Source organism: Talpa occidentalis, unplaced genomic scaffold, assembly GCF_014898055.3.
Source record: "Talpa occidentalis isolate TD23 unplaced genomic scaffold, MPIMG_talOcc4v2.1 talOcc4.16, whole genome shotgun sequence".
In the NCBI taxonomy this organism is placed as follows: domain Eukaryota; kingdom Metazoa; phylum Chordata; class Mammalia; order Eulipotyphla; family Talpidae; genus Talpa; species Talpa occidentalis.
The window spans coordinates 76,077,780-76,138,727 of NW_023601653.1; the positions used below are offsets into that span (position 1 = coordinate 76,077,780).

The 60,948-nt window shown below is 51.0% G+C and overlaps 3 protein-coding genes across 4 annotated transcripts; 1 reads left to right on the top strand and 2 right to left on the bottom strand.

The window, feature by feature from the left end:
* Positions 1-15,111: 15,111 nt before the first annotated feature.
* Positions 15,112-27,091, top strand: CACNB3 (calcium voltage-gated channel auxiliary subunit beta 3). Of its 2 annotated transcripts, none has more exons than XM_037514664.2 (13): positions 15,112-15,256; positions 21,814-21,936; positions 22,146-22,268; positions 22,753-22,868; positions 23,137-23,201; positions 23,412-23,431; positions 23,625-23,705; positions 23,900-23,958; positions 24,107-24,216; positions 24,505-24,656; positions 24,886-24,981; positions 25,112-25,261; positions 25,716-27,091. In XM_037514664.2, exons 1-13 carry the CDS (start codon positions 15,215-15,217, stop codon positions 26,028-26,030), a joined length of 1,452 nt encoding a protein of 483 aa, XP_037370561.1. In that variant the 5' UTR covers positions 15,112-15,214; the 3' UTR covers positions 26,031-27,091. The 2 variants fall into 2 exon arrangements, with proteins under 2 accessions (XP_037370561.1, XP_037370560.1); XM_037514663.2 differs by lacking the exon at positions 15,112-15,256 and adding an exon at positions 17,988-18,292.
* An 818-nt stretch (positions 27,092-27,909) lies between these two features.
* Positions 27,910-42,312, bottom strand: DDX23 (DEAD-box helicase 23). Its single transcript, XM_037514662.1, has 17 exons — positions 42,211-42,312; positions 37,960-38,168; positions 36,626-36,730; positions 35,615-35,708; positions 35,446-35,511; positions 34,463-34,601; positions 34,076-34,209; positions 33,851-33,963; positions 33,453-33,596; positions 33,125-33,350; positions 32,696-32,841; positions 32,162-32,339; positions 31,213-31,455; positions 30,688-30,839; positions 30,372-30,480; positions 29,202-29,376; positions 27,910-28,796 (listed from the first exon to the last, which is right to left on the bottom strand). Exons 2-17 carry the CDS (start codon positions 38,166-38,168, stop codon positions 28,573-28,575), a joined length of 2,457 nt encoding a protein of 818 aa, XP_037370559.1. The 5' UTR covers positions 42,211-42,312; the 3' UTR covers positions 27,910-28,572.
* A 4,125-nt stretch (positions 42,313-46,437) lies between these two features.
* Positions 46,438-53,084, bottom strand: RND1 (Rho family GTPase 1). The gene is made up of 5 exons (XM_037515357.1): positions 52,860-53,084; positions 51,967-52,054; positions 49,245-49,354; positions 48,243-48,377; positions 46,438-47,529 (listed from the first exon to the last, which is right to left on the bottom strand). Exons 1-5 carry the CDS (start codon positions 52,977-52,979, stop codon positions 47,284-47,286), a joined length of 699 nt encoding a protein of 232 aa, XP_037371254.1. The 5' UTR covers positions 52,980-53,084; the 3' UTR covers positions 46,438-47,283.
* Between the last annotated feature and the right edge of the window lie 7,864 nt (positions 53,085-60,948).

Consider the following 60,948-nt stretch of genomic DNA (forward strand, 5'->3'; position numbering starts at 1 on the left):
ATTAGAAACCACTAAGCTACTCCGATTACAGAAAACCAAGCCCCTGAAGTAGGAAGTGATACCACACAGCTGGTTGGTGACAGAAGTAGGATCAGAACTCCCTGCCACTGATCCCCATTCATTGGTCTTTGTGCTCTGATTCTATATATAGTCATGAATTGGGCCAGTGCTTCCCTAGTTTCCTCAGAAGCACAGACGTTTGCCGGTTGGTGGGTGTCATTCCTATTTGACTGGAGAGAGCACATTGAGGACTGGCAGCAGTGGACCCTTGAAATCCAGCTTCCATGACACAAAAAGTATGGGAACTGCTGTTTCTAACCAAGTGCAAAGGGCCAGAGACTCCTCGTTAGACCAGTAGGCTTAGTCTGATTTCTACTAATGCCACAACAGAGGACCTCTGGTGTCAGAAATATTTAACTCAAACCATCTATATCTGAAATACACCCGGACTGTTTGAAAGAGATTTCAGGTGAGTGGCTGGGTAGTTAATAAAGTCTCTAAGATAGTGGTTCTCAAACTTATTCTGAACTCCTAGGAAAAAATGGTACTCTTAGCAGAATCTGATGAAAGCTCCCCCGTGTGCCCCTCAGCAGTGTATTTCAGTGGATCCACCATTCTGCTCCCCACTCTGTGTCTGGTGAAGTCTCTCACCCCACCCCAGCACCTCTGGCCTACACCCCAGCTCTTGTATGCATAAATAAAAAAAAAATAAATCTTTAAAGAAAAAGATATTAGAAGCCTTAAAATTGAGAAAATTATTTTAATTTTTAGTCTGGGACAAGATGGCTATTAAGATGACAGACCCCCTGGATCCAACTTCTGGAATACCAGCCCTGCTGAGACTAGCCTGAGAACCACGACAATAAGTAAAATATTCAGAAAGGATTTCCTTACCCCAGGATGGAAAATAAACAGCAAGCCAACAATTGATTGGAAAGTTTTAATCCTGACAAAGAGAAGGAAAAAGAGAGAGAGGTAGCTGGCTCAAACTGTTTCTATTTCTCCAATAAAGAAACCTTGTTTTTTCTAATAAAGACACCAGAGTGATGTAGTCTCCATTTTCAGGAAGGAGCAATTCCTATAGGGAGAATGTATTATAGGTAAATGCAAATTCCATATTGTCATAAGTGTATCTGGACAACACTGTGACTATCCAGTGCTGCAGACACCTGAAAAGTGACTAATAGATGGGCTTCGGTCCCCTGAACCTCCCTAGGTTGTCTGGGAAACAGCTAAGCCTAAAGACCTTCTGCACACTTCCTTGAACAAAGTAAGGTCTCCTTTCCAGTGAAAATTGGCACCCCTAACCTTTATGCTCTAAAGGTCAGATTTCTGAACACTATGTTTCCTGAAAGTAAGAGAACCCGCACTTACTCAACCCAGCAAACAGACCCTGCCCACCTCACCACCCCAACATGCCTATTGTACTGCCTCCACCCCAGAACCCCGTCTCCTCTTAGTCCCGGTGTTGGAGCAGGCATTGCCACCTGCCACCGCCAGCCCCACAATGACCGCCCATGGGAAAGGCATGAGTGACTGTGACTTCAAAGGGATGCAGACTTCTCTTCCCCATTTCATAACTCCCGCAACTCATGGATTCATTCATCCCTCCCCCAGCATTCACCGAGGGCCTGCCCTGGCCAGACTGTCCTCATCTTCCCAGCTGCAGATGGAGTAAAGACTCAGCAGACTGGGCTCAGGTTTCCATGGCGCTTGCCTTCTTGGGAGAGGAGACAAGAAACAAAAGAATAGATGAAAAGATAGTGGATGGTGACAAGCGTGATGACAATGATAATCAGGCATGGACAGGAAGTGACTGGGGGAGCAGCCAGGAGGGATTGCAGAGAGGTTCAGAGAGTGACATTTACACAGAAAGCCAAATGACAAGGAAGCAGCCATGCAAAGAGTCTGGGCAGAGGGACAGCTAATTGCAAAAGTTGTCAGGCAATAGCGAAGGCACCGTGTTAAAGAAAAAGAAATGACGTCAGGGGTGTTGGAAGAAAAAACTACAGGATGAGGTCAGAGAGGGAGACATGCCCTAGCTGGTGGACGAGCTCATAGGCCAGGGTAAGGAGTTTGGATTCCATTCAAAGTGTAGTGAGAACCTTTGGAAGAGGTAAGCACGGAAGTAACATGATTTGATTTATAGATTTAAAAGATCATGCTGGCTGCTGGGTGGAGAATGAATTAAGGGATCAAGAAATGCAAAGGAAACCACTTAGGAAGCTAGCATAGTGGTCCAGGTAGAAGGAGCAGTGGTTTGGACAGGATAGTAATAGCAGGCTGTCAAGTAGACAGACTAATGACTTACCTTGGTTCCCTCGGTGTAATTTATCCACATCAAATAATTATCCACAAGCGACGAATATCTGTTGAGCACCTACCAGGCACTGTCCTAAGCACTGGAGGTTACAGGCCAGGGGAGAAAACAAACCCACCTCCTCCTGCCATGCTGCCAGAGGAAGCTCCAGATCAGGGAAGCCAGAGTCCATCCCAACGTTGCCCCATTTTCAGACCCATAGGCACACTCCTCACCCCACCCCTGCACTCTATTCTTAAGCACAGCTGGGGTTAATGTGGTGGGGGGAGTGTTTACAGTTGAAGAATTGATGCCATAAAAAGAGAGTCCAAAGTTCTCCGGAGATCTCAGAGCAAGGGAACCCAAAGCACCAATTATGGGGAGAGGGTGCAGCCAGGGCCACAAGGACAAGAGAAACCTGTTGATGCCCACACCACTACTCATCCTTGGGTGCTCCCCATAGCTCAGCCTGCCAGAGCCCCAGTCAACTCAGACTTCAACTTTCTCCACCACCCCAGCCTTCCACCCCTAAACCTCCAGCTCGCCTAGATTTCTGAGTCTCTTATGCTCTCTGGTGGCATATTCCTGACACTGCAGGCCACAGTTAGTCTCCCAGCTTCTCACCACTTGATTTACATGCTCTTTGGTGACCTGCTCCCAGGGGCAGAATGGGAAATTCTGGAAATCCTGGGAAGGACTGGGAATGCCATTGCATTAAAACAAAGGACCGCATCAATTTCTGAGCCTTTGAAACCCGTGTTAGCTCATGTACACAATACCACATTCATCTTTTGTGAATTGAATAGAAGCACTTGCTGCAATCTGATCCCAGACTCTGCTAGGTGCAAAGCTTACCAAGCTCAGATGATCGGTCACTTCCATCAAGGCTTTGAGTATGGCTGGTGATGTAAAGAAGCTGGAGTATTTAGAATTCATTCTGCTGTCAGGAGCAGAGAACCCAAGGACAATAGCAGGAGTCCCAGACCCAGACTATTGTTCCTGCTGCCAAATTTTCCTTTGTTTCTGCCCTTTTTTATAAGTCTGGTTCTCTGGCCTTTCTATCAATTCCATGAATAAGTTACTCACGATCCTTCTAATTAATGACTTCTGCTCAAATTAGCTGGATTCTGATTCTGTTTTTGCAACCAGGAAGATTGGCCTTGGACAATGGATCAAGCTGACTGAGGCTTAGTTCTCCCCTCAATAAAAAGGGGTAATTACAATAACTTTCATATGCAAGGTTGATTTAGTAAATGAGTGTATTAGTTGCCTGTTGTTACATATTTAGCAGGTTTTTTTTTTAAAGATTTATTTATTTATTTATACAAGCACTGGGTATAGTCAGAAGCGCGGGAGGGTGAGAGGATTCACCAGAGCCAGAGCGGGGGAACAGAACAGGCAGACTGATGAAATACACTGCTGAGAGGAGCAGCGGGCACGGCAGGAGAGGTCTGTCGCGCCATGTGGGACCATCACAGGAGGCCGGGGATGGAACCGGCTGCAGAGGCTGCTGGCAGCTTCGCAGCCCAGTGCTCAACTGCCGTGCCACCAAGGGAGGCCCATATTTAGCAGTTTAAAACAACACACTTATTATCTCATAGTTTCTGTGGATTAGAAATCCGGGCATGGCTTAGCTAGGTGCTCTGTTTCAGCATCTCACAAAGCTGTGATCAGGTGTCAGCCAGGGCTGCAGTCTCATCTGAGGTTCAGGTGAGGAAGAATCCAGTTCCAAACTCAGGTATTTGTTGACAGAGGCGTTTCCTGCAGGCCGTTGAACTGAGGGCCTTGGCTCCTTGGGCTCCTTGCCGTGTCCACCCTCCCACACCGCAGCCTGCTTCATCAACATCTGCCAGCCAAATGGAAGTCACGGCCTCTGCTAGTCACAGTCTAATCACAGAAGTGCCATTTCTTCAGTTTTTCTGCCTTCTACAAATGAGAAATCAGCCCACAATCTAGAGGGGGAGATTACCCAAGGGCATGGATGCCAGGAGATGGAGATCATCTGAGGCCCTCTTGGAGTTGGCCTGCCACAATGAGGTAGCTGTTAGTGATCTTTTTAAGGCCTTGTTCAAAACCCCACTTCCTTATTGAGGGCTTTTCAAGTTCCTCTCGCCCAAACCCATCAAAATGAACACTCCTTACAAAATGAGGAACCTTGAAGTTATACTGGGTATTAAATGGAGTTATTTTTAATTGCATTAGGAAGGGCGTTTTTTGGCACTGTAAGAACATGTTCTTTTTGAGAAACACTACAGAAACATTTAGGCATAAACTATCATGATACCCACACTTTTTAATAAAATATTTTAATGTAGTAGGGAGTTACAAAGTCCCTTTGTTTCCCTATCTCCCAGATAAAGTAATTGCCATAGAAAAAAATTGCCTTTGCTCTTACCAAAAAAAAGGTTCAGGAAGATTTATATATGTCTATAATAGGTGAAAAGGGACTAAAAAGAGGAATATTTAACAGCTATCAAACTTCCATATCTCAGAAGCTTCAGAGGACTTCCACTTTAGAACTGCACTCACAGAAAAATACACACTAAACTTCTTCCATCATCTTTGGAAGTGGCTATCGCTGACCTATAGATACTAGCATCAAATTTTTTAAAAAGTGGTGCTCAGCCTATGACATTTCTCTTTCTGTGCTGTATTTGATCCTGGGATTTAGGACGTGAAACGACCCTAGAAAAGTCTAGGGTGGAGAACTAACCCCCAGAAGTCAATCGTTCCCTGCTCATTGCCAGCACCATCTCACAGGTGGGGAGTGGAGAGCAGACACTAGGGCAGGATCCTCTTTTGATTTGGTTTTGACCCAGATGGATCAAAGGACATAGGCTTATGGGAAGGGAGGGAGGTGGATACTTCAGTTGTGGCTGGGCTGGCCCAGGCTGGAGCCAGGGCACATACTCTCTGCAGCAGGAGGGAGCACCCACCACTTCACGCTGTCTTGGCTCCAAGAAATGAACAGCCATAACCTTTCTTTTCTGGCACTCTTCTCTTGGGTCTCATCACTCTCCCTTTCAACTCTCTTCATTTCTCCTCCTCTCTGCAAAGGTAATCTCCTCCCTGATTAAGAAAAGTGCCCTAAGAAAATCTCCTCCCTGATTAAGAAAAGTATGTGGAGAAGAAGGAACTTTCCTACACTGCTGGTGGGAATGCAAACTGGTCCAACCACTATGGGAAGCCTATGGAGGTTCCTCAAACTACTGAAAATGGAGTTTCCATATGACCCAGCAATTCCATTCCTAGGAATCTACCCAAAGGACACAAAAACATTAGTTCATGGCCTCCCTGGAGGCATAGCAGGTTAAGCGCAGCTCTGTGATGCTGTCTGCAGCCTCTGCAGCCCGGGTTCGATTCCCCATCGGCTGGGGAGAAACCCACATGGCGCAGCAGACCTCTCCTGTCTCACCCGCTGCTCCCCTCAGCAATGTGTTTCAGTCAGTCTGCCTGTTCTGCTCCCCACTCTGTCTCTGGTGAATCCTCTCACCTTCCACACCCCTGGCCTGTACCCCAGTTCTTGAATTCATAAAAATAAATCTTAAAAAGAAAACATTAGTTCTAAAGGACACCTGCACCCCTGTTTATTGCAGCACTATTTACAATGGATAAGACTTGGAGACAGCCTAAATGGCCCAAAATAGATGACTGGATCAAGAAGATGTAGTATATATACATAATGGAATACTACTCAGCAATCAAAAAAGATAAACTCATGCCATTTGCAGCAAATGGATGGAGCTGGAAGGGATTATGCTCAGTGAAATAAGCCAGAAAGAAAAAGAAAAATATCAGATGGTTTCACTTATAGGAGGAATGTAGGGGAACCAAATAAGGGATCAGGAAAATAAAATAATTATAATAACTTAAAAAATAAAATTAACAGACAACTATTAATCAGAGACACTCTTGGGGGTAGGGGAGAGGGGTCAAAACGGGAGAGAAGAGCACAAGGGATTATGGTGATGGTGCACAGGTGAATTGGTGGTGAGAATTTTACAGGGATTCCAACTGAGAGGAGAAAGCATTCATTGTACAAAAAGGAAGAATGATGTAAATATATAAATAAATAAATAAAATGTAAGGAGGGGAAGTGCCAGAATGCCACTAGACCAAGTGATCAACTTTAATATTCTCCAAAATGGGACAAACTGAATCACATGTCCCCAGTGCAATGCCCTGGGAAGGCCACCAAGTAATATACTTACCACAAACATTTCAACTGAATCCAATCATAAGGCAATAACTTGAAGTAAATTTATAAAGCAGTTGACCTGCATGCTTAAAAAATATCCATGTTATGAAAGAAAAAACAGGAAACTATTTTACGGACTCTGGAGGGAATGGAACCCGGATTATTTTTTTCTTAAGCCATAAGGGCATTGTTGGGACCATCAGGGAAGTTTGAAATGGACTTTACATTTGAGACTATTATTTCCTGAGTGTGATAATGTTTTGTGGTTATGTAGAAATGTCTCTGTTCTTGGCAAATACATGATGGAGTATTTAGGGATAAAGGTGATGTCTGCAGCTGGCTCTCACAGGACTAGAAAGACACATCTGCAAAGAGATAAAGCAAATGTGGAGAAAGGTCAAGAACCAGTGAATCTAGGTGAAAGATAGATGGACCTTCCTTGCAACCCACAGAAAAGGTTAACAATTTTCAAGATAAAATTTTGAGGAAGTGTCAAGACTTCAGTGTTTTAATACCCACAGGAAAATATTCTAAATGAGGAAAGTGACAGTATAGGCGGGTTTCCCCTAAATTTCACATTTTCTAAAGGGTGAGGACGGGTGGCAGTGAATATTTACTCAATAGGCACATGGAGTGCTAGGAACCAGCAAAGCAGGGAAACCAAAAAATATTTATTTAGAAATAATTTGATATTTGACTTTTTCCCCAAAACATCAAATTTGTCATGGAAATTTTCAAAATTTTGTTAGCCTTCTTAATGTTTTTTATGGTTGGATTATTTGTTGATTGTTTTCCACTACACAAGGATCTTTATAATCTTTTTGACACTTAGGGCATGTAAACTGTTTTTTTTTTTTTAATTTGTAAACATTTTAATTTGCATAAATTTAACCTTAACAAGTAATTTTTGGAAGTGACAAAATTGTCAGAAGTGATTTGAGTTGTGATATTTGTCCATGACCAAAAAATAGTACCAAACAAGATTAAATGGGACTGCTTTTGCATCTGAAAGAGTTTTTTTGTTTTTTTTTAAAGATTTATTTATTTATGCATACAAGAACTGGGGTACAGGCCAGAGGTGGAGGGTGAAAGGATTCACCAGAGACAGAGTGGGGAGCAGAACAGGCGGGGATCTGCTAAAATACACTGCTGAGGGGAGCTGCAGGGGAGGACAGGAGAGGTCTGCTGCGCCATGTGGGTAGTTCCCTGGCTGGGGGTTGAACTCCTGCAGTGCTGTGAATTGCTTCATAGTGCTGACTTAACCCCTTGCACCACCAGGGAGGCCCCCTAAAGGTTTTAATGTGTTCCAACTGCCATCAATGCAAACAGGCAATCAGTAGGAGGCAGAGAAACCAGGAAGGCAGAAAAGGAGACCATAAAGATATAAAAAATCCTTTGGAATTGGGGAACCTGACTCTGGGAGCCCGGGGAGAAAGTCATCTATACTGAGGATGGAAACTTTCTACATCAGCCTATCATAGGCTGTTTCTGAGTTAATGCAATTTCATTCTCTTTTTTTCTTTTCTTTTGTTTATTATATTGATTTTTTTTTACATCATTGTTCATTTTTAAACAATATTTGCTTCCCCCACCCCCTCAGGTGTCGTCCCCATAGAGTTTCCTTCCCCAAGGCTGCCATGCACCATCACCTCAGTCCCCTGTGCTCCTCCCTCCCTCCCTCTGATCCCTCTCCCTCCTCCTCCCCTGCAGGATGTCTCTGATTTATAATTGTCCACTTTTGCTTTGTTGTGTTTTGTACTGTTATCATTTTTTTTACACTGATGTCTTATTTGGTTCCCCTATATTCCTGCTATAAGTGAAACCATCCGATATGTTTCTTTTTCCTTCTGGCTTATTTCACTGAGCATAATTCCATCTAGCTCCATCCACGTTGCTGCGAATGGCATGAGTTTATCTTTTTTGATTGCTGAATAGTATTCCATGTGTATAAATATCACATCTTCTTGATCCAGTCATCTATTTTGGGCATTTGGGTTGTTTCCAGGTTTTACCTATTGTAAATAGTGCTGCAATAAACATCGGGGTACAGGTGTTCTTTTGAATCAATGTTTTTGTGTCCCTTGGGTAGATCCTTAGTAGTGGAACTGCCGGGTCGTATGGTAGCTCCATTTTCAGCAGCCTGAGGAAGCTCCAGAGGGCTTTCCATAGTGGTTGGACCAGTTCATGCAATTTCATTCCCCTTGTTGTTCCATAGTATTAATTGAAATGTTTTCTTTGCCTAAAATAAATGAGCTTCTTGCAACTATGTTGAGAAGCAGCGGGGCCAGGGATGACAGCCCCACCTGCCAGGGCTCTGCAGGGAAAGGAGAACCTCACAGAGCGGCCCCTTGGCCACACGTATTTTGTGGAAAAGCTCTTTTCCTGCTTCCCTCTGCCTCTGCTCCTGCCCTCCCCTTCTCTGCCCACCCCAGCTGTCTTCCCTTTCTGCGTAATGTGCCAGACAGATCAGTTGAGGCTGTGAAATCAAGGAGACCTGGATTTCAATCAATTGAAGGCCCATGGACAAACTCAATGTATCCCTCCTTTCAACAAATAGTCCTTAATGGGGCCTCACTGGTGGTGCAAGGGGTTAAGTCTCAGCACTATCAAGCTCTTGCCAGCCACTGCAGCATGAGTTCCATCCCTGGCCAGGGAACTAACTCACATGGCGCAGCAGACCTCTCCTGTCTTATCCACAGCTCCCCTCAGCAGTGTATTTCCGTCATTCGGCCTGTTCTGCTCCCCACTCTGTCTCTGGTGAATCCGCTCACCACCACTACCCCGCCTCCTCACCTCTGGCTTATACCTTAGTTCTTGTATGCATAAATAAAAATAAATCTTTTTAAAAAAGAAAAAGGAAAAAATCCAGAAGTTTTGCCAAAAATGTTGATGGGTAGTTTCTGGGTGGTAGGAATACGGTGCTTTCATTTGTCTAGTCTGTATTTTTTAATTTTTTACAATACGTAAGGACTGCGTCTGTAACAAAAACAACAAGGTTATTTCTACAACTGCACTCTACATACTGTTATTTACAAATAATATCATTCATGCTGCCTCAGGGAAGAGTCAAGAAATGTCCTTGCTGCACTATTCTGCGGGAGAAAGGAGTGTGACCATGAGGAGTGGCGCGCTCATGCGCTCATCACTGTGGTATCCGGCGTGGGGGGCTTTCAGGGGACATCCCCAGCTCAGAGCAAGAAAAGGTCAGAGTGGACTAGAGAATCTGGCCTGTGGGGTGATATGAAGAGAGCATGGGAGGTAGAATCTGAAGGTCTGGGTCTGAATCCAGATCCAATCTCTGACTGTGAACTTTAAAAAGTCATTTAGGGCCTCCCCTGTGGCACAGAGGTTGAGCGCTGGGTTGCCAAGCTGCCCGCAGCCGCTGGGGAAGGGTCCCACATGGTGCGCAGACCCCTCCTGCCCCCCACTGCTCCCCTCAGCAGTGTACTTCGTCAGTCTGCCTGTTCTGTTCCCTGCTCTGGCTCTGGTGAATTCTCTCACCCTCCCGCGCTTCTGACTGTACCCAGTGCTTGTATAAATAAATAAATAAATAAATCTTAAAAAAAAAAAAGTCATTTAGGGCCTCCCTGGTGGCACAAGGGGTTAAGCACCACACTATGAAGCAATTCACAGCCTCTGCAGCACGAGTTTAATGCCTGGCTGACCAGGGAGAAACCCACCTGGCGCAGCAGACCTCTCCTGACTCGCCCGCTGCTCCCCTCAGCAGTGTATTTCAGTTGATCTTCCTGTTCTGTTCCCCACTCTGTCTCTAGTGAGTCCTCTCACCCCCCACATCTCTGGCCTGTACCCCAGCTGTTGTATGCATAAATAAATAAATCTTTAAAAAAATAAAAATAAAAAGTCATTTAGCCTCAGAAGTGGAAGAGCCACTAGAGGTTAGTCGAAAGGCAAGGACTGAAACCCAGGTCATGGCCTGGGTCTCCCCACTGCATCTGTTTCCCTGCATTAATGTTCCTTTTTTTAAAAAAAAAATTATTTATGCATACAAGAGTTGGGGTACAGGCCAGAGGTGTGGGGGGGTGAGAGGATTCACCAGAGACAGAGTGGGGAACAGAACAGGCAGACTGACTGAAATACACTGCTGAGGGGAGCAGCGGGCGAGACAGGAGAGGTCTGCTGCGCCAGGTGGGCTGCTGCCTGGTCGGGGGATCAAACTCGTGCTGCAGAGGCTGCAAACAGCTTCATAGGTTGCTTCTTAACCCACTGTGCCACCAGGGAGGCCCCCCTGCGTTAGTGTTCTTATGCCCGATAATAACTAACTTTCACATAGCAATTTACATCTCATGAAACACAAATGTTTTTGTTGAATTCTCACATAACCTCTTATTAAGCATGATTCCTTCCCCTTTTTAAAGGTTAGAAAATTGGGGCTCCCTGGTGGTGCAGGGGTTAAAGTCTTAGTGCTATCAAGCTCTTGTCAGCCTCTGCTGCATGAATTCAGTCCCCAGATCCTGAGCCAGCTAACACACATGGCGCAGCAGACCTCTCCAGCCACCCCCCCACCCCCGCCACTGCTCCCCTCAGCAGTGTATTTCAGTAGATCTGCCTGTTCTGCTCCCCACTCTGTCTCTGGTAAATCATCTCACCCCCCCCACCCCAGACCTCTGGCCTGTACCCCAGCTCTTGTATGCATAAATAAATAATAATCTTAAAAAAAAAAAGAGGGGTACACAAAGACCAGGAAGTCAGGATGGGGCAGAAGGCTAGAGAGCAAGTAGAAGGCTACCTCAACTCCACTCCCAGCCCTACCCCAGCCCCCTGCTTCTCCGCCTACTCCCTCTTAGAGAAGGTCTCCGATCTGGGCTGAGATCTGAGATCTGGTGAGAGATAAAGGAGCCCATGAACTTCAGTGAGCGAGAGGGCCAGACAGGGGATCCAACTGCAGTGCCTCATCCCCACTCATTCCAGCAGACATTCAAGATCAGCCTCCACTCCTGTCTCGGAGCCTTCTCTAGGCCATCCTCAGCCTGACAGCAACTCCACCTTCCTAGAGGAAGCCCAGTCTCCTCCATGCCAGGCCCCAGACCTTGGGAGGCCCTGGGATGCTTTAGCTGCCCCCACTAGGGGAACTTTTCCCCCCAAGAGTTCCCATTACTTAGGCCTGTAACCTAAGTTAAACATCTCAGAACTCCTCCCAGGATTCCCCACTCTCACCTCATCTCTTTCCAACCCCAGCTTCCCTCTGACATTTACAACATTTATAAACGCGTGAAAGAGTAGGAAGGACTTGAACTGACCCCTTGGGCAGTGCTGTGACTCAGAGTTCTAAAGCCTTGAGAGTTTGGCAAAAGAGAAGGAGAGAAAGTGGTAAAGTCTAGTCCAGCCCCACCTCCCCAGGTTTCTTAGGGATCCTGCCACCAACATCTCTTCCTCCACCCAGGGCAGCCCTAGGGTTTGCCCATGCCACAGCCTTTCTGTAGAACTGGCATCAGTCATCACGTGCCATGGACCCAGAAGTGGAAACAGAGTCCTCAGACTGAAAGAAACATATACCAAGCATCTACTTTTGCCAGGCTCTGGGCAGCAAGAGAGTGAGAGCCAAGCATCTCAGCCCACTCACCTTCCCCTCCTTCCCAGGTGCTAGAAGGAACTCTCAAGCCCACAGAGCAGTCACACTGTCTGCCTCAGAGTGGGCAAGAGTTGGGTCTTGAAATCACAAAGAGCCCAGTCCCTCCGGAGAGGCCTGGTGTGGGAAGCAAGGTGCAGTTTTCTTGGGCACTGTCAGCAGGAAACTCTTCAGACATATTTATAGCAAATGCTGTGTCAGGCGATAGAGTCTGAAAGTGCCTGGAAGCATCAAATATCACCCTGGGCCTGAAGCTGAATCCACAAAAAGACAACAGGGGTTGCAGCAGGAGGGATTGAGGTCTGATGTTGGAGGAACTTCCCCAGAGTACTAGCTGAAGCTGACCATGGGGATTCCCTGTGGAAACTACTTCTAAGTGGCTTCTCAGAACAGAGGGGGAAAACATGTTTTATCTCAGTAGAGTAAGATATAATAGGATGGACATGATGCTCTTTGTTTTCTGTCCTTGGGATACACATATTTTCAAATGCCAGGACTACTAAGTATGATTGTGCAGATTAAGCCTTGCTGCAGAAGCGGGGTTTGAAATCCACCTTTAGTTTGGCAGGGGAACCCCTTGGTGGAGATCTGGACCTGCACAGAGCACGAGCAGAGAGACCCTGCCAAGCATCCTGAGGACTTGAGTACATGGGAACCTGAGGGAATGGGGTGAGATTACCCCAGAGAAGAGATGAAGGATGCCTGGAAACTCTTTGGACCTGAATGCTGAGGACCTAACAGGTCAAGCTAAGGAATGGCCCCCCGGAGTATACCCAGGCTCCAGACCCCTCTTAGCAGGGTGCCAGACACCGTGAGGTCAGAGCCAGATGGGGGGACTAAGGGAAGTAGAGTGGGGAGGAAGAGGGCGTGCGTGGGGTCTGGACAGGGCCCAAATAATCCTGCCAGCCAATCACAGTGAGAGCACTGGGAGGGCCAGCTGTGGGGACCTGAGGGCTAGGCCCTTAGCTCACCGTCACCAAGGCTGAAGCAAGAAGGGTCATGTGGTCCAGCAGCAGCAGTGGAGATGAGAAAAGGTATCAGGCCCAGAACTGCCCCTGGGCACAGAGGATTCCCTCTGATAGGCTCTCAGAGAAGTCGCTGATAATTCTATTTTGAAGTAAGGGGCGGAGAGATGGTGTTCCAGGCTGCAGGTTCCTAAGAGGAGGGAGGGAGAAGGGGGGTTGGGGAACACAGGGACAGTTGCTGGCCTTGGTCAATATACGCCGCCGCCACCCCCCTTCTCCTATGGAAACTTAAGCTGCCCCAGGGCCCAGAGGAGCTAGTCCATTAGCTGTGGTGGCAATGAAGGGGGGAGTTGGGGGGGACTCTCTCCCTCCAGGTCTTATCTCCAAATGAAAGGCAAAGCTCCCGCGCCCCTCCGTTAGCCTTAAACAAAAGAAAGCCAAAAAAAAAAAAAATACCCAAAACAAAAAAGCTCCTTACACATTTTAAACACACAAAAGCTCTTTATCTCCTTTGAATAGTTGAAGCTGAGTAACTTGGGGTGTGTGGGCGCAGGAGACCCACGGATGATCGGACTAGACCATAGTGGGAGAAGAGGTGCCCCCCCCCCCAAAAGGCACTTTCCAGGTTAAGTCCCGCTTGGGAGGAAGCTGGGGGTGGAGAGAGAACTGATTCTGCCCCAGCTGAGCTCCCTTTGGAATGGGGGCAAATAGAGGACAGGCTGTAGGGGGGTGGGGGGGTCTTCAAGATCCCACAAGGATGGGAGGATGTAGAGGAAGCTTCCTGGAAACCCCCAAAAGAAGGGGATTGAAAGAGGGTCCCGCGGAGGCGCGAGCGCCCCGGGTCTGAACAAGTCCTAACCGGGGTTGCTGGGAAGTTGGGGACCCAAGTCGCTCCACTTCGGCTGTTTCTCTCCCCACAAGGAGGGGGTCCGCCGCCCCCGCTCCCACCAGTCACCGCCCGGCGAGGAGCAGAGTCGCGCCCGGGGGTGCGGGGAGCGCGGAGGGGCCAATGGGAGCCCGGTCCGCTCGGAAGGACGCAGAGGGAGGGTTGGCTGGGGCTGCGCTCCCGCTCCCCTTCCCCCCACAGAATTTGGGCTTGTCCTGCTGGACGCGCCCGCGGAGGGGGGCGGGAGGGGTGCCGACCCGGGGAGCGGCCGGCGGCTCTGCTCCCTGCGGTCCAAGCCTGGCCGGGCAGCGGCGGGGCTCGGCGGGGGCGCCCCGGGAGACCAGAATGGAGGTGAGCGCGGTCTCGGGCCCCAGAGGGCCGCGAGCGCCCCAAAGGAGCGCCGGGGGAGCGGGGGTGCAGCGCCGCAAGGAGTTGCAAAGTGGGGTCCGGAGGCGGGACGGCAGTTCTGGGGAAGGGGCGCCCCCCGGGAGCCGCCCCCCGCCCCTCCAGGGCAGCGCCTCCTGCCGTCCGGCCGGACCCCGAAGGCCGGCGGGCGCGGCGGGCACCGCGGGGATCGCGCGGCCGGGCGGCCCGGGGGGAGCCGCCGCCTCCCCCAGCCTGTCCGGGCGCCCGCGGCGCAGGCCGGGAGCGCGGGGGCCGCGGGGCGCGGGCGCACCCGGCGGGCTGTCTCCGCGGGGGGCGCGGGGCCGGGGGCGGCGGCTGGACGTGGCTCCCGGGACCCCGGGACGAGCCGCCGAGCGCGAGCGAACGTCCCTCCCCTCGGAGCCGCCCCCCGCCGAGGGCCGCGCGCTCCCGGGCCGCAGGGGGTGGGGGCGCCGCGCCCCGGCAGGGCTGGGGGGGGCAGGACCCCGCCGGGAGCGCGGCCCCCGCGGCCCGGGCCTCCCCCCTCCCGCCGGCGGCGGCCGCTCCCCACCGTTCCCGGGGCAGTGGCTGAGGGCGACGCGGGGCGGGGGGCGAGGCGCGGGGTAGGGGGGCGGGGAGGCCCCGGAGGACCGGCGGGGGCGGGGCGGGGGGCCGGCGCCCGGCGGGCCGCGGGGAGCCGGCGGGAAGGTGAGGGGCGCGGGAGGAAGCGCCGCGGCGGGAGGGGAGGCCGGAGGGCGGAGGGCGGCGCCGGGGAGGGCGGCGCGGGGGGGCGCGGGGAGCGGAGCGGGCCGCGGGGCGAGGCCGGCCGCGGCGGAAGCAGCGCGCACCGCGCGGCGAGGTCCTGCGCCTCCTCGGAGCCCCTGGCCCGGGGACGGGGGAGGCCGCCGCCCCGTCTATGTCTTTTTCTGACTCCAGTGCAACCTTCCTGCTGAATGAGGTAAAAGCGGGGGCGCCCGCCCCAGTGGGTGGGCAGAGAGCCCCGCTCCAAGCCAGGAAGAGGGCCGGCCCGGGGCGTGCGGGGCAGGGAGGGAGGCGGGCCGCGCGGGCGAGGCTCAGCGTGGACAGGGCGCTACGAGAGGCAGAGGCCGGAGCCGCAGCTCCCAGGCTCTTGGACGGGGAGGGGCGGCCTAACTGGGGGTCAGAAAAGGCTAAATGAGAGACTGGAGAGCGCAGGGCGCCGTCCAGCTCCCCGGTGGGCTCCCTGGGGGCAACCTAGCAGCTGGACTGCCGGGGCTTGGTCCTGATCTAAAGGGGCGCCGGGAAGGGCGTCCAGAGTTCCGAGCTCCCGCCAGTTTCTCCTCGCAGTGCTCAGGGCTGGGGATCTGCCCGGACTCCTAGGGCAGTTGGAGGAAACGCTAGTTTGTATTCTGGAGGCTCCCAAGAACCCCAACTCCCAAACCCGATTATTCAGGCTTCCTGCCCCCACCCAAGTCCTGCTTCCATGCCCGTCAGTAGCTGCCAGCTGCCAGTCTAACAGCATTCTCCCGGATTGAGGAATCATCTCAAAAATTTCCCCCTGAGCTCTTTCCCCTTAAGCTCCGCCATGGAAAAGTAAGGGGCCGCAGAGACACCTATAGGTGCTTGTCTTCTTACAGGACAGGGAGTCACTAGATCGGCCTAAGAACTGGAGCTGGAAGGTGTAGGTGGAATGAGAAATGGAAGGGGCACTGAGCAGCAATCCAGAAGTGAGAGAGGGGGGGGGGGGGCTCTGAAGTCCCTGCAGGACCCAGGGGATGCACCGAGTATGAGGAGCTTGAACTCGTCTCCTGGGGGTGACTGGCATGGCAACTTACCTTCACGAGCAGACTGAGCCAGCACAGTCCCAGCCCGGGAGGAAAACAAGAGAGTGTGTGAGGCAGGAATGAAGCTGATGGCAAATCCACCGTTACCTCAGACCAGAATCCCCTGGTGGTGGGGAGAGTCCCGGAAGGAGATGCCAGAAGAGAAGATTCAGGGACGGGAGAAGCAGCTGATGCCTGCTAGATGTCTTCTTCATCAGAACCCTCTCAGGAGAGCGCACCTTGGGGGTCTTCCTCTGTCACACCTCATGCTTCACTGAGAATACAGTGAGCACTGGGGGGGGGGGGAGGCACAACAGTGAGGAGCCCAATTGTCTGCGAACTTACAGTATAATCCAATACAGGACCAACCCCCAAAGGGTGCTGGCCTCAAGAAGGAGGTAAAGCAGCCTGCCTCCCCCAATAGTGACCGGGCCCCTCAGCCCCAGGGATGCCTACAAACTGCCAAGTTCAGCAGGAGGATATGCCGGGCAGGACTGGACTGCACCATTCACAGGGGTAGACGGACCCAAGGCAGACTTAAAGGGAGTCTTAAGGGGGGCCTCACCCCCTTTTTTTTTTCTTGTCAAGGGGACATAAAGTGACACAAGTAGAAGCCAGCGGGTTTGGGCGGCCTTCCTCTCTCTCAGCGCGGTGCTTTCTCCCCTAGATCTCACCAAACCCTCTCAGAGTTTTGGTTTTCTCGTTCCCCAGAAGCCCAGGAAGGTAAAAGGATGAGCAGATTCCTGATTCACCCTCCTGGGTGTGAGAGGCCTGGGCGTGGGGCAGGGCTGCGCTCCAGCTGCAGCCCTCAGTCTCCGGCTGCAACCCTGAGTCTCACATCCCCAGGTGCCGGGTGGGGCGGGTGGAGGGTGAGGACCATCCAATGGATAATTTTGCCCAAGAGATGAAAAAAGAAGGGAGCTCAAATGGGTGAATCTTGGGGGAAATTTCCTCAAGATAAGAGCTGGGCTCCTCTCACCTCAAATCGGGGTGCTCCCGTGAAAGCCGGGTACAGAGGGCCACCTGTGGCTCCAGCCACTCCCCTCCGTGTGCAGAGGGAACCTGGCCTTCCACTAGCCACAGGGGAGACTTGCTCTCCCTTCCCGGCCCGCGTGGCCTGCACCCCACCTTCGATCCCCGCCGCAACACCCCCCTCCACTCTCGGGTTTCTTTCCCGCTTCCCTTTAGGCTCACCCCAAGCAGTGCCTCCCGCCCCAGTCCCCACGGGCGTCCTAGCAACGCCTGGCAGGTCCTGGGCGGAGGTGAGCAGGGGCCCCTGGCCGCCGCGGCGGGACGAAGGCGGCGCGCGCTGCAGGGGCGGGGCAGACCCCAGCCTCGCCCGTCCGCAGGGGGGTCAGCCCCGCACCTGGCCGCGGCGAGGTCCCAGCCCCGCGTGGCCAAGCACCTGTTGGGGGGCAGGGGCTATTTTCCTGACACTGACTGGGGGCGCCAAACCCATCCTCCCGGGCACCCTGGCGGGGCTCTGCCCCGGGGGCCCCGAGCGCCCGGGCCCGACGCGCCGCGCGCTCACCTGGCGCCCCTCCCCCGCTGCCCGCGCCCCGCCTCTTAGTCTCCCCCCGCCCGGCTCCCCATTTTACCATCACCCCTGCCGCCCGCTCCCCGGCCCGCTCCCCCGGCCCGCGCGCTCCCGCCTCCCGGGGACCGGCGCCCCCCGCCCCCCGCGCGCGCGCCCCCGCGCCCCCCGCGCCGTCCTTTGTTCCCCGGCGGAGCATTTCCTGGGCTGCGGGGCCGCCGGGCCGGGCGCCGCTGCTCGCCCCGCCCCCGGGATCCGCCCGCCCAGCCCGCCCGCCCTTCCTCCCGCGGCCCCGGCGCCGGGGACCCCCGCGCCGCCGCCCCCCGCGCGCCCCTGCGGCCGGCTGGGCTCGCGAGGCCGGTGGGCGGGCGCCGCTGTCGGGGGCCCGCGCTGCCTCCGCCGCGGGGTGGGACCGGCAGGGCCGGGGCTGGGGGCGGCGACTCGCGCGAGCAGCTGCGGCTCCGCGCCGGGCTCCCTCCGCGCCTCGTCCGCTCGCGCCGCCGCCCGCAGGCCCGCGGGGCTCGGCCGCATCCCCGGGCGCGGCCCGCCGCCCCCGCGCCCGCCCCCGGGCCGCCCCCGCCCCGGCGCCCGCGCTCCCCGCCCGGACTCCCCCATGTATGACGACTCCTACGTGCCCGGGTTTGAGGACTCGGAGGCGGTGAGTGCCGCGGTGGGGTGGGGGCGGGGAAGTTGGGGGACTCCCCTCCCGCGGACCGTTCCCTCCCTTCAGGACTTCGGGGGGAATCGCCGGGCGGGGCGCGTTGGGGGTCCTCCGGGAAGGGTGGGAGGTGGGTTTTCATGTCTGGGGCTCCCCAGTGCCCCTTGGCGTCGGGTGGGTGCAGGAGGGGGGTTGGGGGGAGGCTCGAGCAGGTGGCTGGACAGGGCGGAGGGGGGCAGGACGAGGGCACGGGGACTTCAGGGGGGCACACGCTGTCTGGAGTTCTGAGGGGAGCAGAATCACGGGGTGTGAACACAACAATTACAGAAGAGACTGGGACTCCTGGGGGGGGGCGGGGGAGAGCGAGCCAGACTATCCATGCCTCAAGCACAGGACAGTTTAGGGAGGCTAGGAGAACATGAGAGAATTGGGGTACCAGCCTCTTCCAACAGGATTATAAAACTTGAGGACCTCCATTGTTGCCTGCCGCTGCTCGCCCGAGCGTTGCCCTCGCGCTGCGCTGTGCCCCTAGCCTAGCTAGCTGCGCTCTCGGGCTGAAAACTGGGCCCATGGGTGGGCCAGCTGGCGGAGCCCATTCATTTCATGCCTCCTGCTGAGGCGTCTGCAGAGTGGTGGGCATCCTGCGCCCCTGCTCAGCATGGAGGGCCTGGAGGTGAGGCCAGGGAAGCTAAGGGCCTGGGGATGGAGAGGAAGCTCTTTGCTCAGAGAACCAGGCAACTGATAAATATTTAATTCTCCTCTTTGCTTTTATCTCCTGACCCACTGAGACGAATCAGCTCATTAGGCAGAGATTCCCGGAGCTCCACGAGCAGGGACAGTGCCTGGAAAGATGGGGCAGAGATGGGGAGCATGTTCTCAGCCCCTTCTCTCAAACATCCTGCCGGAAGGACTTCTCAGGAAAGAACCACTAGGTGGCCTGGAAGAGGTCCCGGAGAGGGACAGGGTAGAGCATTCCAGGGTCCGAAAAGGCAGTGCTCCAGCCCTCTCCCATCTCCCAGAATAGATGAGTCTTAGGGGTCAGAACAGGCAACTCTGTCCTTTTCAGAGTCTGGGCTCCTGCTGGGCCTAATTCCCCACTGGGTTTCTGGGGCTAATTATATCGCAACCAGAGCAGATGCTTTTCAAGGCTCTGGTGGACACCTTTCTAATGGTTGAAGGGACAGCTGGCATGGCCCAGGGTGCCAAGGTGAGCTTGAGAACAAGCCTCTCTCTGGGGCCTGAGGGCCCTCGAAGGTTCTGGTGAGAAGGGCTGTTTACTCGTGATAGTGGTGGGGGTAGCCAGCCAGCTCACGGCACCTTCCCCACCTCTCTCTGGTTCCTAGATCACCCTCCCCCACTTCCCTTTTTCTTGCCTGGCTCCTTGCTCTCCCTGAGGCCCCCTCTGAAGCAGTAGGAGGGAGATCAGGCTCTAAATAAATCCACCGGCTCATCTCCCTCCTCTCCTTCCCCCGTGCCAGGCAAGAGTGGCGCTGCAGCCTGCCCACACACTCACCAAGCAAGGGGGCACCACCAGGGCACTGTGCCAACTCCTGGCAGCTCCAGAGTACTGAACCTCTAGGTCTTTGGGCCTAGGAGGGGGTGGGAGAGGCAAGACCCCAGAGTGTACATTGCAGGACATCCCTGGCCCCCCCAAGTGTTGCTAGAGTATGTGAGATGGGTGAGCTCTGATGACTTGGGAATAATGGAGAAGGGATTCCATACTGAGCATGACTCATTAAGCATTTAGGGAGAGATCTGTCATTACCACCCTAGGGTGAGAGCCCAGGTAACCCGCAGGCCCCAGGCAGGGACATGAAGATTCTGAATTAGGCCAAGAGCCCAGAGAGCGGACTGTAAAGGTCAGCTCGTCCCCACCACCGTCTGGGCATGCAGGCATCTGATGCTTGCTTGTCGAAGTGAGTGGTCGTCCCGCCTGCCGGCCTGCCGGCCCCCTTGTTGTTCAGCCAGCCCGTGTCCTGAGGCCCCTGGAAGGAGGTCCCCTACTCGGTGAACAGTGCAGCGTGTCTTCCTGGGGCTTCGCCTCTCTATCCTGCTGCCAACCCAGCCTTATTTTCTTCTCAAGAGATGGGGATCAGCCGGCAGACTCTGCTATAAAATGACTTTTTCTCGTTGCGCTACCTCCATGCCTTTGTTTTACCACAGGCTTTGTCTTTAGCTCGGACTCTCGGGCCTAGGCTGGTATCACTGTGACCAAACCTCTTGCCCGAGGTGGGGTTGGGGTAGAAAGCAGGGGATGTGAGTTTGTCTTCTCCACTGAGTCTGGCCTCTCTGCCTTCTGTAGATGTTCCTACACCTTGGGTTTGAGAGAATGTTCCTCAGCCTGAGAACATTTGAAAACTCCCCTACACACACGCGCGCGCCTGCCTTCCCACACAGAACTTGTGTTAGGCGCTGCCTTATCTCTGCCACCGGCACCTTAAATTGATAGAATGATCAGCTCAGTCTTTTATCTATAAAGAGGAAAATTGAGGCAGAAAGAAAAACTTCCTGCTTCCCTAGACTGAGGGGGAAATCCAGACCGCCTGCCCAAAGGTTCCGCTCCCTCAGGGGACAGTGGGTGAGCTCTGCACCCCTCAAGTGCACCCTCATCGTCCACAGACCTTCCTCTGGGCGGGAGTGGGGGACTCTCCTGCTTCAGGTTACCGAAGACCAGTCCCCCTGCCTCTATCCCGAGGGCCCTGTATCCTGCCTGGGTTGCCAAGCGCCCCATAGCCTTCCTCAGGGCTGACACCCCTTCGGGAAGGGGCGGAGAAGGAGGCCAGGTGGTAGGCGTGGCTGTCGGCCTCCTCAGAGCCCCGGGAGACAGCTTTGTGTTGCCTTCTCTGTCTGCCTTGTTTGCTTCACACACCTGGCCAGCTGCCCTCGCAGGTGTGAGAGTGAAGAAAGCGTGGGGCAGGGACTGCGGAACGGAAGTGACTTCCAGGAGTTGGCAGCTCTGTGTCCTCCTCTTGGCCCTGGAAGGGTCGGTGGGGGAGCGGGGGATGAGATCTGAAGGGAATGAATAGTTTCGTCCTGACACTCAGGACTAGTGGGTGCCATGCCAACCGGCAACTTTTGATGTTCCCAGCTGGCTGCACTGCCAGGCGTTTTAAAGGGAACATTTCCAGGCTGCCTTGCAGTCTGATGTGAGCAAGAGGGCTGGGTCTCTGCGATTCAGAATAACCTCAGCCTGTCTTCGGGCCACCTCCCTTCCCTCTGCCTCGGGGGACAGGGGAGAGGGGAGAAGAGGGAGGCAGGAGGGAAGCAAAGGCTCTATTCCAAGCTGCAGTATTAATAGGCTTCGGGGGAGGGCCCAGATCTTTGCACATATCGATCGGGCAGGATTTCCTGCAGCCCCAGAGGCATGGGCCCTTCTCAAGGAGATAGGCAGGACCTTTGGGGCCAAGCCACCCCCTGGACATGGAGAGGCTGGGGTTAGTGGAGGCAACACAGCAGGGCTGGGAGGGTACCTCCAAGTGCCCTTCACACCGGAGCCCACACGCAGCTTCCCCCCATCCCAGGGTTCTGCCGACTCCTATACCAGCCGCCCATCGCTGGACTCTGACGTGTCCCTGGAGGAGGACCGGGAGAGTGCCCGGCGGGAAGTGGAGAACCAGGCTCAGCAGCAGCTTGAAAGGGCCAAGGTATCACCTTGCCGGCTGGAGCAGGATGGGGCAGGCCAGCCCGGGTGGAAACTTGGGATGGGTCCTAAGTGCCATGGAGTCAGTGGGTAGGATGCGCGTGAGTGTGATGGGCAGATCGGTGGGGCCTCCACCCCCTGCCGACGGGGCACTGGAACTGGAAGGGGTGCTCTGAGGCTCCCCTCCTTTGCACCAATGATCAAATTCCACAGCACAAACCTGTGGCATTTGCCGTGAGGACCAATGTCAGCTACTGTGGCGTACTGGACGAGGAGTGCCCAGTCCAGGGCTCTGGAGTCAACTTTGAGGCCAAAGATTTTCTGCACATTAAAGAGGTAACCGACGACTACACGCACACGCACATGCACACACACACATATGCACACCCCCCCCCAAGAGAAGCTGCGGAATACTCTGCTCTCCCCATGCCTCCCCGGTCCTTGTTTATAAAAAAAAGTCCCCAAGCTCCTCAGTTCTGATCCGCGTGCCCGGTGGATCCACCCCTCATCTCCAGAGACCAAATCAGGGTCTTCATTCTTGAGCCCTGGCCTGGGCCTCAATATCCTGGCTTCTGAGGCGAGTAGATTAGGTGCCTCAGAGGTCCTCTGACAGCCGCCATGCCTCCCTCTGAAGCCTTGGGTGACTCCAGTCCAGCCGCCCTTCCTCTGGCACTTCCTGCTGCCCCACTTCCCGGGCCCCTTTCTGTAGACGGCTCTCTGCAGACAGCCACAGGGCCTGCCTGGCTCCTTCACATTGAAGAGCCAGGACTGAGGCCTGGGCTGCCTCCTGACCACCCCTTCCTGCTCACCCCACCCCCAGAAGTACAGCAACGACTGGTGGATCGGGAGGCTAGTGAAGGAGGGTGGGGACATTGCCTTCATCCCCAGCCCGCAGCGCCTGGAGAGTATCCGGCTCAAGCAGGAGCAGAAGGCCAGGTGAGCGCACGGAGGGCAGGGCTGCAACTCAGCAGACAGATACCCCAGACGTGCCCTGCACCGGCCGCTTGTGCCGTGTGTCACTGCATGTGCATGTGTATCGCCCCCAGGAGACACTCACCCCCAAGTGCACACGTTAACACCACACAGATAAACACACACGCCACCCGTACACCCACCTCGCTGGGTGAGACACGAGGATCGTATATAGCTGTTAGACAGAACGTGAGGACGAGACACAGACACTGACCTCCCTTTCTGCTCTCAGGAGATCCGGGAACCCCTCCAGCCTGAGTGACATTGGCAACCGACGCTCTCCTCCGCCGTCTCTAGGTAGCCTCCCCTCCACCCACCCATCTTGGTAGGTGGGTAACTAAGACACAGGGAGAAGGGAGCTTCCCCAGGTCACCTGTGTGGGAAGGGGGTGGCGGAAGGAGAAAAGGCTGGGAGAGGCCCAGTGCCTCCCTGGGGAAGGGAAAACCATGTCCTCAGGGCCTTCTACCCCTTCATCAACTTTAATCTTTTATTTCCTTTTCCAAAAAGCCAAGCAGAAGCAAAAGCAGGTGAGTCAAGGAAGGGCCTTGGGCTGTGGGGGGCTCATAGCTTAGGACTGTGGGGACAGGTTTCCAGGCAATCACTGTTGGAGGGGCAGAAGCAGAGAGGGGAGGGACCCCAGAACTTCTGAATCTGCCCCACAGCAGACATAGGGCAGGCTGCAGGGCCATGGCTTTGCCTGACTTCGGGTTTGTTCTGCAGGCAGAACATGTTCCCCCCTATGATGTGGTGCCCTCCATGAGGCCTGTGGTGCTGGTGGGACCCTCTCTGAAAGGTTATGAGGTAAGAGCATGTCCTCTCACAAGAGTGGCTGCTGGCAAGCCCCATTACAAGAAGGCCACAGGGGCGGTGGGAGGGGACGCTCTTCCTCCGGGGTCTGTGTGTGGAGGAGGCGGGAGGCGGGCTCCAGGCGAGAGCCCTTTTCCAAGAGGCCCTTTAGTCAGCCCCGTGCCTTTCCTCCCACTGCTCCTGCCCAGGTCACGGACATGATGCAGAAGGCTCTGTTTGACTTCCTCAAGCACAGGTTTGATGGCAGGTAAGCCGGAGAGCGCGAGAACCCGGGGGACCACTGCCTCCTCCGGGCAGCGAGGTCGTCTCCAAAGGGAAAGGTGACAGACCTGGGCAGGGAGGGACCTGGGGCTTTCAATTCAGAGGTGCATTGGGAGTCTCCACGCCCACCCCAGGATCTCCATCACCCGAGTCACAGCTGACCTCTCTCTGGCAAAGCGATCTGTGCTCAACAATCCCGGCAAGAGGACCATCATTGAGCGATCCTCCGCCCGCTCCAGCATCGGTGAGGCGCCCCGGTCACCCACTTCTCTGCTCACTCAGGCCTTCGCGAGGACTTCCCTCCTACCCTTTTCTGCCCCTGCTCTTTGCTCTCTGCCCAAGCCCTCCTCTCCAGCCCCGGGATTAGCAGGAACCCACCCCAGTCTCTTCAGTGCTGCTGCTTCTGCCTGCCCAGGCCTTGATGAACTTCCTCCTCCTCCACGCCCTTCTACTCCACTGTTTGGGACCCCTTAGAGCCCACCCGGTGGGTGAATCGCTGGTGAGCATTGCCACCCACTTGCTCTCCCGATAGCTGAAGTACAGAGTGAGATTGAGCGAATATTCGAGCTGGCGAAATCCCTGCAGCTGGTGGTACTGGATGCTGACACCATCAATCACCCAGCACAGCTGGCCAAGACCTCCCTGGCCCCCATCATCGTGTTTGTCAAGGTGTCCTCACCAAAGGTAAGTCAGCCGCGGTGGAGGCCCACGGGGCTGCCCTCCTAGGATGTGGCACTTGGCTTGGTCCTGGCACAAGGGCTCCTGGAGTCCCTTTTTCTGCTGCCCTTTCATACAATTCAAAGTCCTCTTTGCCTGCTACTGATGCCATATCACAAGAGGGGGACTGGCCCAGCTCTTTCTAGGCCCAGCTGCCCCCAGAGACTCCTGGCCTAGCTCTGCCCCTTCCCCTCAGGTTCTCCAGCGTCTCATCCGTTCCCGGGGGAAGTCACAGATGAAGCACCTGACTGTACAGATGATGGCTTATGATAAGCTGGTTCAGTGCCCACCGGTGAGTGCTGGGGTCAGCTACTCCTGTGCCCACTCTTGCTGCTGCCGGGCTGGGGAGGTGATGGAGATGGGGGAGGGGACTGCTGCTGCTGAAAGGGAAGCCAGCATCCCCCCTCCTCCTCCCTCCCCAGGAGTCCTTTGATGTGATTCTGGATGAGAACCAACTAGAGGATGCCTGTGAGCACCTGGCTGAGTACCTGGAGGTTTACTGGAGAGCCACCCACCACCCCGCGCCCGGCCCTGGCCTTCTGGGTCCTCCCAGTGCCATCCCTGGACTTCAGGTAACCATGTCCAGAAGGTACAGATGTTCAGACTACGCCAGTCAAAGCACTGCCCTCCGCCGCACCCCCCCCCCCGCCCCCGGGCCAAGGACCCTCCTTGGGCTGCTACTTTGAAGGCCAAAGGACCAGGGCAGCCAGCTGCGCTCTACAGAGCTAGTGCAGAGGCGAAGGGAATGACTGGAAGAGGAAATGTCACTGAGGTGGCTAACCGTAGGTTGCTTTTCCAGGGCTCAAGAGATACCGTCTCCAAACCCTTCCCCTAGTCTGTCTTGGAGGCAGAGCCTGCAGTTTGTGGGGTCAGAAGGTCCAGTTTCTGATCTGAAGCGGGAGAATGCCCCGGCATGCGCGTTCCTTGCGCTGTTACCTATAGCCAGGAACTGGAGTGTACTAGAGGTGGGAGGGAGGCCAAGGCAAGGTCTGCGGTGCCTCACCTGAGCTGTTGTATTGGCCACAGAACCAGCAGCTGCTGGGGGAGCGTGGCGAGGAGCACTCGCCCCTGGAGCGGGACAGCCTGATGCCCTCAGACGAGGCCAGCGAGAGCTCCCGCCAAGCCTGGACGGGATCTTCACAGCGTAGCTCCCGCCACCTGGAAGAGGACTATGCAGACAACTACCAGGACCTGTACCAGCCTCACCGCCAACACACCTCGGGGCTGCCTAGTGCTAATGGGCATGACCCTGAAGACCGACTCCTAGCCCAGGACTCGGAGCACAACCACAATGACCGGAACTGGCAGCGCAATCGGCCCTGGCCCAAGGATAGCTACTGACAGCCTCCTGCTGCCCTATGCTGGCAGGCACAGGCGCAGCTGGCTGGGGTGCCCTCTCCAGGCGAGGTGGGGTTAGGCTGGCATTAGGCTGGCACTAGACTCAGGCCCACAACCCCCTGCCCAGCCCCAGCTGTGGTCCGAAGGTTCTGGGAGAAGAGAGGGTCCCCCTCACCTCCTGGGCAGCGACCTCCCCTAGGCTCCCACTCTAGGTACTAGCTGTGTGTGCTGCACCCCTGGCATCTCCCTCCTCCTGCACAAGAAGCTGCCCCCCTGGGCAGTGCCCTCAGGCCAGAATCCCCTAGGCAGGAGCCTTCCTACCAGACTCAGGGAAGGGATGCCCCCTCAAAGTGACAAGAGGGTGGGGATGTGGGCAGCAGGGCATGAGGAAGAAGCAAGCCCCTGAGCAGGCACAAGTCCTAACAGTCAAGGGACCCAGGGGTTGTGCGTCAGAGTCAGGGGCCTCCACTCACCTCACTGCCACACATCACAGATGAGACAATCAAAGCCCAACGGGGTGGCACTCCCATCCATCAGCTGGGGTGGGGCATCCACACACAAGGCTGGAGCAGTAGGCAGGCTCCGATGGGGTCAAAGGCCTCACAGCTGAAGCTCTTGAAGGGAAAGGCTCTCCTCACCCCACCAGGAAGCTGCTTAACATCTGACAAGACCAAGGACCGGAAGCCAGATCAAGCCAGATGGCAGGGGTGGGGGGCCAACCGGGATTGGGAGTTTGGGAAGGGAGGGGGTATGCGGAGCAGGGAATGTATGGAACAGCTTCAGGGGTCTCCTTGCCCCCCTCATTCTTTTGCATTTGCATCCTGTCATTTCTGTTTAGGGCCCCATGCCTTTGGGGGGACATGGGCCCCACACTTTATTCCTCACTCACTCAGCCATTGCTTGTTAAGTTCGGGTTAGGTGGGGCTATGGGACACAGCTGACAGCCCCGAGACCTGTCTACCCGGCGATCCTTGCCTCATGGCTCTAGTGTGTGACCTACAGAGCATGCTCCAGAAGACCCTGCCACGCCTCACTGTCATCACTAATAAACACCATGCACCGTCCGCCAGGCTCCTGTTCTGTGTGCGCTCGGGTGGTCAGGCTCCTCACCGTGCGGGCCGCGTGTGGAGGAGGCGAAGTAGTACTCAGACCTCCTTTTTCACCAAGGACGCGCTGAGTGGAAGGGAGGACAGCTAGGAGAGGTACCAAGCTCTCAGGCAAAGCACGCACAGACGCGCTCATGCCCAGGTGGTGGGAGCTGGGGAAGAGGCTTCTTCCTGACTTCACAGGCTCCCTGCCTCAGGCTCTGTCATTGGCACTTGAACTCCATGCGCTTACTCAGTTCTGAGGGGAAGGGAAAACTACTTGAATAAGCCCTACGATCCTCTCACCAGATCCTAACCCAGCTCGTCACTCCTTGATGCCTCTGGTGCCCACCTCCGCCCCCCTCCCACGCGCAGCAGGCTCAGCAATTAGGGAGCCACAGCAGGGGTCTGAGGACTGGGTGTCAGGCACACAGGAACAGGGTGGGAGAAGAGTTCCAAGTGTGCCTCGCCTGCCACAGTTTCACAACTGCTCACTCTCATGCAGTCTAGGAGCTCACACTCACACGCTGACCCTTGCGCCGAGCTCCCTGAGGGTGTCCAGGCCAAAGCTGTGAGTTACCTGAGGTTAGAGAAAGTCAGAGAAAATGTGCTAGGATCCTGCTGCCGGTGGCCTCTCCATCTCCAAGTGCGCCCTATAGACAGACAATAGGCTCAGACCCTCGGCTCTTCTCTATGGAGGATTTTCTTTCATGTTCCAAGTCAACCCACCATGCCCAGTGCTGTCCTCCTGTGACGCCAGGGGGGACTTGGAAGGTGACTTTAGGTGGAACTAGACGCAGCCTTACTAGTCATGTGTTTATTCTCAGAACATACAAACATCTTCTCAGAGAATAGAAAACAGGAATTTCACTCAGTGACTTAAAGATGGACACAGCCGGCTCAACCTGTCCCCACATCTACTAAAAAATTCCCGGGGTGAGGGGTGCCTAGAGTGCACAGCACCCCGTGGCACAGGGGCTGTGCACAGCGCGAAACAAGGCTCTCGACTTGTTTTATAATCCAGATGGGCAAACAGCTGTCACAATGACAAGAGTCCAAGGTCCATAATCCCACAACGCCAGATCCCCTGGGTCGTCTAGGGCAATGACGTTGCTGAAGCTGATGCAGTCATGTCTGTGCCGAAGAAGTCCACCCAGCAGCCAGTTTTTCCTTCAGTCTGCAAAGCATTGCCAACTGCTTGCCTCCGTAACTGGCAAAAGCCTAATGCAATCCCAAAGCTCGTCAGAGGGGCAGAGCTGGGCCAAAATCTATGGCAATTTTTTCTATGCTTCCTACAGCTCCTCTCCACTTGCAGCCTCAAACTCAGGCCTTTAGGCCAGGGAGCCTGATTACTTCCAAAGCAAACCACCAGAACCCAGAGCGAGGACCTGGACAGACGGACATGAGGGTCCTGAAGAACAGGCTCAGCACATGCCCTTAAGTTCAAGGGAGGAGTGCTGTCAGGCAAAGATGGTCTCTTCCCGGCGCTTCTTGGTAAGGATGGTGCCTGGCTTGTGCTGGGCATCTGGGTGGTTGGCTAGTTCTGGGGGGCAGGACGACACCGGACTCTCCAGGATGGCTTGCTTCAGCTCGTAGAACACAGCAGAGTCCTCTTTGGTGAGGAAGGTGATAGCCACGCCACTCTTACCTGCTCGTCCTGTGCGGCCGATACGGTGGATATAATCTAGGGAGCAAGAGCAATTATCACAGGGGGCACCAGGCCAGAAGCCCTGCTAAGCAGTGTCTGAAGGCTCCACACCTCTGAGGGCAAAAAATACCGCTTGCACTGACTGAAGCTGCGGTACCCCCAGCGCTCTCCATGGGTGCCTGTCTCCCCAGTGCCACTTCTGACAGTGGTCATCCTCCCACACGAAGACAAGGACTGCCCAGCTCCCTGCTTCCACACGGCCTGAAGCTAGTGTTAGCCCACGTGCTGGAGGTACAAGTCCACATGAGGTGAAGGGCCGTTCTTACTGGGATGGGCAGTCCGGGCTACAGCTGTGACAGGTGGCAGAGTCCCGACTTGCAACGGGAAAAGACAAAAAGCCTCCCTTTACCTCAGACTGCAGCTGCTTCCCCCGGCACTCACCTTCAATGTTCTTGGCCATATCATAGTTGACAACCATAGACACATCTTGGATGTCGATACCACGACCTGCCACATCTGTAGCCACCAAAATATCCTTGGCCCCGGCCTTGAGGTTGGACAGTGCAAACTCTCGCTGCTCCTGGCCTTTTCCACCATGCAGTGTACAGGCATTGTACTGTGGGGAGAACAGTGAGGTGAAGAAAGAGCAACGGCATCGCGGAAAGACACAGCAGTTAAGAGGGAGCGGGCCACAGAGCAGCAGGGCAGGAAAAGAGCAAAGAGCAGAAAGAACGGGTACAACTGAGGTGGAGAGAACAGGTGAGTTCAAGAAAAGGCCAGAGGGAAGGGGGCGTGGCGTGGCCGGGACAACAGGGTAAGGTCGAAGGTAAAGCAACTGGGTACGACGTGAGTCAGATGCGAAAAGCAGTCAGAGATTGAGGGAAAGAGATTAGGGTAAAAGGCAAGTTTAAGAAGCTTAAGAAGGGGCCTCCCTGGTGGTGCAAGGGGTGAAGTCTCAGTGCTACGAAGCTATCCGCAGCCACTGCAGCACGAGTTCGATGCCCTGCCAGGGAACTAAGCCACATGGCACAGCAGACCTCTCCTGCCCTGCCCGCTGCTCCCCTCAGCAGTGTCTTTCAGTAGATCTGCCTGTTCTGCTCCCCGCTCTGTCTCTCACCGCCCCCTGTACCTCTGGCCTGTGCCCCAGCTCTTGTATGCGTAAATAAATCAATCTTAAAAAAAAAAAAATTCAAGAAAGGAACACCCTTTCCCTCAAACACCAGTACCAGGAGTGAAGGACACTGCCTACCAACACCTGCCTCCTGACCACACTGTCCACCTACACCAAACACGTTTAACACAACTCACTCTGACCCACTCTCCTCCACATCCTCAGTCTGCCAGGAGGTACCTCAAAACCTCTTCTGGCCCCAGCCCACTTCAAGGAGACCCAAACCAGTTTTGGCTAGCACTGCTGGAATGGACAAGAAGTCCCAGCAACTGACCCAGTTCTCCTGAACCTATTCATACCGGCCTTATTCCTCTGGCCCTGACTTGTTGAACACTAGACAGATAAAAGCTGAGCGCTGAAAGCTGGAGCCCGGGGGAGCCCACGAGTTTTTGAAAGCAGCACCACAGAGACCAGACTTCACTCTCCCCTGCCAGACACACCCCCATCTTCTCCAAGGACTTGGCCAAAACATCACAGCCTTTTTTCTGGTTGACAAAAATGATGATGGGTGGATCAAAGCCTTGCTCCAAGATTGCCAGCAGCTTTTTCCTGGGGGGAAGGGAAAGAAGACAAAAATGAGATGCGTACCACCTCCCACTCCAGGATCAATCAGCCCAACGCTGATCTACACACACCAATTCCCAGGATCTTCACTGCTTCCCGAATAAGAAGACAAAATCTCTTCAACCAAGCAGAACAATCAACCTCCAGCCACCATTTGCCCCTTCTCTGTCCTGGCCCAGCTGTCTCCCATACCTCTTTTCTGACTCTGACATGAGGAAGACCTTCTGTTCCACACGTTCGTGGGGTTTGCCTGCAGAACCAATGTACACCACAGCAGGTCGCCGAAGATAGCTCCGGGCCAGACGCTCCACCGCCGGGGGCATGGTAGCCGTGAACATGACTGTCTGTGAAAACAGGAGGCTCAGTACTTCCATCACATACCCCACCATCCCCCCAGGCAGGAAAGCCCAGGTTTAAGACTCTAAGCTGAGCGATGATGTGAGAGAGCCTTGGCAGGTACCACCCTTGTCAGTGCCTCACACTAGCCTGGGAGGGGGGCTGAGGCTTCTGCAGCACATATGGTGGGTAGCGGCATGACCCTTTGCAATCATTTGTCCACAATTAAATGGCTGCACTAATCGGGATTGTGGAAGGGATGTACTAGACATGCTGCACCATTTTGGAAACATGCTCTCTGGGCCTAGCTAGGCCCAAGAAGAGCCTTGGGTAGGTTTGGTAATTTGCCCTATTTTTCCCAACCCGGGGAAGCAGCCTTACCTGGCGATACTTATGTTTTCCTGACTCAAAGTTGGCCAACATCTTCTCAGGATCCTCAGCCTCATCTGTGTCAGGCTTCTGGTTGCTGACAGGCATGTGCTCCAGGATCTTCTGGACGTCTGGTTCAAAGCCCATATCAATCATCCTATCTGCCTCATCCAGAACCACATAGGTGCAGCGGCTTAGCACCAGGTAGCGGTTCTCCAACACATCAATCAGACGTCCTGGGGTAGCGATCACAATCTGGGGGTACAGCGGAAACACAGAGCCTCAGCGGGTATCCCTTTCTTCTGCCACCTATTAACTATCCACCCACTTGAGCAAAAGATGGAGCAACAAACTAGGGTTCCTCTGCAATTCCAATGCTAAGGAACTTGCGTCCCAACCTCCAGTTGTTTGGCAGTGAGAGTTCCTGAGAACTGGTTTGAAATCACTTGTTGCTTCTTTGGACGGACTGTTTTCAGGATGAATACAGTCTGAGTAAGGTCCAAGGGTTAGAGGAAGCAAAATCAAAGGAGGCTGCTTAAATGAAGAGAAATGAAGGGGTTGCATAAAAAGGGATAACACTTAAAAAGTCAACACAAGTTTCACTTCCTACAGCAAACTTTTAAGAAGCGCTCCTTCCCTGTCCTGAGAAGGCAACACACAAAGTCAGTGACATGGCCCGGCAGACTGATTAAAAGCACAGGTTTTCGATGTGAATCTCATCTCTGCCCATTGCCATCTGTGTGTAAAAGTGGGCAGGTTAGAGACCTGAGCCTCAGCTTCATCTGTAAAATGGAGGTATCACTGTCTACTCTCATATGCTTGTGAAAGTGATGTACAGTGCAATCCCCACCACCTAAGCTCCCGACAATAATATGTATGAAACATGTACATCAGACTCAGAAATAAGAGCCTGAAATCAGAGCTTGCCCAACAGGCAGGTCGGCCACTGCCTAGAACAAACCTCACAACCCATGCGCAGTCTGAAGCCCTGGTCTTCTCTGGAGATGCCGCCAATGACAGCCACAGTGCGGATGCCTAGTGGCTTCCCAAACTTGATGGTCTCTTCTTCGATCTGCTGAGCCAACTCACGGGTAGGAGCCAGGATGATGGCATAAGGGCCCTGGTCTGACTCTTCGATCCTGTGGTAAATGAGGAATTCCGCAATTTCCACAGTTTTGGTTCTCATCCAACCATACCCCAGAGCAAGACAAAGTCATTCTTAAGGACAGGTATGGGAATGGGGAGGGCGGTGGGAAGAGGATGCTATGGTCACCCTCAAAAATCAGACACCAGGAGAGCCAAAGTCTCCAGGGAATAGTGCTTGCCAACAATAAAATCATATGCTTCTTTGAGATCATAATCCAATTACTCCTTAATATCTAACCCGGACTAGAAGGGAATCTACTTATCGATGTAAAAAGAAAACAAACACTCATTTGCCACTTTCACCTTTCCTGACCAGTCAAACCCCCCCAACCGGTGTCAGCTGACCCACCTGTCAATTTTGGGGAGAGTGGTGATCCAGACCAGCAATGGGATGAGAAAAGCTGCTGTCTTGCCACTGCCAGTCTCAGCCACACCAATGATGTCACGATTCTGTAGCCCAATGGGAATTGCCTGACGCTGGATAGGTGTTGGTTCCTGCAGTGACCCGAAGAGTAATGGGGACGGTCAGAATTATACCACCTGGGTTACCGCAGAAAGAGGGGGCACATGTGCTAATATAACACATCCATAGGAATGGGAACCCAAAAAAAAACAAGCAAAGGGCAATACTTCCACCAAAAAGTGACAGACAAGGTCACCTTGGCCCACTGGCAGAGGAAGGCATGAACTGCCAAGGAACAAAATTCTCTGATCCTAATGAAGATTGTACCCCCTAGAATGTAGGAACATGTCAGGTTACCAATCTGCCTCTCCTTACCTTGTAGCCACACTTATCAATGACCTCCAAGATGTGTGGCGGCAGAGAGGAGTCTTTCCAGGATCGGATGGGGTTGGGGATCTTGCCACCTTTGGTGGTGATGCTGTAGTCCTCACGGAAGATCCGCCAGTCCCTGTCCGTCATCTCATCTAACTTCTTCTGGGACCAATGCCGATCATCCCACCGCTGCTTGGCCTCCTTCTTACGAAGTTTGCGCAGTCTTGCCCTGAAGCAGGACATGAGACATACGTGGAATCAGAATCCTTCATGACCTGGCCTGGCCTAGACTCTGGGCACTGCACAACCAGCCCTAGCCCTGACCACTCACTCCTCCTGCTCCTTTTCTTCCAATGTCCGCCTCTTCTCCATTAGGTCTCCATAGAAACGTGACTGCTCTCGTTTCTGCTGCTTCAGGTCAATGCCTGCAATGAAGCCTCGCCCCAACAGCTGGACTTGGTGCCTTTCTTTGTATCTGCAGTTGAGACCGAGGAAGAAAACAGAAGAGGCTGTTACAGCAATAGAAAGCAATGGCAGACTGCCAATATGTACCAGTTCCCCTTCCTGGCCGGGTCTTCCTTCACCCACAAGGCAGCGTGGCTGGCTGCTAGTTTACCAATTTTCCCACCCCATCCCATGCCATCCTATCTTACTCCCATCTCAGAAGTCACCAGTTCTCTTTGGAACTGCCTGGTTTAAAAGATCTACTTTTGGTGTGAAGTCACTCACAGGGGGTTGTAGTCAATGGATGTGTCCTCAGATGCATCCCACTCAAAAACAAACTTGCGGTCGTTGAGATGCCTCGTGCGGCGTCGCTTCTTGATGCCACCCAAGTAACGCTCCTGCCCAGACAGAACACAAAGCCCATCAAGCTTGAGGCCCAAATCTCAAATTCAAATAACCAGATCTCATTTTTGGGTAGGAAAGAGACATGATGACAGTCAACGCCTGTACCTTAATGGCATGTAGTTCCTTGCTCTTATCCTTCTCTTCCCGAATTTTCTGCCGCCCTTCCTCATCCTCATTTCCATTGGTCTCCCGCTCCATCCGCTCCCTGCGTTCCCGACGTTCCCGTTCCTGAGGGTCTTCTGCAGATCAAAGAAAGCAAAGTTGCAGAAGAGCTCAGTGGAAGAAAGGGATCCAGACTCCAAAGGAGAGACAAATGGGAAGATTCATGAGACGAGGGAAATGGAAGAAAGATATTCTTCTCATAAACTTCCCCGACCCCTCCCACTGCCAAACTCCAGAGCAAACAAGTCCCCAGCTCTTCCGCATAACCTTATGAGCCCGCCCCTGTCTTGCCCACCCCGTCTGGGGACTGCACAGGACAGGACAACGAACCCAACATTTTCCTGCCCAAGTCTTGGAACTGTTTCCTCTTCTTCCTCTCTTCTTCGAGCATCTTCTGCCGCTCTTCCACCTCCTGCTGCCGTCGCTTTAGGGCTTCAGCCTCTCGCTCTGCTTTGGAGAGGAACTTGGGCTACAAAATAGATTGGAGCTATAAGCAAGGCTCTGTGAGTGAGATCACATGGCCGATGCGAAAAGAGCAAATAGTCTGGGGGCCTCCCGGTGGCGCAGCGGTTGAGTGCTGGGTTGCGAAGCTGCCCGCAGCCTCTGCAGCGCCGGTTCGATCCCCGGCTGCTCCCCAGCCACCGGAGGAGGGTCCCACATGGCGCGCAGACCTCTCCTGCCGCCCGCTGCTCCCCTCAGCAGTGTACTTAGGTCCTTCTGCCTGCTCTGCTCCCAGCTCTGGCTCTGGTGAATTCTCTCACCCTCCCGCGCTTCTGACTGTACCCAGTGCATGTATAAACAAACAAACAAACAAACAAATAAATAAATAAGACATGCCTCTATAAAAAAAAAAAAAAAAAAGAGCAAATAGTCTGAAAATACTGGCTCAGGCATTAACCTTATTAAGGAAAACACAAACAGGCCTAGAATCCTAGTATAGGTTAAATTGTGCCCTCCTCAAAATTTATGTGTTGAAGCCTTTAATAGTATTTCAGAATGTGACTGCATCTGGAGAATGAACCCTTAAAGACTTGATAAGACTAAAATGAGACTCTGAGGAGGGCCCCCAACTGGTCTCCTTATAAGGAAACATCTGAACACACAAGAGACACACAAAGGGCTTGCACAGAGGGAAGACCATATGGAAACAGAAAGACAGACACCTACAACACAAGGAAAGAACTGTATCAGAACAAATGTACCGATACTTGATCTCAGAATTCTAGCTTTCAGAATTTCTGTTGTTTAAGCCACTCAGCCTGTGGTGTTTTGCTGTGGCAACCCTAGCCAACTAATGAAAGACACAGTCTTACCTTAGCCTCAGCTTCTTCCTCAGCCTTCTTCTTAGCCAGAAGTTCCTCCAGGGATAATGGCTGGGCCTGAAAGTAAGACAAAGGGCTTCAGTCCACAAACGCTCTCTCCTGTTGAAGAGAGTTGAGCTTGAGGTGAACAGGAAGATGAGAAATCCTTCATCTCTTTTACCTTAGGCTTCTTATCACCATGTTCATCCTCATCATCCTTCTTAGAGTCTCTGTCTTTCCGAGATTTAAAATCTTTTCCTCGGCCAGGAGATAAACTTTAAGGAAAAAGAACAGGAAAGGTCCAATCACTGTCTTACCCCAGTCCCTGGATAAGGATCAAGCTGAGCCCCAAGAAGAGGATGGATGTTTTCTCATGACTCAACAAGACTGCTCACCCATCATGTCCTGAAGCTCTCCCTGGTAGCCATGGTAACTTTGCCTGCTCTAAAACTTTATAAGAGCCCCAAAAATATTTAAGTTACTTTTCTGAAACTGCCTCTTCTGAGAAAATCAGTCTACTTTTCTGAAACTGACCTCTTCTGGAAAATGGGTCTACACTTACTAATGCAAAAAGATATTTTTCAAATAGCAGTTGCACATTGAAAAAAGAATCCTACTTAACTTTGTAATATACAATGAATTTAGCCTATATTGCCGCCCACAGACACCATTCCCAGACACTGCTATATATGTCTCCTCCTCATTTTCCTTTCCTACTAGTCCCAGCAACCCTTTTTCCACACCTGCTATCAGTTTATGAAGATTAAAGAGATCTCAAACAGCCTGTCTTATGGTTGTTATGAGAATTGTCCTCTGCCCTGAATGCTAACCTATTTTTAGGGCCTAATAAAAACTTTGCATTGAAAAGTTTCCAGAGAAAAGAGCTCAAGATACTGGGACATTAAGCTATCCCAACAAATATGATGTATATCTTGAGCAGAAAACTGAATGGTCCAACAGAGCTACAGAATTATCTAGTGCCCTGGGAATCCTTTCAAATGAATTTCTAAATTCTAAGAACAAGTGAACCCTTAAAAGGTTGTGACTTCATTAACTAATTATACTTTCTACAGAAAACAGGTGCCTTCTAAAAAAGACAGCTCTGCAGAAGCTGAATGAGCTCAGCTGCAGAGAGGACAAGTTAAGCGCATTCACCTAAGACCCACCCGCTCTCACTCCTCAGATGCTGTACCTGGAGCGTTTGCGGTCCTTATCCCGTCTGTGCCCATCCTTATCCCGGTCTCGGTCCTTCTTATTCCGCTCCCGCTCTTTATCTCGTTCTCTGTGTCGTCGATCTCTGAAAACAGCACAGTTAAGAAGTTACTTGAGGGGCCTCCCCGGTGGCGCAGCGGTAGAGCGCTGGGTTGCGAAGCTGCCCGCGGCCTCTGCGGTGCCGGTTCAATCCCCGGCTGCTCCCCGGCCACCGGAGGAGGGTCCCACATGGCGCGCAGACCTCTCCTGCCGCCCGCTGCTCCCCTCAGCAGTGTACTTCGGTCCTTCTGCCTGCTCTGCCCCTCGCTCTGGCTCTGGTGAATTCTCTCACCCTCCCGCGCTTCTGACTGTACCCAGTGCATGTATAAACAAAACAAACAAGCAAACAAATAAAGAAAAACATGCCTCTATTAAAAAAAAAAAAAAAAAAAAAAAAAAAGAAGTTACTTGATATATAGGGGCCTCCCTGGTGGCCTAGGGGTTAAGTCTCAGCGCTCTCATGCTATCACCACTGCAGCCTGAGTTCCATCCCTGGCCAGGGAGCTACCCACATGGTGCAGCAGACCTCTCCTGTCTCTCCTGCTGCTCCCCTCAGCAGTGTATTTCAGTGGATCCACCTGTTCTGCTCCCCACTCTGTCTCTGGTGAATCCTCTCACCCCCTGCACCTCTGGCCTACACTCCAGTTCTTTTTTTTTTCCTGTGATTTATTCTTTTTTTTTTAATTTAAATATTTTATTTTATATAATTCTTACATCTTTTTTCATCTTTGCACAATGTATGCATTTTCATTTTGGTTATATTCCCCATACAATTGCACACACACACACACCCCGCCCACCGTTTTGACTCTAGTCCTTCCTTTCCCGGCCCCTCCTTCCCCCCCACCCCCAGTTCTTCTATGGAAAAATAAAAAATCTTTTTTTTTAAAGGAAGTTACTTGATATTTCTCAAGTAATCTGCTACACTGAAGCCCTAAAAAGATTCTTTTCTCCCCAAAGCAATATTTTACAAATTGGGGAATGTGTTTCCTGGGAAAATTACGAGAGGATTTTAAGAAGGTCTTATCCATCAGAGTTATACTGCTAAGTATCAATAGTAACGACAGATCATGGACTATCTGAGCACATAAACTCTTGATCACCCAGACCTTCACCTTACCAGTTCCCTCCTAAGGCTTAATATCTGCTGGTTCACTAGTGTGGAGAAATGTATTAAAGACTAAAGTCCTAATACCTGAGGCACTAGAGAATGCAAGAAATAAGTGTGAGATGCACTCTCCTCTCCCATGGAACAGACATACAAAGTCCCTTTACCTCTCCGTAGATTTGGAACGGGAACGGGAGCGAGAACGGCTGCCTCCTCGACGTCTATCCCTCGACCGATGCCGCTTCCTGTCTTTAGACGGAGAAGACTTCCGGTCCCGGTCTCGGTCCCGCTCTCTGTCAGGAGTCCGAGATCGCTTCCTTTCCTCTTTGGAAGGTGAGGCATCACGGTCCTTCTTGTCAGCCAGCTCTCCTGCCATCTAGCATGAGTAAGAATACTTACTATGCACGAAGTACTACTAAAACCGCACCCCTACACGTGTGTGTGTATATGTAACTTAATCTCAAAACAAGCCTATGAAGCAGATATCCGGGCTTGCTTATAGATGAGGAAACTGAAGCACAATCTTATAAAATAACTTGCCTAAGAACACACAAGCAGTAAGTGGCACAGTTTCAAGCAGTCTGGCTCCGGAGGCCCAATAGTATTCATTACACTATACTACCTTTCCGTGATTCCTTTTTGTCTATATTCATTTCTCAAAGTAGACAATGAATATACCTATTTTAATTTTTTTTTTAAAGATTTATTTATTTATGCATACAAGAACTGGGGCACAGGCCAGAGGTGCAGGGGGTGAGAGTGGGGAGCAGAACAGGTGGAGTGACTGAAATGCACTACTGAAGGGAGAAGTGGGCGAGGCAGGAGAGGTCTGCTGCACCATGTGGGTCACCTCCCTGGCCGGGGATCGAACTTGTGCTGCAGAGACTGCGGAAATCTTCACAGTGCTGAGCCCAGGCCCCAAATATACCTATTTTTATAGTACAACTGCAAGAGAATAAATAGTGTACTAGCTGTCTCTGGAAACATCCTGCGTTGCTTATCTTAGGAGGCTACTAGGTCTGCCAGTCTACCAGGATGGGTCAACACACATATGTCCAAAGAAAGCTCAATAAAGGGGGAGAAATGTTTAACTGAAGACATGGGATTATAATCAGCACACCAAGGAAAATTTAAATTTAAATGGAGAGACAAGCTCACTTTCACGCAGCTTAAAGGCAATGTACTTTTTCGTTGTGAGAAGGGAAAAACTTAGTGAAGGGTACCCTTCTGGTGAACCTATAATTATTTCAAAAAAACTAGAGCTCACAGACATTGATTGATAGTCCCTACTTAGATTTTCATACCTTGATCATTACCTAGTCCTATGAAAGGTGTGAGAAGGAATTTATTTTGTTCCCCTCCTGTCTGGTGGTGGCACCAGCCTTCAGACTACAACACCTACATCAGCTGGGAATTAACATGACAGCAAGTCTGAATCTGCCTCTACAGCTACAGTGACAGCTACGCCTAAATCATCATCATCCCTAAGACTTGGGATAAGTTCTCAGAACTTATTTTATAAGTTTTAAGCTTACAATTTCCCTTTCTCATTCCATATATCTCTAAGAAGGAAGACTGTGTAGAGAAAAGAAAAATTTATTTCACATTCACTGGAGAAATGACTGGATGTTCTGTCATTACATCATTCATATCACACGGAAATTATACTTTTGTCTCTTCCACTTATAGCCCAAACAGAACGATTCAGAAGAAAGTCTATCTCCTTTACAGAGCATTCTGGATATCACTCATTCTTACACCAAATATTCACTGAGCTCCTAGAAGATGCCAGAAACTGGAGATATAGCAGTAAACAAAACAGTCTCTGATCTCATAACACTTAAACTCCAGTGAAGCAGACAGTAATTAAACAGATAAGAGAATGGTAATGAGAGCTAAAGAGGAGACTAAAACAGGGTGATATGATGGGGAGGGGTATGAACAAGAAACAGAGGGCTCAAGAAAGAATTTTTTTAGATGACATACTAACTGAGACTTGAATGATGGGAAAGAGAGCCTGCAAAGAAGGAAGGGAGGGAACTTATTGGGTGGAAAGGACAGAAAGAACAAAGACGCTGGGGCAGGAACTACCTTAGCATGGTTGCTGATTAAACACTGAGCAGCAGTCACCCCCAGGGGAAGACTAATTAAAAATGAGTTCAGGGCCTCTCCGGTGGTGCAGGAGTTAAAGACACAACACTATAAAGCTACCTGCAGCCACTGCAGCACGAGTCAGATCCCCGGCCTACCACGAAGCAACCCACATGGCGCAGCAGACCTCTCCTGTCTCTTCCGCCGCTCCCCTCAGCAGTGTGTGTCAGTACATCTGCCTGTTCTGTTCCCCACTGTCTCTGGTGAATCCTCTCACCCCCCACATCTCTGGTCTAAACCAGAGATGTATGCATAAATATATAAACCTTGTATGCATAAATATATAAACCTTAAAAAAAAAATGATTTCAGACAAAGGTAGCAGCCAGATCATGCAAATGTGTTTTATTTAGAGTAGGGTAATGGAACTTGGATTTTACTTTAACTGCAATGGGAACAGGTATTAAACAGGAAGTGATGTGATCTAATTTTACACTTTTTAATTTAAATGACATTTAAAGGATTACTTTGGTGACTTGCATGAAAATACATGGTAGAGAAGAGTGGAAACCACTGAAGATGCTATTATAATAGCCTGGGCACAAGATAACAGTAGCTTGGTCTAGGAAAATGGCAACTGGATAGAAAGAAGTAGACAGTTTCTGGATATATTTTGGAGACAGAGTTGACAGGACTTACTACGGAAGGGAGAAAGGGGACACAAAGATAACTCCTAAATTTATGGTTTGAGCCAACTAATGACTTAAGAAGTCATTAGTAACCAGGAATGAAACAATTTTAGGAGGAAATAAAAAGTTCCATTTGGTTATGTTGAGTGTGAGATGTAAGAAAACCAAGAGGATATTACAGAAAGGCAGTTGAAAATGCAATTCTGGAACTCAGAGGGGACAAAAATTTGAGTCATAAAGATAAAGAAGGCTTTTTAAGCCATGCACCTAAATGATATTACTTACATGGGCAGTATACAGTCATGCATTACTTAACCTGATGGGGATACATTCTGAGAAATCATCATTAGGAGATTTCACCATTGCACAAATGTCAGTCTAATTGCACAGACCTAGACAGGAGTCTACTACAAACCTAGGTTATATAGTATCACCTATTGGGATCATTGTTACATATGTGGCCCCTTGCTACTGTAAAGAATAAAACAGAAAAGGTCCCAGGTCTGAACTTTGGAACACTTTAATATTTAGAGGTCAGTTAAAGAAGCCAGTTAAAAAAGACTGGAGAGAAGCAGCAGCAGTGAGCGAGGAGGGGAAAAAATAAAGAATGGCACCACAGAAGCCAAAAAACACGTTTTCATCCGGGAATGGTAAACTGTTTCAAATGGACAAAGATGAGGGGATAAAGAAGTTACCCTTGCCTTTGGGTAAATGGAGATGATTGGTGACCTTCACAAGAGCTGTTCTGAGGGCATGGTGGAAACAGAAGCCTGAGTGGCATGAGTTTAGAAGAAAATGAGAAGAATAAAGACAGTAAGGAAAAGCAACTTTTATTATAGTTTTATCAATACTTATCACAACAGCCAGATAACCCTGTGACTCTAAACATTTCTTCCCAGCAATCTTCCTCACAAATCTCTAGATATATATATTTGAGTTCCTCAGTTCTTGTGGGGTCTGCTGTCCTACAACGAGGTATTTAGCCAGCATCCACTATATGCAAGGTACAGTGCTATGCAGCTGTGTGGGTCACGAAAGGAAAGCAGGAAGATCCTGACCAGAGGCAGCTTATAGAACAAAACACATACCCTACAGAGACATGTGCCAAGGTGAAGGCTCAGAACAAGTATAAATTATAGGAATTCAAGGGAGAAGTTTCGTTTCACTTGTAAAAGGGGATCTGGAGAGGAAATAGGTCTTGATCTTTTACGTATAAGTAGAATTTAAGGATGTGTAACTGAGGATGCAGATAAGAAGTTATTGCCGGCAAGAGAAATAACACAGAGGCGGGAAAGCATGACTGATTCTGGAAGAAAAGCCATAGATCCAGTTTGGCTGCAGCAAGGGCTACTAGAAACATGAAGAAATGGGTCAGAATGGGGGTATCACTGAGGGCGTGCCCATGAGCAGAAGTCTGGCCCCTAGCATCGGCCAGAGACCTGGCCTGTGCCCCCAGAAGCCAGCACTCCCCCCTGGGGCCCGCACCCCTTCGCTCCCGCCCGACCGAGTTTGCCGGGCTCATGCCCCTTCCCTGAGGTGTTCTTCCTCGCCTTGTACTGGAGGCAGGGGCCACCGCCTTGCCCCTACTCTCGCCCTCTCAGCAAGCTCGTGGGGACCACTTCCGACGCGCGGGACTCACCACTCTTAAGTCTGAACCGCCTAACGCGGCCTCAACGTCGCGGAACAGTCGCCATCTTCCCCGTTTCCTGGTCGCCGAGATGCCCCTCCAGCCGCGCGGCAAGCTGGGAGGGCGAGTTTCTGGTCCCGGTGGCGCAGGCCAACGGGGCGGGGCAGAAAACTACCAATCCCAGAAAGCATAGCGCGAGCGCCGGTCCTTGGCCGCGGTGTCTGCTGGGCAATGTGGTTCGCCAGGCATTTGGTCGGCTGGAGTAAGAGTTTTCTGTGGACCGGCTTCTTGCAGAAGGTTGTCCAGCAGCGTAGTCTTCCAGGAGTAAGCTGGTCATGCTAGAAACTGAGGTTAACGACTATCATGGCCTGTGCTTACGACCGAGGAGCTTAAGTGCTTCTTTAGCTGGCGGTAACACATAACAACTGCAGTAACAAATACTTTGTGGAAAAGTGTAAGATTTTGAGATAGGTCGTTAGCCTCATTTTACAGGTGGACAAACTGAAGGCCAGGAGCAGCCTAGTATTCATACTAAGGGTGGGACAGTTCTTCCTTGTGCGGGACTCAGAGTTAGGTGGACCTTTTAGTAACCTTGGTACCACAGCAGTGTAAATGTTGGTAACATTCCCACAGTTTTTGTGACAACTCCAAGTGAGCCCACCTGGTGAATTCCACAACGCTCCTGGAAGTGTGGTGTCGCCTGAGCTGTGGCACCTGTTTTCTCAACATTCCAGTAGGATTAGTGGATTAGTCTTCTTGCCCTATGGAATCTTACCAGTTGTTAGGTTGTCTTTGTATTTTTGCTTCTTTCTTCAGTCCTCCACACAGGAGGACTTTATTTCAAATTGTATGCTCACTTTGTTTCTCTTTGGTCTTAGGGTTCATAATTCCCTTCGCAGAAAAAAAAAAAAACTCTTGCAATTTCTAGGGATATATTGAAGATGTACAAGAAGCTAAACCCTCTTCCCATTTTCCCACTGTCAGCTTTTTAATTTCAGTCCCACATGGCTGTGTGTTTGGCATAGGTCGCTGAATGTGTTCAGTTCTTCCCAAACAGAACTTCATGGTAGATCCAAGTAATCCTAAAGCCCTGAGCATCAGGCACAAAGCCCAAAGTAACCTTGGAAGACTCACTTCTGCTCTTAGAACCCTGAAGCCTTTGACCTGCTCTGTGTACCCCTAAGAGAGAACCAAAGGAGGATGGTGTAATTCACTCAGTGAACACTGGAGGACTCTCCATTCACGGAATGGAACCCCAGCTAAGCCAGACCAAAGATGTAGGCTGGAACCTTTAAGAACAGCTCCTGAGGCGCTTCCCTGGTTGGCATAGGGAGTTAAGACGCAGCACTATGAAGCAATCCGCAGCTACTGCAGCAAGAGTTCGATCCCCAGCTAGGGAGGTGACCCACATGGCGCAGCAGACCTCAACTGTCTTGCCCACTGCTCCACTCACCAGTGTATTTCAGTCAGCCCACCGGTTCTTTTCCCCTCTCTGTCTCTGGTGAATCTTCTCACCCCCTGCACCTCAGGCCTGTACCCCAGATCTTGTATGCATAAATGAATAAATCCTTAAATAAAAAAAAGAACAGTTCCTGAGAATCTTCTAAGTACCCAACTCTGGGCTGAACACAACTTAGGTTACTTATTTTACTTAATTCTCATATAAGTATGAAGTGGCTATTATCTCCTTGTTACTGATAAGGAGATTGTGCCTAAAAAAGATTAATTATGCCTTCAAAGGTCACACAGTGAAAAGAAAGGAGCCAGGATTCAACAACAGGTTATTTAACTCAGAGTCCATGCTCTTTCTCTATTTCCAGGTTACCATTCTTCACCATCTTTAAAGATGAGTTAATAGAGGGCCTCCCCGGGGGCGCAGCGGTTGGGCGCTGGGTTGCGAGGCTGCCTGCGGCCTCGGCAGCGCCAGTTCGATCCCCGGCCACCAGAGGGGGTCCCACATGGCACGCAGACCCCTCCTGCCGCCCTCTGCTCCCCTCAGCAGTGTACCTTGATCCCTCTGCCTGTTCTGCTCTCTACTCTGGCTCTGGTGAGTTCTCTCACCCTCCCCGCACTTCTGACTGTACCCAGTGCATGTGTAAATAAATAAATCTTTAAAAAAAAAAAAAAAAAAGATGAGTTAATAGAGAGCCAGAAAGGGACACATGTAAGACATTGAGCTAAAAGAATACTCATTGTTGGGCCTCCCTGGTGGTGCAGGGGTTAAAGACCCAGCCCAAAAAAAAAAAAAAAAAAAAACCGGCAGCCACTGCAGTAGGAATTTAATCCCCAGCCAGGGAGCTAACCCACATGGCGCAGTATATTTCAGTTGATCCACCTGTTCTGCTCCCCACTCTATCTGGTGAATCTTCTCACCTCCTGCACCTTTGGCCTATACCCCACTTCTTGTGTGCATAAATAAAAAAATCTTTAAAAAAAATACTCATGTTGTGTGTCTTACTCTGCTAGTTATTTCACAAACATGCGTCTTTGGTGATGGAGACAAAGACACAGCTTTCTATTAGGGATCTAGAGTCTCCTATTTGGCAAAAATACAACTAGCAAGTAAGGGACCCATGGGATTATAGTTAACATAGAGATCCAACTTGAATCCTTTCTCCTTTACTTACTAGCAGCATGATCTAGGGAAAGTTACATAGCATCTCTAGCTTTTGTTTTCTCCTTTAGGGATAACAGAGAAAATACTGCCACTTTCCTCACTGGCTAGTCTAGCAGAGCAGTGAAAACTACACGTCTGGGGCAAGGTTGCCAGGGTTGGTAGCCAGGTTCTATCACTTTCTGTGTGATCTTAGGCACACTAACAAATCTCTCTGAACCTGGTGTTGTGGGGTTTTTTGCATAGAAGAACTGAGGTGTAGGCCAGAGATGCAGGGGGAGCGGGGGGCAGATGAGAGGATTCACCAGAGACAGAGTGGGGAGCAGAACAGGCAGATTGACTGAAATACACTGCTAACCTGAGCAGTGGGCAAGGCAGGAGAGGTCTGCTGCACCATATATGGGTTAGCTGCCTGGCCAGGGATTGAATTCAGGCTGTAACAGTGACAGCGCTGAGACTTAACCCCTTGGCCACCAGGGAGGCCCTGAACCTGTTCGTCTGTTGGAAAATGAGGTACTCCAGAGGGGTTATAACTGGAATAAATAACATAACTCATAAGCACCCCTGACCCATAGTAAACATTTAACAAGTGTTAGTTATCATTTATGAGGTTAAATGACTTTATCTGAGAAGTTCTCAGTCATGCTGAACACATTGTTACAATTCAATACATAGTAATGTGCATTCCCAGCACACTCTGAAACTTGGGGATGGGGAAGAGAGTTGTCAATCACTAAAGAGAAGGGATGTTAAGGTCCTTGAGCTGCCATCAGCAGGCAATGGAATTAAGGTCAAGAAAGCAGATTTCGGGCCTCCCTGGTGGCACAAGGGGTTAAGCACCACACTGTGAAGCAATCCGCAGCCTCTGCAGCATGAGTTCGATCCCTGGCCAGTCAGGGAGCAACCCACATGGCGCGGCAGACCTCTGCTGTCTCACCTGCTGCTCCCCTCAGCAGTGTATTTCACTCTGTTTCTGGTGAATCTTCTCACTCCTCACACCTCTGGCCTGTACCCCAGTTCTTGTATGCATAAATAAATAAAATCTTATAAAATAAAAAAAAGAAAGAAAAAGAAAGCAGATCTCGGAGGCCAGAATCTTGAGTCTTGGCTCCAATCTGTCCATCTTCTGTGGGGGGTGGGATCTCGGCAGCTTGGATCATTTACTGATGATTCCACAGAGCCTTGTCTCTTTCCTCCAGACCACTAGGACAAAGGCTCTTAATCAGGAGCAGTTTTTCCCAGGGGACATTTAGCCACATCTGGAGACACTTTGGTTATGACAACTGGTGTATGTGTGTGTGTTGGGGGGTGGGGCAGTAATGACATCAGCAGGCAGCGGCCAGGGATGCTGTTATACTTCCTAGTGCACAGGACAACCCCATTCAACAAAGCATCCTCTAGGCCAGGATGTCATTAGTTCCGAGGTTGAGAAGCCCTGCTCTACTGAGGAGCTGACTGGCTTAGTAGGTCTTGGGTGGAGCTGGGGAGGAGGCAGGGGTGGGGGTGGAGGGAGGAGAGAGCAGAGGATACAGTCACTCTGCAACCCAGCATAAGGACCCTAGGACAGTTTTCCTCATATCAATGACCAAATGAAACAGAGAAAGAGACTACGGAAACGGAATGAATTTCTTTATATGTGTTATATTTTTCATTAATAAATAGGTTTTCTTCTTTAAACACAGAACATAGAACAGATTGAAACACTCCCGCCCTCGCCCCTCCCCCACCCTTTCCAAAGACAAGTCTATAAAACAAATGCCAGCTGTGCTGCCCTAAAGGGCAGAAAAAGTCTGGTGACCCTCGCCCAGCCCTGCCCCCTATAGCACCACCACCCCCACACCGCAAGAAAAGGGGGGTCTGTGGCTTCTCCCTTGGACCCTGGGGACTTAGGTGAGAAGCATGTGAATGTATGATGTCACCTCTCCAGGAGGCATGGGCTATGCAAAGATGAGCTTGCTTTCTCTTTGACCCTGACCAGCTCCTGCCATGCTGACTTCAGTTTTGAAGCACCTGGGCCCAGCTCCCCAGGGAGCTGCCTCTTGGCTTCTCCACCCTCCACTCCTCAGAGGGAAGGGAAGGGCTCAGGGACCCCTCCGATCCCCTGGCCTGCATGGAAACGCTGTGTGGAAGAGGCGTGATGCTGCAGGTGAGGCTCCTGTAGGCTCCCGAGCCGTGAGGCCAGCATGCCCCCAACCCCCACACCTTTCCTTCCTCTGGAGTTGGGGGCACTGGGGCAGCTGCCCCCTCCACAACCTAGTGCCTGGCTTGGGGTGTGATGGCTCTTTCTTAATGTCAGGTCCTCAAGCCGGGCCTGGCTCTTTCCTTATCCCGTCCTGTCTCCTTCCAAGCCCTCACTGTGGCCATCTGAAAAACTCATGTCCAGTGTCTTAAATAGTCTCATCCTCCCTGTCCCTGTGCCTCTGCTCCCAAGGGAGGAGACGGGAGGCTGTCTCCCCTCTCCAAATCCCCCTTCACATAATGGAACAGCTTCTGGCCTTTTCCTTCTTGAAAGTAGAAGAGATGAGTTCAGAACGACTAGGAAGATGGAGCAGTCGCTTGGAGAGGCTTCGAACAGGGCTCTTGGGGGGCACTGGGTTGGGCTTGTTCAGACACACGATGGACGCCGTCCGGAAGATGCTGTGGATACTCTTCTCTGAGGTGAAAGCAGAGCCTTCCAGGTAGATTTCTGCACCCAGCTGCTTGGCTATTGCACAGCCCTGTGAGTGGTGGGGTGAGATAATCAAAGTTGTGCTCCACGATGGCTTGGAAACACTGCCTATCTATGGTGAGCGACCCTCCCCGGGCCTACTGCGAATGGGATCCAACAGCCAGCCTTCCACTACCACCCTCCGCTGATTATTTTCTGAAAGTGATGCCTAACTGCACCTTAAAATCACCTGGAACACTTTTAAAACCATATTGAGGCCAGACCAAGTAAGTCAGAATTTCTGGCAGTAGGGTCTAGGCATTCATAGTTTTAAGAGCTCCCCAGATGATTCTAATGTGAATTGCTGGTTTAAAAGAACTGATCCACATACTCTGATGTACATAAGAAACATACAATTCCCATGTCTTACTCTGACTGACTATAGGTTTGGAGCCAGGAACCCTAAGCAGCTCTTCTACTGCTTGTATTCCTAAGCAGGTGGTCTACAGAAAACTATGAGAAGCACGGGCACATGCATGAATGGCTCACCAGCCAATGGCCCACCTATAGCATAAATCAGGTAGACAGGTACCCCCCACCTCTATTTAGATAGACAGGTATTCGGCCACCAGCTTGCTGATGACAACTCGCACCCCAGAACACCAATTCTGTTTCACCATAGTGAGTGAGTTTGAACAAGGGCCATATTTCAAGTCAGCCTGCAGCCTTCCCCACCCTCAATACACACATATACACACACACACACACACCCCACATCCCTACCTGCTCATAGGAGATGGGCGCCTGCTTCTGGTGGGACAGCTCCATCAGAGTGCTCAGGTCTGTTCTCAGGTCAGTCTTACAGCCAATAAGCAAAACACGGGTACTGGGACAATAATCCAAGATTTCCGTCCTCCACTAAAGGGCCACACAAGAAGGGGGAAAGAGGAAGGAAAGAGAGTCAGTGAGCGGCAGAGATGGGGAGAAACCTGGTTGGCAGCATCACACACACCATCCAGCTTATCACCAGCCAGCCTACCCTCTGAGTCACAGCATTACCACTGCACTAATTACATCATCTTCCTGCCCATGGGGCTTTGAGGCCACAGGAGTGCTGTCCCAAGAGCCTGCCCCTCATTCAACAACCCAGGTGCCAGAGACAACAGAGGGGCAAGTATTCTCCCACTGTCTGCCACAGATACAGGCATGGGGCTACTCCCTCAACACAGTCAAAGGTCCTGCAAGTGCAAAATACCAGAAGAAAGTCAACCTGTCTCTTTCCGAGGGAAGGAAATAATCCCAGAGACTTCTAGAAAACTAGGCGAGTTCTACGAGGTATGCTTTGAATTCTCATTATAGGCAGACCTCGCCACTCAGACCAAGGAATTTCCTAACAGAACTTGAGCTCAGACTTGCCTGGCTTGCCCAGTGCTCCTGGGATCAAGGTCTATAGAATTGTCTCCAAAAGGCCCACCACTGACCCTCAAATTGTATCACCAAAGGGCCCTCTGATTTTCAGGCCTTTTCTTCCTGTGTATTTGATACTATCCTCCATTGCTGGGCCTCTGGCAGAGCACAGGGTAGTGGCAAGGGCAAGAGGCAGAGAGGGCAAGAGATCTGGGGTCTAATGCCAGAGCTAGGTGAATGGTGCGGTTGCAGGCAAGTATCTTTCCTCCTTGACTTCAGTTTTTCCTATTTTGCAAGAGGGGATTAGATAACAAGGTCCCCAATATTTCTTTTTATTCTTGGGCTGCGCCAAAGATTGTAGATTTCATCCAGCCTTACCTTCTTGAGGGCACTGTCCACTGTCTCCGGACGGCTGATATCAAAGCATAGTAATACTGCGTCCGAGTCGCTGTAGCAGAGTGGACGGACATTGTCATAGTAGGGAGAACCTGGTGTCGGGCAGAAAGACCTGATGGTGAGCCACAGCATTCTCCCTACCCTAGAGACCTCAACCCTCAGCACTCCTGTGGCCCCAGGATAGCATTCTTGGTCCCTTAGGTTAGCTGGTCCCACCCAACTAACCAATGTGCTGTAGCCTGGAAGCTTGGGTCCTGACCACCTGCCAGAGGTAGTCCTGTAAAAAGGAAAGGAGGCAAAATAGACAGAGGGGGAGAGGTTAGCGTATACTTTGACCCTGTCTGGATCTCCTACAAGTGGGCTTCATTTAAGGACTTGTTTCCTGAGTCCCAGAGGAGGATGCCCCCAGCCCTGAAGAGAGATTAGGGCCTATTTAAAGGTTCCTCTGCTGCCCACACTGCCACTTCCTGCTGCTCCAGGGTCTTCCCAATGAAGAAACAAACTTGCCTGTTACATAACTGGTTGCCCTGCTTCTTTGCTATAGAGTCAGAACTCGAGGCGCCTGGTAGGGGAGGGAGAGCATCAAGGATTTAGGGTCCTCCCACCAAACTGGATTACACTGAAAGGGCCAAAGGGAAGCTGTTGCCCCCAACCCCCTAAGATCTCAGGGAGGCAGTCTCAAATACGCCTGGGGATTTAGAGGTTTACTAGGAGGAGGCGAAGAGTTGGTGCCAACCCAGGTGGTCCAATATGAGAGAATGCTAGGGGCTGAGCCTGCTCCCTCCACCCTAGAGAAGGAGCAGTAGCAGATTTGGAACCCAGACAATCCGTGCTCAGAATAGCAAGCAGCCCCTCTCCCTGCATCACAATCTCCATGGAAACTGGGGGAATCCAAGTTGGGGGGCTGGGTTGAAAGAAAAAAATGGAGTACAGGGGAGTTGGGATAGCTGCCTGCTCCTTCAGCAATCCGCCCCCATCCCCTCCCTGAGGTGGGGTCTCAGCACCCACTGCAGCAGTGAGCACAGGGAGCACTGCAGGACTGGCAGAGGGGGAGGGAGGAGGCATCCATTCTGGCTCCAAGCAATCCTTGGACCAAATGAATCCCCTCAGACCAGCAAATGAATAATGGGAACAGGTTTGACTCTGGCCCCAGTGTTGGGAAGCCCCATCCCACACACCCCTGCCACTTCCTCCTCTGCGCGGGCACCCAATTATAAAGAGGGAGTTTGCAGATAACTGACAGCTTGCATCCTTTCATGGGGGGGGGGCGGGGGCAGGGCAGAGATGCGACACAGGGAACAGAGACCACCCTTGCTGATTTTCCATTATCTGGATTGGAATTCAAGGGCTGCATTCTGACTGCGGGAGGAGGGGGAAGCAGCAGGGCAGCCCGCACTTGGGGAGGGCAAGAGTAGACAGGGAGATGACTACAGTAAGCTACAGTAAGATTCTGCAAAGATTAAAAGGTGGACAGTGTACAGCAGACGGAAAGGCATATATCATGCGTCCAAACTGCATTCCAGACAGATCCAGCCGGCATGTCAGAGTCCGGGGTAACTAACCTGCCTTCCAGCCCCTGGCATGGCCACAGAGGAGGGCATGCACGGTTGAGGAATTTTTGTTTTGTCTTGGGGAGAGAAAGCAAGGGAGGTCTCATTTTCTGTTTACCCATCCCCTAGCCCCAATCTTTACAGACCTCAAAATCAGATCATGGGAACAAGGGCTCTTTGGAGGAACAGGATGGCATGTTTATTATATGTAACAGGAAACCCCTAGTGATTTATAGTTCCTCTTTAAAGTCAGCCTGAATATGCATTTTTGGGGAGAAGTAGATGTTATTTTCTTAGCATTTAGTCCTTGATTATAACTCTGAGCCCACTCTACTGATAAAGAATTGGGGTAAAGGGAAGGTGGGATGGAGCTCCAGTCAAAGAAAGGGACAGCCTGGTACTAAGCGTTCAGGACTGGGAGGTTGGAAAAATACCGCTTTCTACATTTCAGAAAGACAGGGCATCTTCTGCCTCAGCCAGAGGTGGGGAGAGAGGTGGGGGGAGTGATGGTTGGAATCAACATCCCCCCCACACCACTATCCTCTGTGACTGTGCCCTATATTAAGCCATCTCCCCCACCCCCAAAGGATGATGCATCACTTCATCCCCAGCCGCAGCAGTATGACAAGCACAGCGGAGCTGAGCTGCGGCAGGCAGACAGCAGCGGCCCGAGCTGGAATGCAGGAGAGAAAATTGAATCAGGAACAACACTGCCCCAAAGCAGGCTCGTCTCCCTGCCTCCACCGCCACTGACTCCAGCAGCAATGCCTGCTGCCTCTTATTTTACGCTGGGGCAGCAGCAGCTGTGTGTGCATGTGTGTACATGTGTGCGTGCGTGTGAGGCGGCGGGGAGCGGGGCTGGAGAGTGCTGTCTGACTGTCCCCCATAGTATCATGGGCTCACCTGACCATTCCAGCCTTCAAAAGGCTGGAGCTAGACCCTGAGAAGCGATTCTAGTTTGCAGCTCTGGACCACTCAACCGAGGGAACCAAGACCACCTCCCCCAAAATCAAGGAAAGTTCAGGTCCCCTTCTTTCACATTCCTGGCAAGCACCATACTTCTCCCCGTCAGAACAGGAAACAATTTCTAAAAGACCGCAGCCCCAGCAGACCAGCGGAGGTGGGAAGGGGGCGCGGGGGACACACATTCTTACCTGAGGTGTCCCAGAGACTGAGCTCCACTCTCTGCTCCTCCGTCTCCAAGCAAGCCGTGTAGTTCTCGAACACCGTGGGCACATATGTCTGTGGGGAGAGAGCAACTATCGCATCCTGGGCGCCCCTACCCGCCTCACCTCCCGTAGTTAGTACTGACGACACAAGAAGCCGCTCATCCTGATGGGGCACAGAGGTGACAGGAGAGTCAGAAGCCAAAGGAGGGGATGCCTGGGGTAGGACCACATGGGACAGGAGGGCAGGGAGGGCAGAGGTGCAGGCACTTTGCTCCATCAAAATCAGAAACGTGAATATGACTTCCAAACAGGAGGAGCCCCTCATGTCCTAGATGCTCGGGAGACAGTTTCATATTTATTCATTCATTCATTCATTCATTCTCTCTTTTTCTCTCTCTCCTTTCATCCCCATCTGTCAGTCTGTCTGTCAGTCTCCCAACTTCGGAGCTACAGGCAGAGTCTCCCGTTTCTCTTCTCCCCACAATCTCCTGGTGCCATCAGAGGCCTGCCTGGGGCATGCCCACAGAACCTCTCAGAAGGGGTGAGGGGACCAGCAGGTATTGTGTCCAGAGGTACCCCCACTCTCCCGCGTCCCCAGCTCCTCTGACAGCACACTTCCAGAAGAAGAGAGGTAGGAGGGGATTCGATCCGGGGGCCTATGGGTGAAGAGGTGAGGAGGAGCCACCAGGGCGGCAGAAGTGGGACGCGTCTCAGGGGAGGCGAAGGCAGGGCGATGCCCCAGCCAGAGGGCGGCCGAGAAAGAAGTGGGTGAGAGGGGTGTGGTAGGGAGGGGGGAGCGTCTGCGCTCCCGTGCAGGTGGGCATCACCCCCAGGTGGGCAGACAAGGGGGAAGCGCTGGCCGCGAGGGCGGAGCTCACCTCGGGGTAGCAGTCTTTCGCTAACACCTGTAACATCGCTGTCTTCCCACACTGCACGTCCCCCACCAGAACCAGCTTGCATCTGGCTACAACTGGCTGGGGGGCCCGTCTCTCCTTCATGGTTACGGCCTCCGCGGAACTTCAATTCGGATTCAGAGGAGCGAGGGCTGCGCCAGGTGAGTCTCCGCGCGCCACCTGCTCCGGGCTCCCTGCCTCCCTCCAACTGAAAAGGAGGCCGGTACAGCCGCTTTATATCTCCTCGGCGGAACCAATCACAAGAGGAGGCGGGTTCTGTGACGGCCAATCGCTGAGGTGGGATCCCCTCCAGTAGCCAATGGTAGCAGGATATGAGTCAGTGCGCTCTTCCTCCCCTCCCTTTCTCTTAAAGGGGCACCGTTTCTTCCTTGGAAAGGGAATTCCCACGATGATTTGCGTCTGTATTAAGGAATGAGGGAAGGGAGGTGCCACGAAGCCAAATTAAATGGTCACGAGTGAGCACCAGTTAGTTTTAAAAACCGTAAACCAGCCATGAATGCAGAGAGCGAGGTCAAGATGGAGTTGTTCCAAGAGCAGAGCAGCAACCTGGCTAAACTATGACAGGTGGGGGGCGGTGACCCCACAGATCTCAGACCATCTTGTTCCATCTAATCCCCACCCAAACCAGTAGAGCTCCTGTGGTACTCCTTCATCAGTTCCTACTGTACCCCCCTTTTAATGCCCATGGCTCTTCCTTAGGAATCACCTTTATCAACAACCAAAAATAATGTGGTAAAACCTTCTTGGATCCCCTGGAAAATCCCCACAAAACTCCTGACCCAAGATGAGCAGAGAAAAAGGAATGAGGGAATCTGGCAAGTGGGGATGGGAAAGTGGTGGAGAACAAAGCAAACAAAGTTGCTGTCTCTTGGGCCAAACAACCTCTCACCTCATGCCTGGCAGGAGCTGCTTGGGAGTGTTTGCTCTGCTGCCCCGGCCCTACTTCCTGCATGAATCAGGCACAAGTCCACTTCCAGGTTGACACCTACTCACGCCGATGCCTACACACTACTTGTGTTACCGGGCTAAATCCAGACTGTAAAATGGGACTTTGGGATTATAAAGCTGGAGGCAACTGCCCTTGCAGCCGTTGCATCTTAAGGAAACTTTCCAATGGACACACACAACTTGAACCGTCCTCTGCCTATTCAGGAACCACAACTGTCCAAATAAGTCCTCCTGGGGGGGTCAGGGACCAAAGTGAGACTGAACTTGAGCAAAAATTAGTTTTTCTTCGGAGTTTATCTTCACCTCGTCAAGCCCAGTGCCTTTGGAGTATGCCCTGGGTCTTGTTCTATCTGAGCTTTACTCTGATTAGCTGGTGTTGCTGCCCCATCCAGGGATATTTTCCATGTTATAAAGGATATTTAATTTTAAAAGCCTTCCCCAGACTCAAAGGGATAGATTGCTAATGGTGAGATTTCCAGCGCCCACTAGCAGAGAGGAAAATGGAGGATATTTTGAAAATGTAGCCTTGCCAGTGTGCCGCCTGTTAAATCTTGTGGCATCCAAGTCTAAGTTGCTTCACTGAGGATTCTGTAGCTGTACTGTCCTCTACTCACCTAAAACTGATCCTCAGGGATCTGGAATCACCTAAGGCAACCACCAGGCTAGAAGGACAGTTACCCAGGTGCCATTATTGGCTGGTTACCCTCCCCTTCCGGTGCTAGGGATTTTACTCCCTGCCTTTCCCCAGGCCTCATCCTCAGCCCTCAGATAGTATTCTCTCTGCAGGGTTTGTCCTCTTCTTACCCTTCTCTAGCAACCTGACAACCTCACAAACCCACTAATGTAGTTTTGGAGCATTTATTCCAGGAACACCTGTAAGATCATAAATTACCTCAACATGGAGATCTTTTCCTCAGCTTTAACTTTCCCTCTTGTTCTCCATCCTCAGTCTTATTAGATTCAGTTCTAGAGGCTTCAGGAGGCTTTTCACCCAGCATCTTAACCCTTAACTGGGTCCCCTCCAGTGGAGGTCCCAAAGGCTTTGTCCCTGTTCTCTACCAGCCTCTCCCTTATCAGATGTACGGTGTACACACATTTTCTCCCATTCAGTGGGGTGTCTCTTTGCTTGGTTACTGTCTCTTTTGGTATATAGAAGTTTTTTAGTTTGATATGCTCCCAGCTGTTTATATTCTCCTTTGTTTTCCTTGCTTCTAGAGACAAGTTTTCAAGTCTTTTATACATTTTGAGTTAATATATGTGCGTGGTGTGAGAAAGTAGTCTGCTCTCATTCTTTTGCATGTGGCAATCCAGTTTTCCCAGCACCATTTTTTGAAGAGACTTTCCTTGTTCCAGTGTACATTCTTTGTTCCTTTGTCAAAGAGTAGTTGACCATATGTGTGTAGTTTTATTTCTGGACTTTCAATTCTATTCTATTGGTTTGTGTGTCTGTTTCTGTTCCAGTACTATGCTGTTTTAATTATTATGGCTTTGTAGTATAGTTTGAAGTCTTGAAGTGTAATACTCCTATTCTTCCCATTTTTAGTCAGAAGAGCACTGGTAATTCAGAATCTTATGCGATTCCATATGAATTTCAACAACATTTGTTCCATTTCTTTGAAGAATGCCGTTGAGATTTTTATTGGAAATTGCAGTAAATTTGTAAATTGCTTTGGGTAGGATGGTCATTTTGATAATGTTGAATCTTCCAATCCACGAGCAGAAAATAGCTTTCCATTTCTTTGTGTCATCTATTTCTCTCTTTTCATTTTGTCATCTATTTCTTTTTACAATGTTTTATAAATTTCCTTGGGTCTCCCCGGTGGCGCAGAGGTTGAGCACTGGATTGCAAGGCTGCCCGCAGCCTCTGCAGCGCCGATTCAATCCCCGGCTGCTGGGCGAGGGTCCCACATGGCGCGCAGACCTCTCCTGCCGCCTGCTGCTCCCCTCAGCAGTGTACTTCGGTCCTTCTGCCTGTTCTGTTCCCTCTCTGGCTCTGGTGAATTCTCTCACCCTCCCTCGCTTCTGACTGTACCCAGTGCTTGTAAAAATAAATAAATAAATCTTTTAAAAAAAATTTCCTTCACTGCCTTTGTTAGGTTTATTCCCAGGTATTTAATTTTGGGGGGTACAATTGTAAATGGGATGGTTTTCTTAATTTCTTCCTCTTCAGAGTAACTGTTTGCATATAGGAAAGCAAATAATTTTTGTGTACTGAGTTTGTAACCTACTATTTTACTCAGTTGGTTTATTGGGGCAGGGATGTTTGCCTTCAACCAGTTTATTGTGGTTTTTTTTTTAAAGATTTATTTATTTATATATACAAGAACTGGGGTACAGGCCAGAGGTGTAGGGCGGGGGTGAGAGGATGCACCAGAGACAGAGTGGGGAACAGAACAGGAAGACTGACTGAAATACATTGCTGGGGGGAGCAGCGGGTTAGACAGGAGAGGTCTGCTGCGCCATGTGGGTATCTCCCTGGCTGGCACGTTGCTGCAGAGGCTGTGGATAGCTTCATAGTGCTGTGCTTAACCCTCTGTGCCACCAGGGAGGCCCTGGTTCATTGTTTAAATTTTTCCATGGATTTTTTGGGGTTCTCTAAATATATTATCATATCATCTGCAAATAACAATAACTTTACTTCTTCTTTCCCAATTTGGATTCCTTTTAAGTCTTTCTCTTGTCTAATTGCTTTAGCTAGGACTTCCAGTATATGTGTTGAAGTAATTAGAGTGGACATTCTTGTCTTGTACCAAATCCTAGTGGGAAGGCTTTCATTTTTTTTGCACTGAGAATGATGTTAGCTGTAGGTTTGGCATGTTTCAATTTCCTTGCTTATAACTTGGTTTATTTAACTTCCCTATTTCTTTCTTATTCAGACTTGGGTGATTGTATAACTCTAAGAATTTTTTCATCTCATGTAGATTGTTGAACTTGTTTGCATATAAATACATGTTCATAGCAAGCTCTTATTATCCTCTGGATTCCCTCCTTCATCAATAATCCTATTTATTTGAGTTTTCTCCTCTTTTTCTTTGTGAGTCTTGCTAGGAGTTTATCTGTTTTATCTATTTTTTCAGAGAACCAGCTTTAAGTTTCATTAATCTTTTGGACTGCCTTTTTTATTGTATTTCATTTATTTCTGCTTTAATTTTAATAATTTCCCTCCTATTTGCTTTTGGGTTTTTTTTTGTTGTTCTTTTTCTAGTTCCTCAAAATGAGAGATTAGGTTGTTTCTTTGGCTTTTTTCTTGTTTGTGGATGTGGGCCTGTATTGCTCTCTACTTCCCTCTCACTGCTGCTTTTGCTGTGTCCCATACAATCTGGAAGGATGTGTCTTCATTGACCTTTACTTTCAGTCTGTTTGTCTTTGAAACTTAGGTGAGTTTCTTGGAGGCAGCAGAAAGTTGGATTCTATTTCCTAATCCAACGTGATATTCTGTATTTTATTGGGGAGTTCAGTCCATGGATGCTTAGAGTAATTGTTGATATGTGGGAATTTTTATTATCTTTTGTTCATTTTTGTGGTTCCTTGTTCAGTTCTTTGTGTTGATCTTTCTCTTTGGTTCAAATCTTGAAGCTTCTTCTTAATATTTCTTAGAGGGGAAGGTTTATGGTTGCAAATTCTTAAAGATTATTTGTCTGAGAAGGTCCTTATTTCTCCCTCATAGTAAGGAGAGCTTTGTTTCTTAGCTGTTATTTCTAATTATAATGGCCTCATATTTTCTTTATCTTTATTCTGTTGTTTTATTTTTTTTAAAGATTTATTTATACAAGCACTGGGGTACAGGCCAGAGGCGCGGGAGGGTGAGAGAATTCAACAGAGACAGAGCAAGGAGAAGAACAGGCAGATGACCAAAATACACAGCTGAGGGGAGCAGCGGGCAAGACAAGAGAGGTCTGCCATGCCATGTGGGTATCTCCCTGGCCAGCTGGGAATCAAACCCGCACTGCAGAGGCTGCAGACAGCTTCATAGTGCTACGCTCAACCCGCTGCGCCACCAGGAAGGCCCTATTCTGTTGTTTTAAATCTGCCATTTTTGTTTGTTTTTGTTTTTTGAGGTCCATAAGCTATTACATTTAACACCTCTTCTGTCACGTTCTGTAGTTGTGCTGCATTGGGTTTCCTGCAGGGGTTTTTGTTCTGGCATTTGGGTTGTATTCTTCTATGTCCTCATTTTTAATTTTTTATGGGTTGCAGTAGAAATAGATTTTCAGACTGTCGTGTTTGCACCTGTTTAAGTCTGAGGACCAGCTCCGGGCCCCTCCTCAAGGCTAGGTCCTCAGTCTAAGTGTCTCTTACAGTCTTGTTCTACTTCCAATCTAGGATTTTTTAAGCACTAGGTGCAGTGCTTGGCACAGATTGTAGTTGATGTGGGCTCACAGAGGGGCGTTATTCCCTTTTCCAGTACAGGGCCTTGTGCTGGGTTATTCACTTCAGTTCCAAGCAGCAGCCTCGTCTCTGAGAGGCTGTTTCTCCCACTGACTCAGGCTCCAGCTGTTCTATATTGAGAGCTCCAGGCTCAAGTCGGTAAATCCCCGCTCTGGGGTCCCCATCCTATAGCTCTCCAGCAAGGCACCCTCCATCCTGCCTGCAGACCTACGCGCCCCTTGGTCCAGTGCTGTGCTGAGTCTCAGGAGTCCAACATTGGACGGTGCCGTCAACAGCTACAGGGGCTCGCAGGGCAGTTGCCCTGCTGGTGGGTTGTGCTGTCCTCTTATCACTCTGAACAGAGTTCCCTTGGGGGGGCACGGGGGGGGGAGTTGACCTCATTTTACTGCAATCTTGTACCTGGAGGAGGGGAACCCAACAGCCTCACCCTGCTTCCACCTTACTGGACGGCTCCCTTTAATTTTTCTTGCTATTTATTTGAAAAATAAAAAATAAAAACAAGTTGTTAATTCTACAGTGTTCTTCCACTTTCTGGGTTTTACTGACTGCATCTCCATAGTGTTGATTACATGCAGTAAACTCTACAAATGAAATCTTACATCGAATCCTAAAATACAAAAGAGGTGGAAAACAAAATTGCTCTGGTTGAATAAAATTGATGGTCTTGGAACAGGGCTCGCTCAGCCTCCCCGCCCCTCCTGGGATACTTCCAAAAGAACATACCTCAGGGAACACATTTTAAATATCACTAGCTTAGAGTGTGTGTGTGTGTGTGTGTGTGTGTGTGTGTACCACATGTTCAAAGCTCAGAAGTACCCTATCTTTTTAGTTCTGATTACTCTGATAAGTTTCTTATCTAGGACAGTGACGTAAAACACAAAAGGTGATAGCAAATTCAGATTCTCTCTGACTCTTAGCAGAGTCCACAGGCCCAGTACTTTCTCTCCCTAGGGATTCTTACAAAGAACTCCCAGGCACCCTATCACCCCATGCCTCCTCCTCCTCCCTTCATATGACTTAGGTGCTGAACCCCTGGCCCCTAAGATATAACTTCTCATGATCTCAGCGGTCTCCAGTCCCTGGCACTTGGGAACACCTGACCTTTTCACTGGACATTTTAGCTGGGGCAGTCACTACAGTGCTAACCATGTTTTTTAAGACTCGGTACCCCCCTTTGGGGAGTTAACAACTGTGAGGGGGTATAACACAAGACCACTATTGGTAGTTAAAACAAAGTGCAGTAGGAGCGCTGAGGAGGGACAGTCAGATCTGGTGAGGCAATGTGGACAGCTTATGGGAGAGGGTGATCCTCAATTGTAATGCAAATTTGGTGAGGGGAGAACATGGCTGCAGGAAAACACTAAGTATACCCAAGGACTGAAGACACAATGCAGTCCCTCCAGGGTGGGGGCACTTTTTACCTGAGAACTCAATGAACTTTCTTATGTCTCAAATGGGGATGGCACTAGTTGCGTCATCATGTTCTTTCTAGCACTTCCTGGGAACTGAGAATCTCCACTTGGCCTGCCCTCAACTTCACTCCCTGGAGCTCCTGGCCTCTAGGGCAGAGCAGGCAGGGGAAAACTTGACTCTGCATTCAGCAGGTCTGAATCCAGGGCCCAACACTTATTAACTTGTGACTTTGATAAACCGGTAATTCTGTGAACCCCGGTTACTTCAACGAGGACTTTGGATTTCCTGAGTCAGGCCATAGCTACAACATTCTTCTTCAGCCTCATTCTCTCTGAGCCAATACTTCTTCCTTGAGAGAAAACAGAATTATCTCAGAGAGCCCTATTACTGAGGCCTTTCCTTTTCTATTTTTCTCCTGGCTTTCCAGGGGAATGGGTACACAGCCTCCATCAAATCCACAAAAGGAATCTGTGATCTCAAAAAGGTCCCTAGCTCTTGCCTTTTGCCATCTGAGAGACTTCAGCCTAACTACTCAAGCTCTGTGTGCCTCTGAGTCCTCATCTGTAAAGTGGGGATAATATACTTTCTTCACCAGAGTGCTGGTGTCCGGTGAGCACTTTGTAAGTGTAATCCAATCCAAGCCTCTTTCTCTGGTCCTCACAATGGAAACCCTCAGCCTTCCCCATGGCTCTCCCTTGCGGCCTCCCTTGACCACCAGTGTCATCTGAAACCCACAGCACCACATCCAGGCTCCACAGTAACTCTGTTTGGGGGTGCATTGGGAGTTAAATAAAAGAAGGCTGAGAAATAACTCTGTCTGGGAGGACCCTCAGGTCCAGGAATAATAGCTCCATCACTGATGCCTTTCTTGCCTGTATGCAGAGCAATGCTTGTTTCACCTAAACCTCTTCAAGTCTGTTGGGTAAATACTAGTTTATTTACCTATTTATTATTTACCTATTTATTTACTAATTTATTTAAATATTAGTATTTACCTAACACCCATTTATTATTTTTATTTTATTTTATTATAATTTATTTTTTATAATAAATAACATAATAGTATTTAACAAAACTACTATTTTATTTACTTAATACATTTATTTTCTTAACACTATTTTACTGATAAAGTCTCAATATAGTTGATAGACTTCAGTCCTAGGTTTCCCTCTGACTCGGGGTGCTATAGCCACACCACAAACCAGGAACTGCAGGAACAGACTTGCCTCTTCTGATGAGAAGGAAAAAAATTGTCACAGTGGGGGAAGTTTTCAGAAGGGAAACAAAAATATAAAAAGGACAG

What these genes read in the sequence shown, in the direction of transcription:
- CACNB3 (XM_037514663.2), top strand. Translation starts at nt 18,248, where the DNA reads ATGTATGACGACTCCTACGTGCCCGGGTTTGAGGACTCGGAGGCG. An exon ending in AGCAGCTTGAAAGGGCCAAG is followed by an intron (nt 21,937 to 22,145) that starts GTATCACCTTGC and finishes CAAATTCCACAG; the next exon opens with CACAAACCTGTGGCATTTGC. An exon ending in ATTTTCTGCACATTAAAGAG is followed by an intron (nt 22,269 to 22,752) that starts GTAACCGACGAC and finishes CCCCACCCCCAG; the next exon opens with AAGTACAGCAACGACTGGTG.
- DDX23 (XM_037514662.1), bottom strand. Translation starts at nt 38,168, where the DNA reads ATGGCAGGAGAGCTGGCTGACAAGAAGGACCGTGATGCCTCACCTTCC. An exon ending in GAAGAAAAGGAGCAGGAGGA is followed by an intron (nt 33,351 to 33,452) that starts GTGAGTGGTCAG and finishes GTCCTGCTTCAG; the next exon opens with GGCAAGACTGCGCAAACTTC. An exon ending in ATGTCAGAGTCAGAAAAGAG is followed by an intron (nt 30,481 to 30,687) that starts GTATGGGAGACA and finishes CCTTCCCCCCAG; the next exon opens with GAAAAAGCTGCTGGCAATCT.
- RND1 (XM_037515357.1), bottom strand. Translation starts at nt 52,979, where the DNA reads ATGAAGGAGAGACGGGCCCCCCAGCCAGTTGTAGCCAGATGCAAGCTG. An exon ending in CGAAAGACTGCTACCCCGAG is followed by an intron (nt 52,055 to 52,859) that starts GTGAGCTCCGCC and finishes CTCTCCCCACAG; the next exon opens with ACATATGTGCCCACGGTGTT. An exon ending in TGGACAGTGCCCTCAAGAAG is followed by an intron (nt 48,378 to 49,244) that starts GTAAGGCTGGAT and finishes GTGGCCCTTTAG; the next exon opens with TGGAGGACGGAAATCTTGGA.